At 42.3% G+C, this 61442-nt stretch overlaps 3 protein-coding genes across 11 annotated transcripts; 2 read left to right on the top strand and 1 right to left on the bottom strand.

The window, feature by feature from the left end:
• Positions 1-4434: 4434 nt before the first annotated feature.
• PPP1R3E (protein phosphatase 1 regulatory subunit 3E) lies at positions 4435-10192 on the top strand. 3 transcript variants are annotated; one of them, XM_049113588.1, is made up of 4 exons: positions 4435-5176; positions 5405-5859; positions 7549-7626; positions 7922-10192. In XM_049113588.1, the coding sequence occupies exons 1-2, from the start codon at positions 4760-4762 to the stop codon at positions 5825-5827; spliced, it is 840 nt and encodes a 279-aa protein (XP_048969545.1). In that variant the 5' UTR covers positions 4435-4759; the 3' UTR covers positions 5828-5859; positions 7549-7626; positions 7922-10192. The 3 variants fall into 3 exon arrangements, with proteins under 3 accessions (XP_048969545.1, XP_048969544.1, XP_048969543.1); XM_049113587.1 differs by having other exon boundaries at positions 7491-7626; XM_049113586.1 differs by having other exon boundaries at positions 4436-5176; positions 7488-7626.
• A 5206-nt stretch (positions 10193-15398) lies between these two features.
• HOMEZ (homeobox and leucine zipper encoding) lies at positions 15399-23770 on the top strand. Of its 3 annotated transcripts, none has more exons than XM_035719696.2 (2): positions 15399-15421; positions 21055-23770. In XM_035719696.2, the coding sequence occupies exon 2, from the start codon at positions 21087-21089 to the stop codon at positions 22650-22652; it is 1566 nt and encodes a 521-aa protein (XP_035575589.1). In that variant the 5' UTR covers positions 15399-15421; positions 21055-21086; the 3' UTR covers positions 22653-23770. The 3 variants fall into 3 exon arrangements, with proteins under 3 accessions (XP_035575589.1, XP_025299887.1, XP_025299888.1); XM_025444102.3 differs by lacking the exon at positions 15399-15421 and adding an exon at positions 15699-15889; XM_025444103.3 differs by lacking the exon at positions 15399-15421 and adding an exon at positions 18220-18355.
• Positions 16616-60199, bottom strand: RNF212B (ring finger protein 212B). 5 transcript variants are annotated; one of them, XM_025444108.3, is made up of 15 exons: positions 60043-60199; positions 58431-58531; positions 54913-54965; positions 54456-54530; positions 38204-38319; positions 37504-37564; positions 36752-36780; positions 35672-35718; positions 35414-35456; positions 35202-35262; positions 34199-34247; positions 27573-27612; positions 27188-27288; positions 26873-26934; positions 16616-19069 (listed from the first exon to the last, which is right to left on the bottom strand). In XM_025444108.3, exons 2-15 carry the CDS (start codon positions 58528-58530, stop codon positions 19025-19027), a joined length of 882 nt encoding a protein of 293 aa, XP_025299893.1. In that variant the 5' UTR covers position 58531; positions 60043-60199; the 3' UTR covers positions 16616-19024. The 5 variants fall into 5 exon arrangements, with proteins under 5 accessions (XP_025299893.1, XP_025299891.1, XP_025299890.1 ...); XM_025444106.3 differs by lacking the exon at positions 16616-19069 and adding an exon at positions 24686-25292 and having other exon boundaries at positions 60003-60199; XM_025444105.3 differs by lacking the exon at positions 16616-19069 and adding an exon at positions 24686-25292.
• Positions 60200-61442: the final 1243 nt, after the last annotated feature.

Here is a 61442-nt window from a genome sequence, read left to right as displayed (position 1 = left end):
AGATGCGTCCAGAGAGAGAGGGGCGGGGCTGGGAAGCAAGCTTGGGAAGGGCCACAACTCCGGAAGAGAGAGGCCCGCTGGAGGCCAAGAGGAGTAGGGCTGGGAGGATACCGAGGGCCAGTCTGGGCTCCTGAGACTGAAGGCTGCCCAGAGAAGCCGGCTAGGCCTCAGGAAACCTCGGAGTAAATTCACCATTTCCCAGAAGGTCTCTGATGTTCCATGCACTTGTTGAATTTTTCCTGCCCAGGAGCGGATGCCTGGATTAGGGGAGCAGTTCCCACTAGAATGGGAACTGCTGACCAGGTGCCTTCCTTGCCTTGCGGGACTGGCAGACACGACATGGACACTGAACATTTCACTTCCTCTTCTCTCCAGGACCTCTAATCTAGTAGTCTCTTCATGGGCTGAAGCTTTAGCCAGGCATCAAGACTTGGATCGCCAAGTAGTTTCTGCAGGTAACTTTTCTTTAACTTCCTTTCTTCTTTCTTTCTTTCTTTCTTTCTTTCTTTCTTTCTTTCTTTCTTTCTTTCTTTCTCTTTCTTTCTTTCTTTCTTTCTTTTTCTTTCTTTCTTTTTCTTTCTTCTTTTTGTTTTGTAATCAGATTGGTTTTCATTCTAATTCTTTTTACTCAACACATGAATTCTCATGACAAGTTCAAACAACATAAAGGTATAAGGGGGAAAAATATGAGTCCTTAATCTCCCCCCCCCTTCCACCTCTTGCCCAATTCCACCTCCCTTCATGGAAGTTGCTAATGACAAGGTTGATGTTTACTCTTTCAGATTACATATATATATATATAATATATATATAATTATATGTATAGACACACACATATATGTATACTTATTATTTATACAAGGCAGTATATTTATACAGGGCAGTTCACAGAATATTAAGCAGTCTGTCTACAGGTGATCCTCAGGAATGTTCTCTCAGGCATTCTGACTGGGCCCCACTGGCTCTTGCTCTGGCACGTCCTTCGGCTCCATTTGAAGGGATCTCCAGCCAAAGGCTAGAAAGCGGCAACCCACTTTTCCTTTCCTGCTGGTTCCCTTTACTTCTACCTCTACTTCAAGCCTTGATATTCCGACCTGGCCCTACAGTCACAGGAGAAGAAAGGTTTCTGTAACAATAATAGTAACAACAAATACATTTTGATGAGTTATTAGGTGCTATGTGCTTTCGTTACATGTATGATAGTTATCCTCACATCAATCCCTATGCTTTATTCTCATTCTATAGATGAAGAGAGTGAGGCTTGGAGACGGTAAGTAATTTGGCTGAAATCATATACTTAGAAACTGTTACTCAATTTTGTCTGACTTTAAAGTTTGTCTTTAAGTGCATTGCTGTAAGATCATCTCTTCTGCTTTGGGTAATCTATGTTGTTACAACTCCATTTTCAAGTCCAAACTCAGGGCAGCCCCAGTGGTGTAGCGGTTTAGCGCCGCAGCCCAGGGCGTGATCCTGGAGACCCGGGATTGAGTCCCACGTCGGGCTCCCAGCATGGAGCCTGCTTCCTCCTCTGCCTGTGTCTCTGCCTCTCTCTCGCTCTGTATCTCTCATGAGTAAATAAAATAAAATTAAAAAAGAAAAAAGAATCAAGTCCAAACTCAGTTATCCCCTCCATTCTGAATGCACAGCAGATTTCACACCTTTATGACTGTATCCTTTCAATCACCCTCCTCACTTCTTTGCTCTTGGGCTGATCACTCCAGCTGCCACCAGCAAGGCTGCCTTCTTTAGAGAATAATCCAGTCCAGTCCTTCATTTGCAATCCTGATTTCTTCTAAGACACTTACTTGAAATAAAAACACTTTTAGGTTTCAGGATCCAAATGTTTCTGTCTGCCCTCCCATTTATTCATAAACCCTGTGAGAGCAAGAACGGGATTATATTCACTGCTATGTTCTTCAGGCCTAATAGACACTCAGTAAATGTTGACTGAACAAATCATTCAACACCCTTGGTCAGTTATTTGAGCAGGCCCACTCTGATGTTTGAAGATAACTGTAGTGGCTGTTAAAGAACCAAAGACTCAACTGTGAAGAGGGAAAAAAAGAAAAAGAAACAAAAATTGATTTGGAATAAAGGTTCAATATCAGTCTTAGGGGCACCTGGGTGGCTCAGTGGTTGAGTGTCTGCCTTCAGCTCAGGGTGTGATCCTGGAGTCTCTGGATTGAGTCCCACTTTGGGCTTGTGGGAAGCCTGCTTCTCCCTCTGCCTGTGTCTCTGACTCTGTCTCTGTGTCTGTCATGAATAAATAAATATCTTTTTTTAAAAAAAATGTCAGTCTGAGCAGCCAGAACAACACAAATTATACCTGGTCCAAAGCTGCATACCTCAAGGATCTTCTCAGACCAACACCACAGAGCCAAGGAATAACAGTGAAACTATAGACAAAGCATAAATGTTTTTATCAGGACATCTCAGACCACAGGCCCACTTTGAACCTTATCTATTCTTTCAATGATATAGATATACATATCTAAAGATTTTATTTATTCATTTATTTATTTATTTACTTATTTATTTATTTGAGAGAGAAATAGAAGGAGAGAGAGCATGAGTAGGGGAGGGACAGAGGGAGAAGCAGACTCCCTACCAAACAGGGAGCTTGACCTGGGCTGCATCCCAGTATCCCGAAGATGATGACCTGAGCTGAAGGCAGACACTTAACCAACTGAGCCACCCTGGTGACCCCCTCAATGATATATTTTACAAGAGCAAGGAAGAAAGTTTTAAAATGCTTGACTATAACACAAATTAGTGTAACATTATTTTACACCCTAAAATAGGAAAAGAATATGTCCTGAATTATATATGTATGCATAAAATCAGAAAATAAAACTCAGGGATGCCTGGGTGGCTCAGTGGTTGAGCATCTGCCTTTGGTTCTGGTCAGGATCCCGGGGTCCTGGGATCCAGTTTCCCATCAGGCTCCCTGCAGGGAGCCTGCTTCTCCCTCTGCCTATGTCTCTGCCTCTCTCTCTGTCTGTCATTAATAAATAAATAAAATCTTCAAAAAAAATGTATCACTTTAAAAATGATTCCTGGCTAATTAGCATTGCTAAGGTTAATATTGGAGTAAAAATGCAAACAGGAATGACTTGTATGACAAGATAGTATGTGTCTCACTGTTTATTTCCAACTTAGTTACTTGTGATTTTTACAGTTAAACTATTGTGTAAATGTAGAGATTCCATTTCTACTCTAACATTCCTCATTACAGTACTCTAATGTCAACTATTATCACTAAATGTTTTAAGCTTATATAACCAAATGTATAAGAGAGTGGGCTCTAGCACAGACTGCTGATGTTCTAATTCCAGCTCCTCAATCATTACCTATGTGACCCTGGGCAAGAGTCCTATCCCCTCTCTCCCTCAAATTTCTCACTTATAGGATATCTATAAAATATTTATAGGAGTGAGGATCCCTGGGTGGCTCAGCGGTTTAGCGCCTGCCTTGGGCTCAGGGTGTGATCCTGGAGTCCCGGGATCAAGTCCCACATCAGGCTCCCTGCATGGATGGAGCCTGTCTCTGCCTCTCTCTGTGTCTCTCATGAATAAGTAAAATATTTTTAAAAAGGAGTTAATATTTGTAAAACTCGTGCAAGCATACCCAGTACATTTTAAGTGTTACACAAGATCAGTAGGAAATTCAGAGAAAAAAATACACAAAATACTTTTTTTTTCTTTCACTAATGTACAACAAAATGAAGGAGAAAAAAGCCAGCTCTGTGCCCCTGTTAGAAGCTCCCACTAGAGCTAGAAATCCAGTCCCAACTCCCAGAGAGTTGTGTTCACTCACTCAGTAATTTGAGAGCCTACTATATGCTGAAACTGACCGTGAATCAGACACAGTTTCTGCCTTCAAAGTACATGCAGTGGTGTTGGAGATCAGAATGCTCATCGACTTTCTCACAGATGAGAAAATTGATGTCCAGAGAAGTTATGCCTTGCTCAAGGTCACACAGCAAAATGCCACCAGAGGTGAGACCAGAGCTGTCTTCCCACAACTCAATTCAGAACTCTTTTTTCCAATGGACCACCCACCCTTTTGAGGGCCACGTCTCAGCTTCTATTTGAGACATTACCTAGTTTTCATGACCTTCCCTTCTGTGCTCCCTCCGCCACCCCACTCCAAAACCTGGAGCCTAGGGTTTGGAAAAGAAAACGGTGAAACTCTAAAGAGAAAGTCACACACTGGGTATTTTGAACCAGTCTGCAAGACCGGGAAAGGTTACTCTGGCCTCTGCATTAACCCTTCCGGTGCTGGAGAGGTTGAAGTTATTAAAAAAAAAAAAGAAAAAAAAAAGCCCGAGTGGTCTCACTCATCAAGACCGGAAGGGGGATCCCCGCCCCCGGTACATGCGAAGACTGACAGGGAGCCCCATATCAGCGGACTGTGGGCGGGGGCGGGGGCGGGGGCGGGGGCCGGGGCGAGAGGGCCGAGGCACCGGAGGGCGAGCGCCGCCGAGCGCACGCTCAGAGCAGACAGCCCGCAGGAGGCAGGAGATGATGGTCTACAACCCGGGGAGCTGGCAGCCAGAGCGGGGGGAAAGGTAGTCTCGGAGGGGAGACAGAGCCACAGGACGTGGAGATCCTGGAGGTGACAGCAAGGAGAGGACGCCGCGGCAGCGGCAGCGGCAGCGGCGAGGGGCGGCTTCTGCGCGGACGCCGGGCGGTCGGGGGAGAGGAGAGCAGGGCAACGCGGCGGCGCTGCAGGAGGGCCCGGCCGGGGCGGGGGGGCCATGTCTCGAGAGCGGCCCCCCCGCACCGACATCCCCCGCAACCTGAGCTTCATAGCCGCGCTGACAGAGCGTGCCTACTACCGCAGCCAGCGGCCCAGCCTCGAGGAGGAGCCGGAGGTGGAGCCCGGCGAGGGCGGGACGCGCCTTGGGGCCCGATCCCGCGCTCACGCCCCGAGTCGGGGTCGCCGGGCTCTTTCTGCTCCCGCCGGAGGCGGCGGCGTCCGGGCGCCCCGCAGCCGCAGCCCCGACACCCGCAAGAGAGTGCGTTTCGCCGACGCGCTTGGGCTGGAGCTGGCCGCGGTGCGCCGCTTCCGCCCCGGAGAGCTGCCCCGGGTGCCTCGCCACGTGCAAGCGCAGCTGCAAAGGGACGCCCTCCGCCACTTCGCGCCGTGCAGGCCTCGCGCCCGCGGCCTCCAGGTAGGCGGGCGGCGGCGGCACGCCCCTTTCCCGGGACCTCCCCGACCCGGCCGCCGTGGGCGTGTGGGAGAGGATTTATGGAGGGACACCCTCATCCACTCCCAACCCGAGGCTTGTGGCTCTTTCCTTTTGGGGCCACGCTCTCCGCGGGGCTCCACTCCCGACCCGGATTGGGCCGGTGCCTCGCCTGACCCCGCCCCCGTCTCTCCTTCCTCCCCCCTCCCCCAGGAGGCGCGCGCCGCCCTGGAGCCGGCCAGTGAGCCCGGCTTCGCCGCCCGCTTGCAGGCGCAGCGCATCTGCCTGGAACGCGCCGAGGCGGGCCCGTTGGGCGTGGCCGGGAGCGCGCGCGTGCTGGACCTGGCCTACGAGAAGCGCGTGAGCGTGCGCTGGAGCGCCGACGGCTGGCGGAGCCAACGCGAAGCGCCCGCCGCCTACGCCGGCCCGGCCCCGCCCCCGCCGCGCGCCGACCGCTTTGCCTTCCGCCTGCCCGCGCCGCCCATCGGGGGCGCCCTGCTTTTCGCCTTGCGCTACCGCGTGACCGGCCACGAGTTCTGGGACAACAACGGCGGCCGCGACTATGCGCTACGTGGGCCCGAGCACCCCGGGAGCGGCGGAGCCCCGGAGCCCCAGGGCTGGATCCACTTTATCTGAGCCACCTGCGGCCGACGGCGGGCAAACCAAAGGCACCCAGGGGCTGGGGGAGCCCGAAGATTTGGCGGGGAGGAATGAGAGAAACCGAGATTGGCTGGGAGCTGTCCGAGAGAGTCCACTGGGGAGGGAGAAATCAAAGGGGTGTGGGCAGTGGGCGGAAACCAGCAAGGTCGGGGACATGGGGATGGGAAGACAGGAGCTGGATGTGATAGGAACCCAAGGCATTAGAGGAATTAGGAACAAAGCGAAAGATTGATGTGATGTCCTATACCGTGAGCTAGTACTGGGAGAAAGGGAGTGGATTCGTCAGGCCTAGGCAGTGAAGGTTAGCCACCTCCTTGGGATCGAGTAGGAGCCCACCTGACCAAAGTCATTTGGATTGCTCATTCCTCTTCTAACCCGCCAATTGCCACCTCAGGTCCCGCAGTCCTGCCCATCCTAGCTTTAAACTCAGCCATAATTGCCTTGCTTAAGTCCCAGGAACTTGGCCATTGCTCCTCAGTCCCAGGCGTTATGACACGATTCCTTGGTTATCCCTGACGTTCCCGGGCTTAATTGACCCCTGCCTGGCCTGGGGAGTGATGGCACACGGCAATCAGAGCTCCTTCGCCCTCCTCCAGGCAGCCCTGGGGATTAAAATGAAGGCGAAACCAACTCCAGGCCTGACCTTGTAGCCAAATAATGCCGTGCCTGAAGAGTTGGTACACTCAGGGACTTCCAGAAAAATGCCAGCCTTATACCTTCCTAGGGTGCCTTTTAATGACCTCTAAGCACTTTATGCACTGTATTTGTCATGGAATAGTGAATCACAAGAATCCCTCTCATGATTCTGCCTCAGAAAGACTCACTGACTAGCCGTATTACTTTGGGCAAAGTTAACTTTACCTTTGTGGGCGCCAGTTTTCATCTTGGAAAATTAGATCTTGGCGAGGTGATCTCACAGTCTATTCTTGCTTTGATATTTTATGATCTATGAGTGGCAGAGTGTAGATTAGAAGCCCCAATCTCCAACCTAAACAGTTGGAGTGCTACAGTTCAGAACACACAGCACTTTCAGCATTTGGGTAGGGCTGAGGATGAATATTTGACACAAATATTCAGAGCCCAGGAAGCATCTCATAACCAGACTTCAGCCTGATGGTATTCCAGGGCTTCTTCCAAACTGCAGTTCATCCTCTGCCCCGTGGTTTTTGCTCTTGACCCCCACAGACTTCCAGTCTAGGTCCTTTGAGACAGTTTTGGGCAGCTGCATCTCTGTTGGGGAAAATAATGTTTGGGAGCCCCAGAGATGAAACCCTGTGAGGCTCTCTTTAGGATAAAGGATTATGGATATGAGAAATGGAAAACATTTCAAATCAAGAATCAAAGCCAATTAAGTGGCACCAGAAGATGGCAGTCTGTTCCATACCCTGAGCAAGTAAAGTGGGAAAGCTGGACTCTTCTATCACAGTCATGCCTTAGGTCTCCCCTCCTGGCTAACCTCTGCTAGTAGTTTTTCCTTTCCTTTCTTGCCCTATTCCTAAGCTTTTTCCTTTCCTTGTCCCTCTCTCTCATCACTTTAATTTTCCTTTTAGCATACAGGGTATTCACCTTCGTTTTCTCTTTTCCATTTGCCTCCATCTTCGTCCTTGTTGATCTCTGCTATTCCTTCTCCCTCCAGAAGGGGTGGAGAACCTTCTTCCTTTCTCCAAGACCATGGTTGATCCACCTTCCTTCCTCAGGCTCCTTCTTGACAGTCGTCTAGAAGGGAGAAGAGGGAAAAGAAGCAGTTCCTGATGCAGATGAACAGCTGCTCCCAGGTAACCAGTTCCCCACACCCTTTTCTATCTGTTACTACTTTCTTAAAAATTTCTGAATCCCCCTCTTCCTTATTACCAAGTCAGAGAGTGCATGCACATGGGCCCATACATGCATTCAGAACAGAGTATGGGGCTTGTTACCATGCCCCTCCTATCCAAAGCCTTAGTCTTTTGAAGGAAGATGGCCAAAAAAAGAGGAATCTTGAGTCACTCCTCAAAGAAATGCCGGTTTAAACATCATCCTTACCTGATGAAGAAAACAAAAAATTTCATGCATCTTGTGGATCATCTTCAGGTCAAAGTTCCAGCAGAGTGAAGAAAGAAATTCCTGGAAGCCACCAAACAATGTGCTTTTTAGTCATCGATGAAGAGCCCAAGGGAGGATGATGGAGAAGGAAGAGCCTAGGTTGAGGCTCAGTGTATAATAATCTCTTGCCTAATGTGTATGCATTATTGTCATGTTGTATTAACAATCATAATAGCTCACCTTTACTTAGCAACTAAAATCTGGTGTCTTGCATGCATTATAATCCTCAGAGCAACTCTAACAGTTGAGAAATATTATCCCTGTTTCAGAGATGAGAAAACAGGTCAGAAAAGCTAAGTAATTTGTTCCAAGCTCACGTCTCTGGTAAATGGCATAGTTAGGATCTCCAGTGTTTCTATGCATAGCCATGTTACTGTATTTTTTACTTTAAACAAAACTGAAAACTTTGCCATATATAATCTTTTATTGGGAAAAGAACACAATTTCCAATTGCTCTGCCTTCCCATCCTCCCAGTCTTCCAAACTGGCTCAGAGAAGGCATAGTACTGAGGGTCCCAAGCTCCATGCAGGAGCTTGCTGCTCTCTCCTGTACCAGTGTCCTGGCTCTCCAGAATCAGCAAGGTACCACACTGCCTGCCTGCTAGAGAACTTGGGAACCCATTTGAACTCCAGCTTTTCTGTACATTGATTGGGATTCTCTCCTGGCTGTAACCAACCCACACTTGTTGGTGTGACACCCTTTTCCACTCCCCGGACTAGTCTGGAACTGACCAGTCCCTAAAGTTTCCACTAAAAGGTATCCCTGACTTGGACAACTGCCAAATGGTCTGTGCTTGGGCCCTTTCTGCAAGCCTGGGTATTATTTTTTTTAATATTTATTTATTCACGAGAAACACACAGAGGCAGAGGCACAGGCAGAGGGAGAAGCAGGCTCCACGCAGGGAGCCCGATGTGGGACTCGATCCCAGGACCCCAGGGTCACGACCTGCGCCAAAGGCAAGTGCTAAACCGCTGAGCCACCCAGGTGCCCAAGCCTGGGTATTATTGAGTGGAAATGTAAACTGGTTGGAGACAAGGAACCAAGGATAATCCATTTTTCCCTGAGCTCTCTCTGTAGGAAGTACCATGGCTCACCCACCCCCCATTCTCAGCTTTAGAGAGCCAACACCTGAATCTTCTAGTTCTTCCCAAATAGAGCTGCCCCAGGGCCTGGGGGTAAGCTGGTGGTCTAATCTGGAATGGGAAATACTAGAAGTTTGAAGCAATCTTTAGAGATGTGTTACATATTAGGCATTGGGATGAGTCCTTTCCCCTAAAGGCTGGTGACTATATGAACAGGAACAATTTAACATATAATACGTCAGCTGTGGACGAGACAGCACTGTAAGAGAAAACATTACCCTGGTTAGGGGCTTGAACCCTTGAAGCAACACAGCTGGAACATTGCCCATTTCTCTCATCTAGACCTCAGATGTTTCCCTACACCAACCTGTCTTAACACCTACGAGCCTTCTTCTTGTACCTTGTTTCTCTTTATGAATGCAGCTCATTATTTCTCTTCATAGTAAGTCCTAACCCCTGAACTTTTCAGTCTAACACCCGCCTTCCCTTCTAACACCTGTGTTTCTCTGGAGCAACTCTGGATCCCTGCAATCTGCAAGTCATATAATCAGAGACCTGGAAAAGCTTATCTTTAGAGATCACTGGGGTCCCTGCTTCAGTACAGATGAGAACACAGGTCCGGAGATGGAGTGACTTCAGCAAGGCCAGAGAATTTGTTAGTGCAGCTGGAGATGGGGCTTAACCCCAGCCTTCCTGACCATATCCCACTCCCAGGCTAGAAAACAGGCTGCTGCACAATCAGACCTGGGGTTTTTCATGGCAAGGATAATATCACAAATGTTTCATTTTCTGCTGCTAGTTTCCACTCCCTTTTCTATACCGGCATAAAAAGAAACAAAAGGCACTTGTAGTTTTCTCTGTTCTCCCAAGCCTTGGCACTTTGGGTGATATTGCTAAGGAACAGTGAAGTTGCTAAAAAAAAAAAAAAAAAAGACTGAATAACTCACCCATTGACTAGCTAACCTGGAGAGGAATTGCATGTTTGCTATGTGAATCCCCCCAAACCACAGTTCTCATCAGGCCGTCCCAGAGTGTCCTCATCCCCTTCACAGCGCAGCCCTGTTCTCTGGGCCCCAATCCCACTAGCGCTGAGCCTCACTTCAGCTTCCTCATGCAACTGCCCTCCCTTCTGGTTAAGAGGCCTCATGTTTGAAATAAAGGTAAAATATGAAAGTATATTATAAGATACTGAGATAAATTGATTTTTTCGGGGGGGGGGGGTGGCAAGAGACCCAGCGGCAAGATTCCTCTTCCCTATTTCCCATTTCTTGGTCATATCATTTCCTAAAAGCCCTGTCCATTGGTGTCCTATTGCTACACAAAAGTTGGATGGGCAGAAGATACAGAGGAGCTGGGCAGCACTGGTATAAGACACCCCAATAGAATCCCACCATTTGGGTAGTGGCAGGAAAGTTATCAGGGGGCCCAGCTCTAGTTCCCTAGCACCCAGCACCAATTCCTGGTACAGTTAAAGGATAAAATCCCCGAGTTTCCCCTTGTGTCGGGGGACCATCTAAGTTACATTCTTCTTAAGCACTGAAGGGCAGAGCAAAGCCCTTTTCTCTATCAAGGGCAACCCTAAAGTAAAGCACAAGAAATATGAAGAGGAAAAGCAAAGACCTCTGTCTAATCCAGAGTGGAACAATAAATATTAAAGTGAGGCATCCTTGAAAAAGATCAGGTTCTAACATAATTTTGACTTCCACATCACCTGAACAATGAGAGAATTCAGTTACCCACAAATGAGACAATGTTTCTAATAGGAAAGCCCTAACCTGAGAATAATCAGATTCTCCTAATTTCATCATAATGGCCAAGTTGTGATGTCACTACAGAGCACCCACACTTACGTTGTGAAGCTAGATATGCTGAAGGGTAGAGTCAGCATGAGGAGCAGACACCCAAAGAGAGGTAAGTGGGGGGCTTCCCAGGGTTTTTCTCTGTGGCTTATTGCCTAAAGTCCCTCCGTGGCCCTAATGTCTTTCCTGGCTTCTCACAGTTTAGTGCTACGTCTGTCTGAAATTCTTCCACAAATTCCTTCACTGCAGCTTTAGCTATCCCAAATCTTTTAATAGTTGCAGTTCTGATTGGTCAGCCCTCAGCTTTTGGATTTCTTAGGAGACCGGGCACAAAATGGTGGAGCATGTTTCCCCTAAGTGAGGCAGAAACTCCCCATATCCATTTGGGTTGTCCCAGGGGTAGATGCTAGTTTTGGGGTGCCTGAAGCACAATTTTTGGGGCTTTTTAAAAAACTTATTCATGAGACACAGAGGCTGAGACATAGGCAGAGGGAGAAACAGGCTCCCCATGGGGAGTCCAATGCAGGACTCTATCCCAGGACACCGAGATCACACCCTGAGCCAAAGGCAGATGCTCAACCACTGAGCCACCCAGATGCCCCTTTTTGGAGACTTTTAAAAGAAAAACACATTAGTCACAAAAGTGAAAATAGTTTAGAATGAGAAAAGATAAAAATTTTAAAGAGCTGACAAATACAATATCATAAAATCAAGAAAAATAAAATTTTAAAACCTACTTGACAAGCATTTTTTTTTTTTACAATTTTATTTCTGAGTGCATGCTCTTTTTTTTTTTTTTTTAATTTTTTATTTATTTATGATAGTCACACACAGAGAGAGAGAGAGGCGGAGACATAGGCAGAGGGAGAAGCAGGCTCCATGCACCAGGAGCCCGATGTGGGATTTGATCCCGGGTCTCCAGGATCACACCCTGGGCCAAAGGCAGGCGCCAAACCGCTGCGCCACCCAGGGATCCCTGAGTGCATGCTCTTGATAGCTTCTATGATGAGAATGTTTTCTCTAAGGAGTATAGAAAAGTCTTCTACATGACACTTTTTTTTATTCTTAGTGATTTAGAAAATGTTCACCTTCACACTTTATAAGTGATAAGAATATCACAATTTTGGGCAGCCCTGGTGGCGCAGCGGTTTAGCGCCGCCTGCAGCCCAGGGCGTGATCCTGGAGACCCTGGATCGAGACCCTGGATCGAGTCCCACGTCAGGCTCTCTGTATGATGCCTGCTTCTCCCTCTGTCTGCTTCTGATGTCTGCTTCTCCCTCTGCCTCTCTCTCTCTCTGTATCTATGAATAAATAAATAAAATCTTAAAAAGAAATTAAAAAAAATCACAATTTTTTTCAGATTTTTATCAAACTTGAAAAAAACACTATCAAATTTCCTTGATGTATGTGATATAAAATTTCAGAGCATTTCAAATTTGTAATGACTAATATGCTCTGGATCGTTGACATTCGTATTAATGTAGATGTATTAGTCAGCTAGAGCTGCCATACAAAAATACAACAGACTGGGTGGCTTTAGCCAGAAATTCCCTTACAATTGTAGAGGGTAGAAGTCTGAGGTCAAGGTATCCACAGGGTTGACTTCATTCTGAGGTTCCTCTCCTTGGCTTATAGATACCCATCTCCCTATGTGTTCCCATGGTCGTTCCTATGTTCGTGTCTGTGTCCAAATTTCCTATTCTAAAGATACCAGTCATATTGGATTAGGACTCACCCTGAAGACCTCAGTTTAACTTAACTACCTCTTTATAGACCTTGTTTCCAAATACAGTTATATTCCAAGGTATCGAGACTTAGTACTTCACAGTAAGAATATGGAGTGTGTGTGTGTGTGGGGGGGGGGGTGGACAACACAGTTCAGCCCCTAACACTATGCTTACTATTAAACTATTTACAGAAGTAACTGCAAACCACAGTGATAGACCTACTCAACCCAAAGCAAATGTATCCCCAACTTAATTTCCTTAACCAATCCCAAAATGCCTATGGCCCCTCCACTGCCACTTGACAAAAGAAGTATAATGGAGGGGAAGTCAGAAAGGAAAGAGACATCAATCTTAGTCAATTGCAGTTGAAATATTTTTTTCAAGTTTTACAAAAAACTATGACCATGTTAACATGTTCTTGGGGCTCCTTCAGTGCTTTGGAAGAGGTCTGTGCAAGAGATGGCCCTGAAACTTCAGCTTCTTTAGCTATAGGGTAAATGTGCCTCTTGGTTAATCCTGCTAATATCTAAGTCATGCAAAGGAAGAGAGAACTTCCACCAATATGGGGGATTAACATCTCTATATTGAGGATGGCATGATGAGTCCCCATTCTTCAGCACTAGTCCCTGGAAGAGCTGGGAAGGTTCGTTATCTTGCTAAAGGTGGGGCCCTCCCATCTCGGATAGCCTGGATCTCTTCCTCTCTTCCAATCCCCATACAGTCTACTCCATCTTCTAAAGTTTTAGAGTGAAATCCACATAAGAGGGAGTCTTCAACACACACTCTAGAATAGGGGCAGGTGGATTTCTTCTATCCTTGGATTTTTCCTCTCCTAAACCTGTCCAGTTCTGCTCCCTGTTCTGGAGTCTCAGGAGTGAGTGTCTTTTTTTTTTTTTTTAATTTATTTAAAGATTTTATTTATTTATTCCTGAGAGACACACATAGAGAGAGGCAGAGACATAGGCAGAGAGAGAAGCAGGCTCCATGCAGGGAGCCTGATGTGGACCCGATCCCAGGACTCCAGGATCACACCCTGAGCCAAAGGCAGGGGCTCAACTGCTGAGCCACCTAGGTGTCCCAGGAGTGAGTGTCTTAATGAGCAGAGTTGTCCACCTTTCAGATTTCCAAGCCTATGATCAGTGTTGCCAGAGAGCCAAACTGAATCCTCTAGGGGCAGGCACTAAGTTCCCACAGACATTGCCTGCCTGGCTTTCCAGCTTGATAAGCATGAGTTCTTCCCGGTCAACCGGGAAGTTATTTTTTATTTGTCTTGTTATTTGTTTGGATTATGAGAGAACAACATCTCCACTCAAAACTGAGGCTGCTGCTGCCTAAAATGTTTCACTTTTCCCTTCATCATGTAACAAACCACTGGGGCATGGGGATAGTCATGATTTAGGACAAAGTCTGCATACCACCAGTCCAGGCTTAAACCCTGAGGAATCAGAAGTTTCTAACTTTAAAGCTGAGTATATATGTTGTGCCCAAGATTGTGAATCCAAGAAACCACCAAGGAGCCGACACCGATGCAAGCACATGAGGGTTTATTAGGAAGCTCAAGCCTGGGTCCAAGTATACCCGACACAGCAGAGCAGGGGCTTGGACCCCGAAGTGGGTTCCAGCTGGGTTTTTATGGGCTGGTCTAGATGACCTCCAGAAGGGGTGGAGGAATTTCTCCATTCCAATATGGGGGAAAGGGTGGGGGAGTTTCTTAAGCTCTGTTTTCATTCCGATATGGGACTTTCTGTCAAGGGCATTCTGTCAAGGGCGTTCTGCGGTTTTTCCTGTAACTGAAGTAGGGTAAAGTTCAGCTCTTGTTCACAGGGGCCTGAGATGGCTGCCGAAGCTAAGATGACTGTACTTGTGCTAACGCTAAACTTGAGGTGCAATGGCCTTAATTTTCTCGGCCTCCACATATATATCTTTCCCTTGTTTATGATGTTTTTGCTGGATACACAGTTGTAAGATTGTGGGCCTGGCTCTTAAAAGGCTGAAATTTTTACTGAATGTAATGGGGCTAGGAGGTGTGCAGGGAGAAATACAGGGATAATACCATAAATAAAATAGGGCTCAGTGCTTAAGCTTATTTCTGATGTCTGACAACTATGACAGCATTCTAGACCTTAAATTGGAGGAACAAAGAATCCATAATGGGGGTTGATTTTGGAGGGAGTATACGGGGAGAGGTGGTGTCTGGAATACAGAGCGACGTCTGAAATTGTTTTATAAATTACTGTAGTTATGTAAACTATTAAGTGACCGAAATGGGCAAGAAGAGGCTTTTTTGAGGACCAGCATGAGAACAAAAGAATCACTTCAGAAAGGGCTGTTCCCAAGTTTAGTCTGAAGACTAAGAATCCAAAATATAAAAACTTTCAGCCCACAACTTAAGAGTGTGTGGCGACTTTGGCGAAACATCCACTTTACTGCCATCCCTTTCTTGACAGCAAAAACTAAGGTTCCTAAGTACAAGTGGGAGTTCCAGGTCCTCCTCACTGGGACGGAGAGGGGGCCTAGGGGTCTGGTGGGTCCCAAACAGGTGCTCCTTCCGGCACTAGTCTTTGGGAACACTCGTCCGCTGTTCCGAGGGTGCCGGGCTCCTGGGACCCTCGTCTTCCAGGCGGCGGGACATCTGATCCGCCCGGAGAGCAAGTTCCCGTTCGCTGTAGGCGCTGCGTTTCACAGTGACGCTGCTGCCGGCTGGGCAGGCGCGGATCGGCTCCACTTGTGCGCACGGCTGGCAAGGAGGTGCTGAAAAAGTCTCCCTTCAGGAGGAAGGAACGGGGAGTAGTCGCAAGGGAGTCCTGGACAATCCAACGAAGTGCGGCGGGGTCCTGGGGGACGCCTCCGGGAGGACCAGCGCTCAGCCTGCTCCGAAGGTCCGGCGCGTAAAGGTCGGGGGCGAGGGAGGGGGTATCAGTCGCAGCACCCTGGCCCCGGGGGACATCTTCCCTGCCCCAAGCAGCCAATCGCCACCCAGCGGAGGCCCACGCAGCCAATAACCGACTTCAGCCGAGATTCACGCAGCCAATGGCCGCCCGGTGCACCGCGCCGGTGCCCGCCCGCCGCCTCCGCCAATCGGGACTCGGGCCACCTTGGCGCCGCCCCCGCGGCCCGCCCCACCCGGCCGCCCCGCCTCCAACTCGCTCGAGCAGGGTTGGGCTAGACGGGCGCGCTCTCGGGGACAGGGGGGGCAGTCCCGGTCCCGGCCCTCCGCGCGGGTGGGCTTGGAGCAGGCCGCACCGGGCGGGAACCCCAGTCCCACCCCGGAGGCCCCCTGCCCTTTCTCCCCCTTTCCCCCCGGCCCATGGTGCGAGGCTGGGAGCCGCCGCCCGGGCCGGACCGCGGTGAGTGATCCCCAGCCCCTTCGACTTCCCCTCCCAGCCCCTGTGTGATCTCCGACCTCCGGAGCCCCATCCCCAGGCTCGGGGGGGAGGAGAATTCTAGGCTCGAAGTCGCCCGGTTCTCTCTCCTTTCTCCTCTGGACTTTTCGGTTCCCTGTTGTAACTGGGGGAGGGTGAGTGGGTGTGTAGGGAGGAGAGGGCTGGGTTGGGACGCCCTCCGCGAGGGGAGGATTGAAATTCGTCTGCTCCCTGGGGCTCGTCGCCCCAAGTGCAGCAACTTTTTGTTCTCTGACCCAGTTTGGAGCCTTGTAGACTGCCTGCGAAATGGAGGATAGGAGAAATGTTTCCTTCCCAGGCCTCTCCTCCCCCCACGACTACCTTCTGGCGACCTCAGCACACGTACAGAAATCTGGCCTTACTTCTGGGGAGCAGTGGTCTTTGGGAATGAAAGGTTTGGGAGAAACTGCCCTTTCTGACCCCCTACCCAGCCGTACTCCAAACAAACCGGGAAAGTGAGACCCCGAATCCTCAGAGGTTCCTGGTTTTGCGTCCTAATCTGAGACTTCTAAACTGAAAGAAGACTCAAGCCGAGACGTGTTTGGTAATGTGGGCCCAGATCAGATCTTTTACATATGAACCTCCTCACCATACATTTGAAGCTCTTTTATATTATAGGATTAGAACAGGTAAATGGCAATGATCGAAAAAACAAAAAACAAAAAAAGCCAGTTAGACTTGGGAATTTTTTTAATGATTCATACGTATCTTTAATCGTTGTCATTAAAAGTATGTTCATTTCACCAATCTTTTGGGGTAGTGTCCAGGCGTTTTCTTTGTGTAAGTCTGATGATTGGAGTTCCCAATTGCCTTCTAGTATAAACTACACAAGCAAATCTCAAATCTGCTGGCACCCTGAGAACCTTTTAAAGTACTGATGCCTGGGCCCCAGTCCAGACTAAGTCAAAATAAGGAGGGTTCCCTGGTTTACGTTTCCCAGGTAATTCTGATGTGTCACCACCTCTCATCTATGATTTCTAGGTTTGGGGTTATTTTTAATGCAGTGAAAATTTGAACACTTTTGAAGCAATCTGAATGCAGAAAACTTTTGAGATTTTTAAGTCCCCTGCCCTTCCAGTCTTTTATAGTTGCCTACTACTCCCAACTCAACAATTGTACACTCCTTTGTATTGTCTTTCCAAAACATTTGCCTTTGTTTTCATAGAAACAACTTTTAGTGCACTAATTTTTCAAAGGTTTTTGTGCTATTTAATGACATTATTATATGAATAAAAAAATATGGGCATAAACAGGTTGGGAATCACACACAACTGGTCCAAGCACACAGGGCAGCTGAAGAAAGATGGTTTTGGCACACTAGAGAATAGGCCACCAGCCTCTAGTATGCAGTTCACTGTAAGGTGTTGGTCATATAATCCAGTGGGTCAGTTAAGCCAGGCTCCTGGTCCAATTGAACACCTCTCCCTTCCACTCTCTCCAATTAATATCACCAATACCCAGTACCTTCTAGATTCTCTTGAGTCTTCCATCCACTCTTTCGATTCATTCACATCAAGCTGTATTTCCTCTTTAAGCAGTTACCATAGAAAACTGCTTTTCTAAAACATACCATAAAAAAACTGCTTTTTTTTTTTTTTATTAAGTTGGGAGGACATAATTCAGAGGTTCTTAACTGGGGCTTCTGAGATTATATATATAATGTGTGAGTTTGGATGTTTATGGGGGGGGGGTAGTCATAACTTTCTGAGGGAGAGTCCATACCTTTATCTGATTCTCAAAGAGGTTCATGATCCAAAAAGTTGAGAAGCAGCACATAAGTTGAATACCACTAAAAATTCTCTAAGGTCCTTAAAACTATCACCAAAACACATTTCAGGGAGTATTTCAATTCTTTGAATAAAGATAGAGGGTAACTTTGCAGGATCATTAGTTTTTCATTTGAACTGTCTTCTGCTTTAACCATAAGTTTAGGCTCAAGCCTAAAGTTGTGAACACCTCTTTTCCTAGACTTGTATGGACACCTAGACTGGAAGTTTAAGGTAGCCCATTCTTTTCTGCTGCCTGTCCATGGGTATGGAAAGCCCAAAGGGAAAGAAGGGTGTTGTTATTCTCTCTATATATGTTTTTCTCATATTTTTTTATTAGCTGCTTGATGTAGCAGTAGGGCATATCCAGCATATTTAATAAGGGTACAAATTTAGTAATTATTCAGAATTGATAATCCCACCATCACTATCATCTCTGCCCATAGGAGTCCTTATTTCCCCAGTTTTGATTCCCTTCTTTTTCTTCCCCTTCCAGCTGGAGGCGCAAGAACACAAGACACCATAGTGTCTTCACTGTGGTTTTGACTACTGTGAGGTCTACCCTCCTCATTATAGTTCTCATGAGCCACACTCTGGTTGTAGTTTCTTCCTATGTCAAAGGCAGATTCTTCCAGGGAGGTACCAGGTAGCTATACAGCTGTGCCTTGATTTAAGTCACCATTCTATATCAGGAAATCTTCCGCAATTTGTTTTGTGTAATTAGAAAACTGGATGCATACAGTACACCAAATTTGGTATTTGCATTACTGTATATTATACTGAAACATCAAACTGATACCATGGGAATCTGGAGGATAACACACCACATGAACGAAAGCAAAATGCTTCCTTGTAAGGCTTATAGCTGTGCCTGCCTTATTTCCTGTCCGGCAGTCTTCATCCTTACACTGGACTGCTTTATTCCTTATGGTACAGTTTTCTCTTATCTAAAGTGTAATTGTGTCCTTAAAAAAAAGGACACAAATAAGGTTAAGTAGATGTCAAGTGTTGCAGTCATAAAGTATTCTCCACCTTAGGTTTGGTGGTGGTCTTAACGGGCCACAGTGTCTAAATGGTGGCTTAGCACCTGGCTGTGCAAACAATTGCTCACAGGCCACTCAGCTGTGTCTGGGATAAACCTGGAGACTAAAAGTAGAGCTACTACTACATTGGCAATTCATCTGGCAATCAAAAAGGATTTATGTCCAAATTATGGATTCAATTCTAAAGCTGTGATTTTCATCCTTTTTTTTGTTTTAACAGCATAATCCATTCTGGAATTATTTCCAACTCCCAAAATATAAAAAGCATAAAATCATGGATATCCTGGTTTCCTCCACTGCTCATTAGAATTAGGACCCTGCAAAAACAGATTGAAAACCATGATTTTAAAGAATGTAGCCTTTGTTTCACTTCCCTCCTTGTCTAGGAGGAGCATTCCCTTATATCAGAATCACCCTGTGAGGCTGAAGTAATGAGAAAAGCTGTGCTTTATTGAGCCTTTACTTTGTCCTAGGCATCATGTCAACTGCATTTTTTCTTTTGGCCATAAACTTGTGAGGAAGGTGCTGTTTTGACTGCCTTTCTTTTCTAATAGGAAACTAAGGCTTAGTGAGGTTAAATAATTTGTCCAAGGACTGGCAGGACTCTAGGAAGAGTTAGAGCTGCAACTGATCTCAACTCTGCCTCACCCCAGACCTCCACCCCAACAGCTGCTTTAGGTCTTGCTTACACATGACACCTAGCATATAGTAGGTACTTGGTAAAAATATGTAACTTTACCAGACAGCACTGTGTGCATTTTTTACACATGAAGAAACTAAAGCTCATTTAAATTCAGGAACTTACCCAAGATCACATAGCTGGTAAGTGGCAGAGATGGGATTCAAACTGCAGGTTGGCCTTACTCAAGAATCATATTTCTACCTACTGTGCCATGCTGCCTCCATTTACCCTCTTAAGGTTCTCTTTGAGCTGTATAGACTTTAGGATCGGATTTGCCTTTGGTTCATTAGATCCACTTGTTAAAAGGAAACCATGACACATTAAAATGCTTCCAACTTTTTCTAATCGTCACATAAAGTCCCTTGATAACCACACTGTACTATAACTTCCTGGACTTGAGATTTTCTGTTCATCATATAGCATTTACATAGGAATCCTATCCCATCCTTAACCTACCAAAAGTAAATATTTATAAACTCAGATGGGATTCCTCTAGAATTAAGGGTGACAGATGTGTCAGGGAGTTACTAGTGCCCAGACAGGGAGCTGAGTGAAAATTTGGTCAACAGACCTTTCTGGGAAATAACCTGAGGAGGTATTTCAGGAATGATGCAGAGTCAAGGGCTCTCCCTGCAGCCTCCATACCCACAGTCCTGGGAGCAGTGGTGCTGCTGGGGAGCTTGCAGGACCTGGCTGCAATTCATAGTGAATTTGCCCACCTGGCCCTGAGAAGAAAGCTGGGCTGCAAAGATAAGAGCGGCAGGCCTTCCACCCTGTGTGGAGGGGCTGTTACATTCTGAGGGAGCTCTCCAGGCTCCCCGGAGAGAGACTGAGCTGTTGGAAGAGACAAAGGCTGGGGGGAGGGGCTAACCTTTGTTCCAAGGATGACTTGGTGGAAACAGTTCCCTCTCTCTACCCCCACAGGACCCCAAAACCAGGAGGAGTAAGCGCCATTTATTCTAGATATCTGACTGCTTATCCTACAGAGAGAAAAAGCTTAGAGGGGTTTGGGTTTAGGGCTTACTTAAAGGCACCATCATTCCCCTCCCCAAAGGACTCCACCACCCAGAAAGGAAGAGGAAAGGGGCTGGGGGCTGGGCAGAGGAACAGTGCTGTCCTTTCTAGATATTCCTCTTGTATTCCTCATTCGTCTTCACATTTTAGAGGTAATCATAAATTGTCAGGAGCTAAAGCATTTGCATCAGTTCTGAGATTACTGCACCCCATGGTTTTTGTGGTTGAGTTTTCATTTTGTGACTCTTGTGAACTTTGAGGGTGAAGTGAGTTTGAATTAGAAAAATAAAGGCAATATAAGGATGAATTTTCCTCCTTAACCTCTAAAGACAGAGTTTTGTCCTGGTGACAATATACACCAGTCGTGTCACTTGGGGTTAAATTAACTTCTATGGGACTTTGGTTTTTTCCATACATATGACAGGAATTATAACAGGCTCATAAAGTTAGGAAAATTAAATGAGAAATTATTAAAGCACTGTAAAGGCAATTCAACACGGTACACATAGACGATTGAATTGGAGTCCAACATTTTGTTTGGCAGAAATTGAACAATGGGCTGAAAGAGGAGCCCCAGTGATTGAGCTGTTTCTCTTCTTATTACAGCTATCTCTGAAGGGCACAAATCAGAAAACACCATGCCTCCTAATAAAGAGGCCAGCAGTCTTAATAGCTCCCCGGCGGGGCTCATCTGCCTCCCTCCAATCTCCGAGGAGCTACAGCTTGTGTGGACCCAAGCAGCCCAGACCAGTGAGCTGGATGGCAATGAACACTTGCTACAAACCTTCAGCTACTTTCCCTATCCCAGTCTAGCAGACATTGCCCTTCTCTGCTTACGCTATGGGCTGCAGATGGAGAAAGTCAAGACTTGGTTCATGGCCCAGCGCCTCCGCTGTGGCATTAGCTGGTCATCTGAAGAAATAGAAGAGACTCGAGCCCGAGTGGTCTACCATCGGGACCAGCTCCATTTCAAATCCCTTCTGTCTTTTACTCATCATGCAGGGCGGCCCCCAGAGGAGGTGCCTTCTTCAATGCCACCTCCAGAACAAATGGGTCTTGGAATAGTGCCCCTGACTCTTAGTGAGCCCACTCAGATGAAAGGATTGAAGGTAGAGCCTGAGGAGTCCTCAGAGCTGCTGAGTCAGCAGAAGGCAAAGGAACCCCTGATTGCACCTGGCAGTGGGGCATTCCCCCACCAATCAGATTTTTGGCAGAATCTTCAAAGCAGTGGCCTCTCTAAGGGGCAGTCAGGCAGGGGTCCCAACCAGTCACATGGGCTAGATTCTGCTTCCTGGAACCACTCCACAGCTGTCCACCAGCCATGTGCTCGGGAAAAGCCCCCCCCAATCTCACTACTTACTAGTAGTTGTAAGCAGGAGTCAGTATCTAATATGACTCCTTCTTCTTCCTCTACCTCTTCTTCCACTTTCCCGGTACTGGCTAATGGAGCTACTGCCACCTCTAAACCCCTCCAGTCACTGGGCTGTATCTCACAGCCACTGTCACCCAATGAACAGGCACTGCCCCCACATCTGGAGCCAGCCTGGCCTCAGGGGCTAAGACATAACTCAGTACCAGGTAGGGTTGGCCCTGCAGAGTACCTTTCCCCAGATATGCAACGCCAGCGAAAGACCAAACGCAAAACCAAAGAGCAGCTGGCTATCCTCAAATCCTTTTTTTTACAGTGCCAGTGGGCACGGCGTGAGGATTACCATAAATTAGAACAGATCACTGGTTTACCTCGGCCTGAGATTATTCAGTGGTTTGGTGACACACGCTATGCCTTGAAGCATGGGCAACTAAAATGGTTTCGGGACAATGCAGTACCTGGTGTCCCTAGTTTCCAGGACCCAGCAATTCCCACACCCCCACCTTCAACCCGATCCTTGAATGAATGGGCTGAGACACCACCTCTGCCAAACCCCCCACCCCCACCGGATATACGACCCTTGGAGAGGTATTGGGCAGCCCACCAACAGCTACGGGAAAGTGATATCCCTCAACTGAGTCAGGCATCAAGGCTTAGCACCCAGCAGGTACTGGATTGGTTTGACTCTCGATTACCTGAGCCAGCTGAGGTGGTGGTTTGTCTAGATGAAGAGGAGGAAGAGGAGGAGGAAGAACTGCCAGAAGATGATGAGGATGAAGAGGAGGAGGAGGAGGAAGATGACGATGACGATGATGATGTGATCATACAGGACTGAGTCGAGGGGACTAGGGGAGGGAAGGTCTGTTACTAAAAGATGAACCAACTTAGTAACTGTTTAAAGAAACCACATTTTTTAAATTACCTTGTGGCAAAGAACTGAAAAGCTTTGTGTTCTTGAGGTTGGGGGATTGGGAATGTAGTGAGGGTGGACCAGGGACGATGACCATAGGACCCAAAGAGAAAGGTGGGGATTGGATGGGCAGAAATCAGGGTTCTAGTCTCAATGAAGACAGTGCTAAGGATCTGGTCCATGAGCTGGGAAAAGACTTTTGGTCTCTTCAAGTCTGCTGTTCTTTTCCCTTAGTGTACTATGGAGAGGCCAGACCTTGGCCCCACATCTATAGGAGGATTGGAAAGGAGGAGTAAAGAATTTTGATTCAGTTGATGATTACAGTGCATCCCCCAATCCCACCATTTTCCCTAGAATGTAAGGCTGCTTCGCACCTCTTCTCTCTGAGCACAAGTCCATGCTATAATAATATAGCTATGAGTCTTAGTATGTCCCAGTCTCATCACAAGTATTTCCTTAACGCACACCAACTTGACTGTATCTTTTACCTTCCTCGTTACTGAGTTGCACAGGTAGCAGAAAGTCTTCATTTTTGATACTGGGACCATCTTGCCTTGTACTTCTTAAATCTTTTTCCAAAATCCCCATTCTGTTCACTATTTGTCTCAGGGTAAATCTTCCCCATGGAGCTTGTGAAAAGTTTAATAATTGGGTGGAGAGTAATTTAGATTGGATATTTATTGGATGTGGGAATTAGGGGGAATGTCCTTTTAAAAAGTAGAATTAGGTTATGGAGAGATAGAGAAGAGGGATAGTTTCTACTGTTCAGAAGGTGGGTGCAGGTAGGTTCCAGGTTTGGTTTTACAAACCTGAGACTCCCTCCTGCCTAGCTTGACAGAGACTAATTTTTCATCTTTTTGGTGTTGGTTCAATTTGTGTCTGTAATTGAGACTTTTCCCTCTCTTTATAGGATCTGTCTTGGGGACAGAGGGACCCTGGTCTTTAACTGACTTGATTATTGATATCAACGGGTAACCATCTAGAAATAAAAGTGGAAGCCCCAAATTGCTAGAATAATAATAAAAAGGCCAAAAATAAAATTATTTCTCTCTCCTCCACTTTGCCACTTCCATGGTTTAGAGATTAATGGAGCCAAATCCATTAACATTCTGATTTAGTATACTCCTTTTTTTTTTTTTTTTTGTAAAGCAGCAGGATATACTGAGGTAGATTAAAAAAAACAAAAACTTGGAGTGCCTGGATGACTCAGTCGGTTAGGTGTCCGATTCTTGGTTCCCGCTCAGGTTATGATCTCATGGGTTGTGAGATCAGGCTCCATACTCAGTAGGGCCTCTCCATGAGGATTCTCTCCTTCTCTCCCTTCCCTGCTCACATGCACACATGTGCTTGCTCTCTAAAATAAATACACCTTTAAAAAAATTTAAAAACAAAAACTTTAGGGGATCCCTGGGTGGCGCAGCGGTTTGGCGCCTGCCTTTGGCCCAGGGCGCGATCCTGGAGACCCAGGATCGAATCCCACATCAGGCTCCCGGTGCATGGAGCCTGCTTCTCCCTCTGCCTGTGTCTCTGCCTCTCTCTCTCTCTCTGTGACTATCATAAATAAATAAAAAAAAAAAAAAAAAAAAAAAAAAAAAACTTTAAAAGGCAGCACATTAGTATCTATCACTGGGCGGATCTGTTGCCTGTACCTGTATAGCACAGGCTCTTGCCCAGAAGAGGTGTCTAGAAGTGCCCTTAAAAAAATTCAGAGCTCCAGAAAGAATAGGCAATCCTGGTTCAGCTTCAAGGTCATCCCCAGGACCTAATTTATTGCTGAGAGATGTTTGCTATCTTTATTCTTTTTCGATATTTTTGCTTATGGTCTGCCTGCAGGTGGCCGACCTATTTAATTCTGTTTCTATTTAGTATCTAAAGAATACATGTTTCATCTCAGTGGTGGTGGTCTTTGCCCATTCCACCATTCTAGAGCTTGTGATATAATACCAATAGAGCTGCAATAACAATAAAAGGACATCTTTATTTTATCTATATACTTTAGTAAGCTGAAAGTCTGGGTCTCCAACTGTAATCCAACAGAAAGGAAAATCAACATAGTTAACTAGGCATAGACAAAACTACATGCAAACAGAAGAGGTATAATAAATTAGGACAAGGAACAGAGCTGTTGCTTATTAACACTGGCAATGGAAGAATATATTCAAAGCTAAAAGAATGAAATCTAGAAATGAACCAGACTTAATGAGTATATTACCTTCCATCCTTACTGATGCCAAGAATTGTTTTTACAACTTTTAAGTTGTAGGAAACGAAAGAGTTACATGAGTGTGGGAGAGATCTAAACCCTCCTGAAGTACTAGCCTTATATAATGCCTGACCATTTTTCCAGGAGGTAACACAGGGTGTATATGGTAAAGATCAGGAGAGGTAAGGATACACAATGAAATGAGGAAACATTTTCCAAGGCTATCACACTTAATGGGTATTGGATGTTATAGGCCTTCCTTAAGCAATATGAAGAGATCAGACCTTGAAGATGATCTATCTGGAAGTAGTCCATGCTTCTCTTGACCTGGCTAACCCCATCTGTCTCTGTTCATAGAGAGTCTGCAGCAGAAGGCAGGAAGGCAGATATGGGCGATTTATAACAAGGTAATTAAGGCCCTCTCAAACCATTACGTGAAATTTATCAAGACAGCAAACCACTGCTGTTATTTCTCTATAGTTTTCTCTTACTGTGTGATAACTAACTTTTCCAAACTAAGGCTTGATACATCTAGTATGACAAAGGCTTTGTTGCTAATTATGAAACTCTCTAGAACATTTTAGTGGCTTATGGTAATAATAGGGCAGACTATTTTAAAAACTATTTTGGAAGACCTAGAATATCTGACTACTATGCTCAGAGACGATTACCAGGGAGGCAGGATTCTTATGCCTCTGGGGAGGTGGCACTTCCTTTAATAGCTTCTTTTTGATTTTACTATTGAAATTTTCAAAAAATACAAAATTAGAGTGGTATAATGAACTGATGAGTACCCATCACCCAACTTCAACAAATAACTATGGCCATTTTTTTTTCCATTTCTACTTTCTCTCTGTCCCATGTCCACTAGATTATATTAAAGCAAAATCTAGAAAGTCGTTTAACTTCCTATCTCTAAAAATTTTAGTGTGTATCTCCAAAAGATAGACTATTTTAAAAACCTTAACCACAATAGCATTATGCCTACCAAAAAAAAAACAAAAACAAAAAAACAAACAAACACCCAAACAAAACTATTAACAATTCTTTAATATCAAGTGTCCAATAGGTACTCAGTTTTCAATTTTCTCATAAATGTTTTTGTTTTTTTGTCCTCGTTTTTGTTTTTTTACACTTTGTTTCAATCAGAATCTAATTAGGGGCCATATATTTGTAGATGGTTTATATGTCTCAGGTATTTTTTCATCTGTAGGTTAATCCCTCCATTTGTGAGAATCTCAGGGATGCTATTTCCCCAGTGTTGCCTCTTAGGGCTTAGACCCTAATTTCTTACCAATGAAAGTAAAGGGCACTTGGAATATGAGAGCAAAATACTACCTCCCATAGTATGTCCTTGGGGTCACCAGGAGGTTGGCACGGAAAAAGGGCCTAAATATCCTCAAAACTTGAGCCATAAAAGTTAAAAGGCAAGATTGGCCTTTTCATGTTGAGCTCCTTATAAACCTCTCTTCTCGTTCATGCCCTTTTCCTCTGTTGCCTACATCATATCATAGTCCCATAAATGTATAAAGCATTATCCTAACCATCTCTAGACAAGTGCACATGGTTTTTCCTTGTTCAAGCAGTATCTCTACCCAAAAGATATATTCCATTGAAATACTTTTTGGTGGAACTTTTGGGAATGTTAGTTGTGTCTACACACTTAGTTCACGCTGGCCAAGACCTCTCACTTTAAAGCCATTCACTACCATTGTGACCTAATTTTTAAACCCCTAACCAGGAAGTTAATCTGATAGTAGGATAGAATCTTTAAAATTGAGACCATCCTGGAAAATTGTGAATACATGATTACCACATTTGAAACCCATGTCATTCTCCACTGGTTACATTCTACCACCTTAACAGGAAACCAATAAGGTATTTCATGTGCGGGCCTAACCGCATTTTCATATGCAGGCAAGTTAGACTAGCTAGGGCTCACCTGTTGGACTGGTAGCTGGAAACCAGGAAGACTCTCTAGTGGGGTTCTGCTTTCCCTCTGACCTGGAGGATAAAATTGGCATGGTGAAAGATAACTTCCTTGGACAATTCTTTGGCAGTGTTACTTATGGGTCAGGGTAAATAGGTAGGTCTTAATCTGTAGAACACTACTCAGAAGGGAAAAGACTTAGCTAAGCAATTTAAGAGGCACATTATAAAGACCATTCTTTTCCTAACTTCTTTTTACCTTGAAAATCTTCATTTTAGTATATATGTCAATGGTTGAAGCTCCATTCCTTTGGGAATGTTAACATACCTGAATTGTTGGGGGTGAGGACTCTTGTGTGGCCTGAATCACTACCATTTATGGATGGTCTGAAAGAAAAAATCCCCTGTCCAGAAGAGGCAGGTGAAGGCCTAAGGAGGGGAAAGAGAAGCATTAGCAGAGAAAAGGAAGGTAAAGGTAAAGAGCATGTGTAAAGGGAGAGCCTATTTATTTAGATACAACAGGAAAAAATACCCTGCTTGCGATTAGAAATAATTTGGACATAAAGACATGATGATATTCAATACTCTCTTGTTTACAAGGTAGATTTAGAAACTTCAGTGTTATGTATAAGCCAGCAGAGAAGTAGCCCCAGGGCTGCTGGCAGAGTGTCAGTGTGAACAGATTCCAAGTGAAAGGAAGCATAATTACTTACCTATAAGATAGGCTATGAGTAGAAGATGGTGAAGGGGTTTCTGGAAAACATAAAAATGAGCCTGTGAAATAACCCATGAACTGGAAAAGAGATTCATTCTTGTATACTTGGGACCAGGACAAAGAAATGGGACCCAAGATTTTCAGTATATATATTAGGGGCTAAGAGCAAGTGAAAAAGCTCACAAATCACCTAGCAGTGTCTCCTAAAGGTGCTTTTCTCTCCGTTTCATGAATCTGTGGGCCAAGATCCATTACTGCCTTGATGTGCTCTAATGTATCTGTGCCTTGGTTCCCCCTCTAAGATGGGGATTACCAGAAAGAATGGCTAAAGACAAAGGTTCATTACATTGGTTTAGAATGACCGCAAAAATGGTGGCATAAAGACCGCCAGAAGTTCTCTCTGTAAAAGGAATGAGAAAATTGACAAAAATTGTCAGAATCAACTTTTTCAGAGCTCTGTAAAGTAAAGGGCAATAAGCAATCTGGGGAATGCTTATTCCAGAAAAATAGTCAAATAAGGTTAAGAACAGTGAACTTTGTGGCATTTTAACTTGCCCTATTCCCATTTCTCCTCTAGCTCTGTGGTAGCCTTGAAAACCAACATTTTGGTAGTCTTCGTGGGGGTTGGAACTCTTTCAAAGCCCATTCCCAGAGACTAATCATTTGACCTGTCCAGTGGTTCACTGGAAGACTCCACTTACTTGCAAGGCTGCTTTTATTTGACCTGACCTGGAGCACAAACTCATCAGGATTTGGAGCTTAGAGCTCACCACGTGTGAAAAACCTTTTCCCCAGGAGTGTTTGTTGTAAATAATTAGAAGCACTTGTTTGGGCTGCCTGAGGATGTGAATATCAAGTGGGGCAAAAAAAAAAAGGCTAACAGCACAGATGAATGAGTTGCTGGTGTGGACTCTGAAAACATGACATTCCTGGGATCTAGACCATATGCATATACATATGCAGGACTGTATGCATGCTCAGAAAAGACCTGAAAAGGCCCCAGTCTCTTACCTTGAGGTCATACAAGCAGGATGAAGGCTAAGCACAGTTGTCAATTGCCTGGTTGAGTGGTGAAAGTGAACCCCAACGTACACACAGAATCCCTCAGTAAAGACAGAGACTCACTGGTTCCAGGTGTTTAAGGGAATCTGTCCAATCATTAGCTAACCACTAATCTAACTGAATAGAGACTTTGGTGGCCCCACATGACACAGTACAGATTTTACAGAATTATTTTTAAAAAGTCACTAAACAACAATAAACAGCAAGAACAAAAAACTCTGGCAAGGAGGGAAGAATCTGAGTCCTAGAATTGCCATGTTGTGTTACTTTAAATGTCCAATTTCCAACAAAAAATGAGGTATACAAAGAAGCAACAGTTTCAATAGAAACTGTCCTTGAGGAAGCCCAGACATTGGACAAAGCCCAGCCTAGACTTTGTCTAGACAAAGACTTTAAATCAGGTATTTTATTTTTTTTATTTTTTATTTTTTTAGGTATTTTATTTTTTTAAAAAATATTTTATTTATTAGAGAGAGACAGAGATAGCAAAGAGAGCACGAGCAGGGAGGAAAAGGAAAAGCAGGCTCCGAGCCTGAGGCAGAGCTCGATTCCAAGACCCCAAGATCCTGACCTAAGCCAAAGGCAGACACTTAACTGACTGGGCCATCCAGGCACCCTAAATCATGTATTTAAATATGCTCAAATATCTTTGGAAACTATGTCTAAAGCACTAAAAGTAAGTATGAATATGGTATCTCAACAAATAGAGAATACTAATACAGAAAAATATATTTAAAAGAACCAAATTATAATAACAAAATGAAAACTTCACTAGAGGAGCTCATCAGCACAAACAGAGGAAAAAATCAGCAAATTTGAAGTCCACTAAAACTATCCAATGTGAGGAAAAGAAAAAATGAAGAAAAATGAACAGAGCCTCAGAGACTATGCTGGAACACCATCAAGTATATCAACAAATACATAAAGGGATTTCTAGAAGAAAAGAGAGGAACAAGGGCAGAAAGAATATTTGAAGAAATAATGGCTGATCATTTCCTGAATTAGGTTAAAAAAAAAAAATGAATCTACACATCCAAGAAGCTCAACTAACTCCAAACAGGATAAACTTAAAGATATCCACACCTAGTCTACGGCCATACCACCCTGAACGCGCCCGATCTCGTCTAAAGATATCCACACCTAGACATATCATAAACTATTGAAAGCCAAAAAACAAAACAAAACAAAACAAAACCCTCAAAAGAAGTCACGTATCACATGCAAGGCATTCTGAGTAAAATTAGCACTGATTTCTTCTTAGAAACCAGGGAGGCAAGAATACAGGGGTATAACATTCAGAATGCTAGAAGACTATCAACCAAAAATTAAATCTAGCAAAACTATCCTTCAAAGATGAAGGAGAAATTAAAACATTCCCAGATGAACAAAAACTAAGAGAATTCATCACTATCAAACCTGCCTTATAGGAAACATTAAAGAGTCCTTCAGGCTTAACTGAAAGGACATTGGACAGTAACTCAGATCTACATGAAGAAATAATAAAGAGGTAAAGGTAATTACATAGGTAAACATAAAGTGTAAGTGGATTTTGTTTGTAACTCTTTTCTCCTATATGATTTATTTATTTACTTTTTATTTTTATTTTTATTTTTTTTTAAAGATTTAAATTTTTTTTTTTAATTTTTATTTATTTATGATAGTCACAGAGAGAGAGAGAGAGAGGCAGAGACACAGGCAGAGGGAGAAGCAGGCTCCATGCACCGGGAGCCTGATGTGGGATTCGATCCTGGGTCTCCAGGATCGCGCCCTGGGCCAAAGGCAGGCGCCAAACCGCTGCGCCACCCAGGGATCCCTATTTACTTTTTAAAAATATTTTATTTATTTATTCATGAGAGACACAGAGAGAGGCAGAGACATAGGCAGAGGGAGAAGCAGGCTCCCTCTGGGGAGCCTGATGTGGGACTCAATCCCAGGACCCATGATCATGACCTGAGTCAAAGGCAAATGCTCAATCACTTAGCCACCCAGGTGCCCCTATTTATTCCCTTTTTTAAAAAATATTTTATTTATTTACTTGAGAGAGAGAGAGAAAGCACATAGAGGGAGAAGGAGAGGTGGACCCCTCCTGAGCAGGGAGCCTGATGTGGAGCTTGATTCCCAGACTCTGGGATTATGACCTGAGCCGAAGGCAGACGCTTTACTAACTGAGCCACCCAGGTGCCCCTCTCCTATCTGATCTAAATGACAACTGTATAAAACTGTAATTCTGTGTTATGAGTACACAATTTATAAAGATATCATTTATGTGGTAACAGCACAATGAAGTGAAAAGAATGATACTATATAGAAGTGTACTTTTTGTATGCTGTTGAAATTGTTTAGCATTAATCTGTACTATATTGCTATTAATTATGATGTTAATTTAATCATGATGCTTATTTTCAGAAAATAACTCAAAAATAGTAAATGGTACAAGGGAACTAAAATGGTACACTAGAAAATATTTAACACAAAAGAAGGGATAATGGAGGAAGTAAGGAACAAAACAGACATAAGACATATAGAAAACAACTAGCAAATGTCAGAAATCTTTCCTTAACAATTATTACATTAAATATAAATGTACTAAACTCTCTAATTAAAGGCAGAAACTGGCAGAATGAAGAACAAAAAGATCCAACTATACACTATCTACAAAAGACTCACTTTAGGGATCCCTGGGTGGCGCAGCGGTTTGGCGCCTGCCTTTGGCCCAGGGCGCGATCCTGGAGACCCAGGATCGAATCCCATGTTGGGCTCCCGGTGCATGGAGCCTGCTTCTCCCTCTGCCTATGTCTCTGCCTCTGTGTGTGTGTGTGTGTGTGTGTGTGTGTGTGTGTGTGTGACTATCATAAATAAATAAAAATTAAAAAAAAAAAAGACTCACTTTAAATTCAAAGACACTTATAGGTTGAAAGTAAAAAAAAAAAAAAAAGGAAAAAATATTCCATGTAAACAAGTAAACAAAAGAGAGTGGACTAATGTCAGACAAATGCACTTTAAGACAAAATCATTACTAGAGACAAAGGTCAAAATGATAAAATGGTCAAGCCATCAAGAGGATATTACACTTATATATGCACCTAATAACAAAGTCCTAAAATACATGAAGCAAAACTAACAGAATTGAAGAGAAATGGAGGGAAACTATTGGACTTCAATACCCTACTTTCAATAATGAATGGAACAACTAGGCAGAAGATCAGCAATGGAATAGAAGATTTGAACAACATTATACACCAACTAAATCTAACAGACTTCTTTAGAACAGTCCAAACAACAACAGCAGAACACAGTTTCTTAAGTGTACATGGAGCATTCCCCAGGATAAACCATCTGTTAGGCCATACATTTCAAAGTATCTAAATTATACAAAGTATTTTATCCAACTGCAATGAAATGAAATAAAAAATAACAGGAGGAAATTGGGGAAAATTCAATATATTTTGATATTAAACAACACTGGTTCAAAGAAAAAAAATCATAAAAGACATTAGAAAATACCTTGAACAAATGAAAACAAAGCTAGAAAATACTTAACCAGGGATCCCTGGGTGGCTCAGTGGTTTGGCGCTGGCCTTTGGCCCAGGGCGTGATCTTGGAGTCCCGGGATAGAGTCCCACATCAGGTTCCCTGCATGGAGCCTCTTTCTCCCTCTGCCTGTGTCTCTGCACCCCCACCCCCCGTGTGTGTTTGTCTTTCATGAATAAATAAAATCTAAAAAGAAAATACTTAACCTCATAGGACACAATGAAAGAAGCACTTAGAGTGAAATTTATAACTGAAAAGGTCTACATCAAAAACGCAGATCTCAGGCGGCCCCAGTGGTGCAGCGGTTTAGCACCGCCTGCAGCCCAGGGTGTGATCCTGGGGACCCTGGATCAAGTCCTGCTTAGGGCTCCCTGCATGGAGCCTGCTTCTCCCTCTCCCTCTGCCTGTGCCTCTGCCCCCGTCTCTGTGTCTCTATGAATAAATAAATAAAATCTTTAAAAAAAAATGCAGATCTCTAATCAATAATCCAACCTTTTGTCTTAAGAAACTAAAACTAAACCCAAAAGAAGCAGAAGGAAATAAATGAAAGGTAGAGCAGAAATAAATGAAATAGAGAACAGGGTAGCCGGGGTGGCTCAGCGGTTTAGCGCCACCTTCAGCCCAGGGTGTGGTCCTGGAGACCGCGGATCAAGTCCCACGTCAGGCTCCCTGCATAGAGCCTGTTTCTCCCTCTGCCTGTGTCTGTGCCTCTCTCTGTGTCTCTCACGAATAAATTAATTAAATCTTAAAAAAAAAAAAAAAGAAATAGAGAACAACAACAACAAACAGAGAAAATCAACAAAACCAAAAGCAGGTTCTTTTAAATGTTCAACTAGATTGGCTAGTCTTCAGCCAGGCTGTTCAAGAAAAAAAAAATAAAAGCTTCAAATAACTAAAATCAGAAATAAAAGAATATTACAATTAACCTGATAAATTCTCTAGAACTTCTACATTTTTCAAAAGGTGAATATGAAAGAATTGGAGGGAAAATATTGGTGATTTTCAAAAATGGTTATCCAGAAAGAAATGTGTAAATTTCACAACTGCCTCTTGTGAAAGAAAGGGAAATCTTCTCTGATTAAGCATTCTCTATGGATTGGCAAATACCCTCCCTTGAAAAAAGTAATAACAAAAATAGTTCTAAGAGAAAAGAGACAAGAAATTAAGTGGGTATTCTTCACTGGATATTCTTCAATGAATATTTTTCATTCTTCAATGAATATTTTTAAGTTTAATACACACTGAAGCCTGATACCCTTCAGGCTAATAACACAAGTGGCGTCTAGTAAACCTTCCTTTTAGACCTAACTTCTACTGCCATCTTGTGGTAATTTTAAAAATCCAAATTTATTTTACTCAAGTTCTCCATCTCTTGACCAAGGGTTTCCAATGACTTTCTATTGCTCAAAAAAAGTTTTTCCTTATCAGTTTTTTTTAATTTTATTTTATTTTATTTATTTATGATAGGTACACAGTGAGAGAGAGAGAGAGGCAGAGACACAAGCAGAGGGAGAAGCAGGCTCCATGCACCAGGAGCCTGACGTGGGATTCGATCCCGGGTCTCCAGGATCGCACCCTGGGCCAAAGGCAGGCGCTAAACCGCTGCGCCACCCAGGGATCCCTCCTTATCAGTTTGAGAACAGGAATATCATTATTGAAAAGCAGTAATATGGGACACTTGGGTGGCTCAGTGGCTGAAGCATCTGCCTTTGGCTTGGGTTGTGATCCCGGGGTCCTGGGACTGAATCTCACATTGGGCTCCCTACATGGAGCCTGTTTCTCCCTCTGCCGGTGTCTCTGTCTCTCTCTCTCTCTCTTTGTGTGTGTCTCTCATGAATAAATAAATAAAATCCTTTAAAAAAATGAAAAGTAGTACTATATCTCTGGATACCTAGAATCAGTGTCTGGAAAAAATGGCATTATATTATGCATAAAAAATGCATAATAGCATTATATTTGCAGAGAAAACCAGAAATCTGATGGCATTTGCACAGAATATATTGGTTTCTGACCCTTTTATCCCCTTCTCACCAATATAAGAGTCCCTGGGAGTGCTTCTTCCCTGCAGGCCTCTGGCTCCCTGATGGACAAATAACAAATACCAATTAATAAATATATCCCATTCTCGGCTTCCATATTCTTTTTTTTTTTTTTTAGATTTTATTTATTTATTCATGAGAGACACAGAGAGAGAGAGGCGCAGACACAGGCAGGGGGAGAAGCAGGCTCCATGCAGGGAGCCCCATGCACGGACCCTATCCCAGGTCTACAGAATCACACCCTGGGCCGAAGGTGGCGCTAAACCGCTGAGCCACCCAGGCGTCCCTGGCTTCCATATTCTTTTTCTATATCTACACATTGAAGCGTATGTTGTTCTGCCAGAATAGGCATGCTCATCCAAGGATACTTTATTACTTCCAAAATGAATTTTTAATAATATTTTATTTTATTTGAGAGAGAGTGAGAGGAAAAAGTAGAGAATATCTGAAGCAGCCTCCACATTGAGTACAGGACCATACGTGGGGCTTGATCCCACAACCAGGAGATCATGATCCAAGCCGAAACCAAGAGTTGGACGCTCAACCAACTGAGCCACCGATGCGAGCCCCCAAGATGAATTATCACTGTTAATTCAGTCACTGAATATTTCTACTACTTTCCCATTTATTCTGTGTTAGCTTTTTTTTTTTAAAGACTTATTTATTTGAAAGAGAGAGAGTGGGGGGAGGGGCAGAGGGAGGGAATCTTTAAAGCACACTCCCTGCTGAGCGTGGAGTGCAATGCAGGGCTCAATCCCATGACCCGTGAGATCGTGAGATCATGAGTTGAGTTCAACCGACTGAGCCACTGAGGCACCCCTCTCCATGTTAGCTTCTAACATCAGGTCTTCATTGCCAAAAGAAAAGACAGTCCAGGCACGGCATTGGATAATTTATACCAAAACCAATATAGACATAATATTCTTGCCTGACATCTTTGCCTTCAATTAACATTAGAAATCTTAATCTGGGAAGAGAAGGTAAATATTACTTACTGCTCCCAAGCTACTGAAGCCAGATACTCTGTAAGGGATAGACTCCGCTGAGGAGGATCGACTGTATAAGGGAGACAAAAGAAAAACAAACCTGATGTGAAACTTGACATAGACCTAAGGTCTCCTCAATCCCTACTTCTGCCGTATCTAGGTATTTATTTATCTTCCAATTTTTGCCAGTTTTCATGTGGGTGTATAGGCTTCCTACTCACCTGACCACCTGGCTGCTATGCTGAGAACTGGGTCGTGGAGTGACTGAAAGAGAATCAAGGGAGCAATGAAGAGCTGCCATCCATGTCATGGCCCCGCCTTGCCTAGCCAATCGGTCACGTGTGGACATCTGGCTGTATGATCTTCTCATATCATATACATAGGAAAATCACATTACAGTCTTTGAGAGGAAACTATCTTCTATATGGTAAAAGGAAATTTATCTCACACAGATATTTGGGGGAGAAAATGTTCTCTACCTGACTGTGATGGAGAAGTAATGCCCACTGGTCGAGGTGTGGCTGACCTGTAAGAGAAAAAAAAAAGTGGCAGCTCTAAGCAGAAGTTAAGTGCCCCTGAGAGAATCAACAGACCACTGTGGGGTTTTGTTTGTTTGTTTTTAAGATTTTATTTATTTATTCAAGAGAGGCACAAAGAGAGAGGCAGAGACATGCCCTGAGCCAAAGGCAGACGCCCAACCACTGAGCCACCCAGGCATCCCAACAGACCACTGTTTAAAGAAGTAACAGCTTACTCTCTGAGCACAAATTGCTTACTATCAAGTATGACCCCAAAATATGGAGGCAAATGTGAGACTCCTTGGCTCTTTAACTTCCTAAGTGAAACCTTCTCTTCTGCCTATAAGTACTCTCAATTTTACATGTATCTATCCATTTATTCATACACTCATAAATCTATCATTCCCTCCTGCCATCCTCTCATCCATCTCTCCAACAAGCATTTATTTAGTGTTTATATATCCTAGATCCTGAGATTACAAAGGTAACTAGAATATAGTTTCTATCTTCGAAAGGTTCACAGGCTAGTGGGAGAGACAAAAGTAAAAGCAACGTTTAAGTGTTAATGGGTATATCAGAAGTACGGAAGTATGAAAGGCCACCAGACTGTAACTTCTTTGAGTGCAGGAGCCATGTCTCTTAACCCACCAACACAGAGCTGAAGTAAAAAACATTTAATAGTTGGTAGGGTGCAGACTAACTGGTGATGTACACTCAACATGTAGCATGGTACCTGATAAACAATAGGCATTTAATATTTGCCAAATAAATGAATGATAGAACATCAAACTCTGCCTAATGATGTCTTGATGGAGGAAATGACACGTGAATTGAATTCTGAAGGGTGAGTTAGGATTTCATAAGAATGAGCACTACATTCAAGATTTCACTTCCACACTTTTCAGTGAGTAACTGGAGAAGTAAAAGATACATTCATCAACCATTTCTTTCACCTTAGAGCCCACACAGGTGTTGCAGCCAAGAGCCAAGAGAGAACAGTAATTTTCAAACAGCACTAGTATGGGGCCTGATAAAACTGACCTGCTTCCTTGGTACCAATTTGGAGATTCCTGTAGGTGAGAAAAATGGAAATGAAGGAAACTGCAGCTAGGATTAGGGTTCTAAACAATGAGTGTTACTTGCTAGATAACTAAGCTACAATGTCCTCTAGCTACAGTTGCTAAGATTCTCAGTAGGAGAAAAACTAGCAGCAATGATTCTCTAGGAAATTATTAGCTTTGATGTAATAAAAATTCCGTTCTTCATAAAAACACATTGGGAATCCTGAAGACTGACTTATGTGGGAAAATATGGAGAGTCTATAGGGGAAAGAAAGGAAAATGATAGGATAAAATGTGCTAAAATACTTACAGCAGGAGGATCAGTAAGAATGTCATATAAAGACAAAGAACATTCTTAAAAAGAAAGATAGATCTAGGAAATGGAGTTAGACTGGAGGAAGAGGAAGGGTCCTGAGGAGTCCTGGGACACTTGAAGAGAAATTTTAAGCTACAACAGATGTCTCTTCAATAAGAGAGTTTCTTCCCAAATGGTATGTCATGACTTACTGATATTCAAGAATGGGTTACCAGTGTGCTACATATTGATCATTTCAGTCCTCCTAGGTCTTTTGTGGCCTCGACCACTTATGACAGTGCACTTGTATAAATATTATCAGTTATTTATTCCACGTGTGGAAAAGGTTAGGAAACATTGTTCTATACCGTGTCTAGTCAGTTAGATGGGAACAGTAGGAGAGAAAATAATAGTAAGGAAAACGTGTTTCAATTCACCTTTAGAATGGCAAGACATTTCTTCAGTTCTGCATTCTCCTTCTTTAAGACTGACAGTTCTCTAGGCAAAAGATAGAAATAATCATCTCCAGCAGGTCAATGGGATACAAACTGATTTTTATTGTTGCTGATATCTGGTTAATGCTTACAAAGAGAGCTTGCCACTATACAAGGTATTTCTATCAGAGATCTAGGGATTCAGGAGATAGGGGTAGAGTTTGATGGCCAGAAGAATCAGATGGACAAAATAAGCCGTCACTAGGTATAATTTCAGAGAAGTTTACAAAGAGTTCTATTTCCTCTCCACACCCATCCCTGGCCTGCAGCTGTCTGGAAACATCCATCAAGGATTCCATCTTTTGGCTGAAGATTTCCAAAATATACCCTCCTAGAGGTAACATTTCAAATGCTATCTCTCATCTTTATCACTCAAAAGCTATGCCTAGTTTCTCCAAAGAAGCAGTTTTTGACAGAAAAGTAGGAAAGCCATAAAGTGAGGTGGGCCCCTAGAGGGAAGAAAGAGAAAAACAAAATGGGGATTTTGTCCCCCTAGAGGGGACCAATAATTCTGTACCTGATTTACCCAAGACAAACATAAACACACATGCAGCAATGTTCAGGCTTTGCAACCATAAGGAAATAAGAACTACAGCTTCTCTGAAAGAAAAAAAGCTCTCTGGCAATTGAATTTGTCACTTACTTTTCCTGGCTGGTCACTGTCTGCTGTGCCTCCTGCATGGCTGCTTCTAACTTTGTAATTCTATGCTTATAAAAGGCGATGAGGAGATCTGTTTGTTTCTTCTGGAAACGCCACACCTACCAGGGAAAAATAGTTGTTTGACATACACCCCCATAACTCCTCTCCCCTTTTAGTGACAAAGGGAAACCGTCAATTCATCTTTTAGTACTGATCATGTTCTTCCAAAGCATCTGGCCTAATTCAGGACTCCCCAAAACTAGAGGATATGGCACTAGAGAAAACCAAAGTTTCTCATTTCCAGGACAATGACTTTTTAATATTTTAATGAGAATATTCTGGCATGGTAGAATGGCCCTTTAAAAACATCATCTTTGGGGCACCTGGGTGGCTCAGTTGGTTGAGTGTCTGCCTTCGGCTCAGGTCATGATCCTAGGGTCATAGGATCGAGCCTCATGAGCCCCAAATCAGGTTCCCTGCTCAGCAGGGAGCCTGCTTTTCCCTCTCCCACTTCCCCCTGGGTTGTATTTTCTCCCCCTGTTAAACAAACAAACAAACAAACAAACAAACAAACATCATCTTTCATCTTGAGCAAGGAGAGTTATACCAAAAAATTTTTTCAAACTTAGAATTGGTTCTGACCTAACTTGTCTACTAGTAGTCTGGACTTGAAATTCCACACTCCTAGCTAGTACAGAGCACTGGTAACCAGTGAGACACTCACACAGGAGCACTTGTAGGCTGTTTATGCCATTTCAGAAAAGGGCAGAGAAGCACGGAAGGAGATTACCTATTTCTGAATTTTATTTCTGGGCATGGGCAAATAATTTTATCTTTTGCTTTGCTTTACCATTTGATACACTGATGTGCCTTTCAGGGCATTACTGAATCAGAGCAGAAGTTAATATTTAGAAAGTGTTTTAGCTTTGTCAGGCTCTACTTTTGAGTACCCAGCAGTATTTATGTCTCATCTGCTTCCTCCCTACTCAGACTGTAAACCTTTTGTCTAAGGTCCTTCCCAGATCTTGGTACTTGTGTCATAAACTTTTTGTTCTCACCTAATTTGCAAGTTGCTTTTGCCACATTACTATAGAATTGTACTTAAAAGTTTAGATAGCTTCTAGTCTCTTTCCTTTTTACTCAAAAGCAAACTCACTAATTCTAGTTCCATAAGATTTCATTATAGTCTTTAGTTTTTTTTTTAGATTTTATTTATTTATTCATGACAGACACGGGGGGCAGGGGGGGGGGCGGGCACAGACACAGGCAGAGGGAGAAGCAAGCTCCATGCAGGGAGCCCGACATGGGATTCGATCCTGGGTCTCCAGGATCACGCTCTGGGCCTAAGGTGGTGCTAAGCTGCTGAGCCACCCGGGCTGCCCCTTCTTTAGTTTTTTTAAAAAGTGGTTGTTTTCATAAAAATAAAACGTACTCATTTAAAAAAATCTGAACAGCGCAGCTACAGAAAAAGTTACTCAGAATCCCAGGAGTTACATAAAGTGGCAAGGGACTGGCGAGCAGTAGATGCAATGTTTAGCCAAGAGACAGTATCCAAACACCTTACCCCATTCTTGGGAGCAGTTTGCAGTGGAATTAAATTAGGATTAGGCTTGTGCCAAGAAAACCCAAATCCTTAGAGACCTGCCAAAGGTCCCACTGTCTCATTAAAAAATTGATCTTTTTAACTTACTGAACTCAGACCTCAAAAAGGATAAGGAAAAGATAAAGGGCAATCAGCAATCTCCTCTCGGAGCTAGAACACACGACAGATGGCCATTTAGAAGGAACTAAACTTAAGAGAAAAAGAATTCCCCTTTTAAGTTCCTCCCTTTCCTATCTCAATAAAACCAATTTAAACTACTCTCCTATCTCAATAAAACCAATTTAAACTACTCTCCTAATTAGAGCACCCATGAGTACACATTACTGCCTTCTTTCTAGATCCTTTAGGAGGAAGAATTTACCCAATTTCTACTTAATTCAAATCAATTGCAAATTTGTCTAATTTCCAAATTTCCCCCACACCTCCAACTCCACCACCATGTGTTTTTTTGTCAGAGCTAAAATATCTTTTTTTAGATTTTAAAAATTTATTTATTTATTTATTTATTTATTTATTTATTTATTTATTTATTAGAGACACAGAAAGGCAGAGACATAGAAGAAGAAGTAGGCTCCTCTCAGGGAGCCCAATGTGGGTCACCAAAGGCAGACACTCAATTGCTGAGCCACCAAGGTGGCCCGAGCCAAAAGAACTTTGATCTGTTTTTTTCTTTTATTGACTGAGAACTTCTTTTGCCTGTTCCTCTCCCAGACTTCTGCATACCTCACCCACCATGTGCACAGAAAACAGATCCCCCTCTGGAACTCCACAGATACAAAAGAGATTTTGAAGGGCCTTTTGCCTAGACCTAGGCAGGCTTACTTACCTAAAAACTCAAATCCAAATCCTAGATCTGACCATTCCAAGAAGAGGAAAGAAAACAACCATTAGCAAGAAGCAGTGTTATAGGAGAGGAACAAGTGCTTTTGAAGATTGTATTTATTTATTCATGAGAGACACAGAGAGAGAGAGAGAGGTAGAGACATACGCAGAGAGAGAAGCAGGCTCCATTCAGGGAGCCGGATGTGGGACTCCCAGGACTCCAGGATCAAACCCTGAGCCAAAGGCAGACGCTCAATCACTGAGCCACCCAGGCGTCCCGAACAAGTGCTTTTGTCTGATGCTAGAGTACACGTTTAGCCTGTTTCAAATACATCCATCAAAGAAGATTCTAAAAACCTAATGCACTAATGAAATTCAGTATTTTAAAAATCTTGATTGTTAGCAAACTCATTATTCTGTTTCATTCAAATTCTTTAGTCTCATAAAAAAAAAAAGTTGGCTTCTTTGTTTTTCCTAAAGAAGGACAAATTTTGCTTTTTTTTTTTTTTAAGATTTTATTTATTTATTCATGAGAGACACAGAGAGAGAGAGGCAGAGACACAGGCAGAGGGAGAAGCAGACTTCCTGCAAGGAGATTTCCTCAATCCCGGATTCTGGGATCATGCCCTGAGCTGAAGGCAGACACCCAACTGCTGAGCCACCCAGGCGTCCCTTGCTCACTTTTCTTTTTTAAGAACTGGGATTATTTTGTAAATATAATAGCACAAAGCAGATGATAATGAAAGAAGTTCTGTTGATAATAAATGCTGTCTGGATGATGCCAAGTATTAAATATTTATTTTATTGGAACAATGTATAAAACTACCTACTTCTAGATCCAGATTCCTTTCCTATATCTCCATACCAGGACCCGGTAAGGGTATCATGGTCCTCATGCTCTATAGATTCCCACTCCTTTTAGAACTGGTAACATGGAACATAACTATTTGCTGAAGACAGTATTTTAAAACTTCGGTTCTAAAATAGGCCCACTTAACAACAAAAGCCTGGAGATAGGGAGAAACCACTGAAAGATATTGAGAGAATCAGAATGGAAGGAAAAGAGGAGCTCAGTAGTTTATTATGGTAAGACATAGATATTTTGGCCCAATATGGGGTGTGCATTTTTCTGCCTTATTTTTTTCTGCTTTATTTTTTAAAAAAGGTTCTTGTTTATAAAAATTGATGTATACTGTGGAAATGAATATTAGCTTAAGAAACTTTTTTGGATTTCCTAAGTCTTATTTTTAAATGTCAGAGGAGTTTTTTAGTTGAAGATTTATATTCCCATGCATTTTTTTTATTCCCATTAAATTTAAATTTAATGTTTTGAACATTTGTAAAGAGGTTGCTAAGTTTAGAAATTTACTTCAAAGGTATTGGTAAACTCATTATCTACCTTTGACTCTACAAACTTACTGGTTTGTCTTATCTATCTTTTTTTGGTCTTCTTTATCTTTTATGAAACTGACTCCCTCATTTCATAATATCTAAAGGTCTTAGTATTTTAAATTATATCTCAAGGTAATCATATAGTTGAGAAAAGGAAGTTTCTCTTTGTAGACGTATTCCACCTAAAAAAAATGAGATAGGAATGATAGAATTAAATAGCACTTTGCAGCTCCTAATGAATTAATGGGTCCATGTAAAAGTTCATCATTGGCTACCATCACACAAAACAAGAGATGGAAGACTGTTATGTATCTCTTGGTCGAGCACAACACTGCTATAAAATAGGCTTGACTCTCACCCACCCTCAATCAAATGATCTGATTAAGGAAATACAAAGCACAGACAAGTATTATTATCAAATGACTTGGGTACAATGAACAAAATCCACACCGGGAACAATGCTATAGGACAAAAGACCATTTTCTTCAATAACAATAAAAAAAGGGGGACACCTGTGTGGCTCAGTTGGTTAAGCATCTGACTCTTGATTTCGGCTCAGGTCATGATCTCAAGTTCCTGAGATGGAGCCCTGCATTGGGCTCCGCACTAAGGGAGGAGCCTGCTTGAGATTCTCCCACTCCCTTTGCACATACTCTTTGCACATCTCTCTCAAACACATAAATAAATCTTTTTAAAAATAGTAAAAAAGAAATGAGAGGAAACTTACAGTTAAATAGAAATTTAAGAGATATTAACCAAGTGAACTCTATGGACCTTACTGAAACCAAATTCAAACAAAGTTTTAAAATAATTATGAAACAGCTGCAGAATTGTGAATGCTGGTTGATTACTTGATAAGATTGGGGGTTGTTATTTTAGTATGACATGGTTTTATTTAAGAAAAGAGTTCTCATCTTTTAGAGACACATTCTGAAATATTTATAGATTAAAATAATATAACATCTAGTTTTGGCTTCAAAATAGTCTGGAGTGGCTGGAAGTGTAGTAAATGAAGATTGGTTACAAGCTGATAATTGGTGAAGTGGGGTGACAGGTATACTGAAGCTGAAACACTAAGATGGGTAGTATGGGTTCTTGTCCTTTTGTCCTTTAGTAATTCATCACCATACAGTACAAGACATTCAGACACGTGAAACAATAAATAAAACGCAAAGTGATATGCAGAACAGAAGAAATATGTGTAAAGTATAGAAATAATGACTAAGAGTTAACTATTCGGGGGGCATCTGGGTGGCTCAGGTGGTTAAGTGTCCGACTCTTCATTTCAGCTCAGGTCATGATCTCAGAGTGGTAGGATGCCCCTTGTCGGGTTCCACACTTAGAGGGGATTCTGTTTGAGGATTCTCTCCCTCTACCCCTCATCCCTCTCATTCTCTCTCTCTCTCTCTCCCTCTTTCTCTCAAATAAATAAATCTTTAAATTAAATGAGTTAACTATTCAGTCTTCAGAGTGTGGAAGTGAGACATCCCAGGCACAGAGGTATGAAACTATATGCATAAAAGAACTGCAAAAAAGTAAATCTTCCTTATAGATTAGGTAATAAATAGCCTACATAAGAATTGATGTTGGTATATAAGATGTGAGGCGGTCATTGTGAATGTGATTGGGGAAGTTAGGAGAAACCAGACCATTAGGAGAAGTAGGTGTGACTGAAAAATCTGAAACATAGCTGATAAAAAGCCACCAAAGGGTCTTGAAAAGACAGTTACATGTTCAGAAATACCATTCTGGATAGGAAAGCCACAGCAGCCCACCTGGTGGGAAGTTAAGTTGTGAGTTGCACAATTTGTTTTTTTTTTTAATTTGTTTTAAGATTTTATTCATCCATCCAAGAGAGTAGAGAAGAGAGAGGAAAGAGAGAAAGAGAGAGAGCATGAGCAGGATAGGGAGGGGCAGAAGGAGAAGCAGACACCCCACTGAGCAAGGATGCCAATACAGGGCTCGATCCCAAGATCATAACCTGAGCCAAAGGCAGAGGCTTAACTGACTGAGCCACCCAGGTGCTCCTTGAGTTGCACAATTTGTGATCAAAGCGATATTACCTCTCATACCACAACGCCTTGCTCAGTAGTCATAAAAAAAAAAAAAAAAAAAAAAAAAAACCCTCAGGTATACTGATTCAGAAGTCCTAAATATTGACAGATTACCTTCTACTTTTCAGGTAAAATAATCTTAGACCAAGTAAACCTTTCTTCAAAGGTATCACTGATTATCTCAGTTGTTCAATTTTTAAATTCAAGTAAGAGATGAAGAACTGGTCTGGTCTGTTGATGAGATCAGGCTTTGATCTGATTTTACTCAAATGGCATATGTGGTAGTTACGTATATGTTAGCAAAACAGATGACTTTAAAGTCAGCAAACTACTGACCATGGCCAGCTGCCTGTTTTTGTATATAAAGTTTACTGGAACACCATACCTGTTTGTTTACATACTGCCTATTGCTGTTTCTATACTAGCATAGCAGAGTTGAGTAGTTGCAACAGAGACTGTATGGCCTGCAAAGCCTGAAATATTTACTGGCCTTTTAAGAAAAAGTTTATCATGGTGCCTGGTGGCTCAGTTGATTGAGCATTCAACTCTTGATTTTGACTCAGGTCAAGATCTTAAGGCCTTAATCTCATGGGTTGTGAGATTGAGTCCCACATCAGGCTCTGCACTCTGCTGGGAATCTGTTTGAGGATTCTCTCCCTCTGCCCCTTCCCTCACTTGTGCATGCTCGAGCGCACTCTATCTGTAAAGTAAATAAATCTTTTTTTTTTTTTAAAGAAAAAGTTTAACAATCCTAACACTAAATTTATGAGAGTCTTTCTCTGTATACCATTTATGTCTTTTTCTCTGTATTTGTCTTTCTTTGTGGATCAATATCTTTCCCTCCTTTTCTATCAATCTCTATTTCTGACTTTTTAAAAATTTATTTATTTATTTATGATAGTCACAGAGAGAAAGAGAGAGAGAGAGAGAGAGAGAGAGGCAGAGACACAGGCAGAGGGAGAAGCAGGCTCCATGCACCGGGAGCCCGATGTGGGATTTGATCCCGGGTTTCCAGGATCACGCCCTGGGCCAAAGGCAGGCGCTAAACCGCTGCGCCACCCAGGGATTCCTCTATTTCTGACTTTATTCAATGTCCTCTTTTGTCTGTTCTTCCTATTTATATTTATTTAATGGACATCTGGGTTATTTGTTCTTAATTTTAAAAAGGATGGGCCCAGGGATGGATGGGTGGCTCAGCAGTTGAGCGTCTGGGAATTAGGTTGAACACTTGCCTTCAGCTCAGGGCATGATCCCCAAGTTCTGGGATCAAGTCCCACATCTGGCTCCCTGCAGGGAGCCTGCTTCTCCTTCTGCCTATGTCTCTGCCTTCTCTCTGTGTCTCTCACAAATAAATAAATAAAATATTTAAAAATAATAAAAAATAAAAAGGATGGGCCCAAAGAATGGGAGAAAATGTATACAAAATATATATCTGGTAAGAGACTTGTACCTAGAACACATAAAGAACTCTTACAACTAATAATATAAAGGTAACCCAATTTAAAATGGGCAAAGGATCTAAATAGACATTACTTTAAGGAAGATATATAAATGGCCAGTAAGCACATGAAAAGATGCTCAACATCATTTGTCATCAGAGAAATCCAAATCAAAACCACAATAAGATATCACTTCACACCATTAGGATGGTTATAATCAAAAAGACAAATAAAAACAACAGTTGGTGAAGATGTGGAGATATCAAAACCCTCATAACGCTGCAGGTAAGAATGTAAAATATTGCAGGCATTTGAGAAAATAGTTTGGCATTTCCTCAAAAAGTTAAACATAGAGTTACCGTTTGACCCAGTAATTCAACTTCCACATATATATCCAAGAAAAATGAAAATATATGCCCAAACAAAAACTTATACACAAATATTAATAGCAGAATTATTCAGAATAGGCAAAAAGTGGAAACAGCCTAAATATCTCTCAACTGATGAAGGAATACGTGAAATGTATACACATCTATATAATGCAATACTACTTGGTCATAAAAATGAGTGAAGTACTAATGAAATCTTTTTTTTTTATTTTAAGTTTTTATTTAATGAAATCTTAATACATGCTACAACATGGACAAACCTTAGAAACATTATGATTAGGTGAAAGCAGTCACAACAGATCACACATTGTAAAATTTCATATTTATTCCCAAATAGGCAAACCTATAGGGATAGAAAGTAAATTAGTGATTGCCTAGGGCTGGGGAAGGTGGAGAAGATTTGGGAAGTGCCTGCTAATGAATATAGAGTTTTTTCTGGGGTAAAAAAAACTGTTCTAAAATTAGGTTGTAGTGACTGCATAATTATGTGAATATACTAAAAATGCTGAAATGCATACTTCAAAAGGGTGAAATTGGTATGTAAAGTATATGTCTATAAAGTTGTTATTTAAAAAGATAGGCAGGGGACACCTGGGTGTTCAGTGGTTGAGTGTCTGCCTTTGGCTCAGGGCATGATCCCAGAGTTCCAGGATCGAGTCCCACATTGGGCTCCCTGTGTGGAGCCTACTTCTCCCTCTCCCTGTGTCTCTGCCTCTCTCTCTGTATCTCTCATGAATAAATAAATAAAATCTTTAAAAAAATAAAAATAAAGCTAAGCAAGTATTTTATACTTCCCTTTGGAAACAATTTAAAAATACAAACTTTTTACTTATATGATCTTTAACTATTTTCCTGCAGGTTTGTGACCTTCCATAATCTATTATGAGTTTTCCACATTATTCTTTAAACTAATATAGTACTTTACAGCTTTCAGAATGCTTTCATAGCATTATTTCATTGGATCTTTATAAGAATTAAGATGAGTATTATTGTTTCACATTACATGTGAAGGAGTATGAATGATTCAAAGAAAGTTACAAGCTAGCAAGCAGATTTACTTTCGATATTTCTACTTCAATAATTTTCCCAGTATTACTGCTTTACTATATCCCCTTATACTATATTATGGGAAAACCTCAACAGGAAAGATTATTTTATTCATTCTTTCAAAAAATACTTATTGAATCCTACTATGTTCCTGGTACCATGTCAGGAGTCTATATAGAAGATGAATAAAATTAATACTGCCCCTATTCTCATGTGATGACGCAGATGAGCAAACAAAATTTTAATATAATATGGCAATATGATGTTGTATTCTAAGTACTGTGTGTACTTATCCCTGTATATGTTTGGGGACAAGAATGTTCTAGACAGATGGAACAGCATGTACAAAAGTCCAGAAACAACAGAGGAAACTATTTATATAAACAATTAAAACAAATTCAGTGTGTCTGTATTATAGTTGGGGGTTGAGGGAGAGGATAAGAGGTGAGACTGAAGGGATAAGCAGGGACTAAAGCAGGTCTGGCCTCTGGGCCATGTTAAAGGTTGGCTTTTATTCTCAGAGCAACAGTTGTATTGAATGGTTTTATTTTTTATTTTTATTTTTTATTTTTTGGTTTATTTTTTATTTTTAAGATTTTATTTATTTATTCATGAGAGACTGAGAGAGAGACAGGCAGAGGCACAGGCAGAGGGAGAAGCAAGCTCCATGCAGGGAGCCTGATGCCGGACTCAATCCCAGGACTCCAGGATCACGCCCTGGGCCGAAGTCAGGCGCTGAACCACTGAGCCACCCAGGGATCCCCTGTATTAAATGGTTTTAAATAGGGAAATGAACTGATCATATCTATATATTTTTTTTTTTTTTTTTTTTTTTTTTTTTTTTTTTTTTTTTTTATATCTATATATTTTTTAAGGATTTAACTTATTTGTTTTATTTTTTAAAGGTTTTATTTATTTATTTGTGAGAGATGCAGAGAGAGAGGCAGAAACACAGGCAAAGGAAGAAGCAGGCTCCATGCAGGGAGCCCAGTGTGAGACTCGATCCCGGATCCCGGGATCACGCCCTGAGATGAAGGCAGAAGCTTAACCACTGAACTACCCAAGTGTCCCTCACTTATTTATTTTAGAGATAGAGAGAGAACATGAACAGGAGAGGCAGAGGGAAAGGGATACTCAAGCACATTCAGGGCTGATCATGGAGCCTGACACAGGGCTCAATCTCACGACCCTGAGATCACCAGACCAGTAGAAACCAAGAGTCAGTCAGTTAACCAACTGTGCCACCCAGGCACCCCCTAATCATACCTATATTTAGGTGATTTCCTGGCTTCAACATGGAGAATTGGTAGGAAAAGAAAAGATCAGTTAAGAAGTTACTGCAATAATCCAGGAGAGAAACAATGATGGACTGAACTAGAAGGCTGGAGATAAAATAGAAAAATTCAAGTATTTTAGAGAGATTTAATGATGGATTAGATATGCAAAGAAGGAATCAAGAGGGACTCAGATTTTTGGTTTGGATGTGGATGGTAGTTATCATTTACAATAGAAACAGGAAGAGTTGGGATCCCTGGATGGCTCAGTGATTGAGTGCCTGCCTTTGGCCCAGGGTGTGATCCTGGAGACCTGGGATCGAGTCCCACATCAGGCTTCCTGCATGGAGCCTGCTTCTCTCTCTGCCTATGTCTCTGCTCTCTCATGAATAAATAAATAAAATATTAAAAAAAAAAAAAGAAACAGGAAGAGTAGCCTGTTCTCCTGTGTGTATATAAAGAGTGGGCTGGGTTGAGGGTTATTAAGAATACTGAGTTCGGTTTAGTACATATGGAATTAGTGAAAATATCCAGTTAGCAAATGGATATATGCCTAAAGTGCAGGGTGTGTGCGGTGTGTATGCAGGGAGTACTCATTCATTCAGCAAAGATTTACTGAATGCCTCCTATGCAATAAAATTGTCATCTTTGCATGGGATACAACAATGAATAAAACAAAGCTAGTCTCTGCCTCAGTGGAGCTTATAGTCTATGGAGCATACAATAAACACCACCAAAATTATAAATTATCCAAGTGTTATTAAGGAAACAAAAAAGTTTCTAGGACAGGGGTACCTGTGGCTTAGTTGGTTAAGCAACTAATTCTTGATTTCTGCTCAGATCATGATCTCAGGGTCCTGGGATCAATCACTGCTTCAGGCTCACTGCTCAGCAGTGAGTCTGCTTTTCTCCCTCTTCCATTTCCCCTCCCTCTGCTCTCTAAAATAAATAAATCAATCTTGAGCAGGGGGAAGGACCTATTTTATTTTATTTTATTTTTATTTTTATTTTTATTTTTTTTTTAGGGCCCATTTTAAATATAGTAGTCAGAGAAGGTGCCTCTGAGGTGACATTTAAACTGAGATCTTTACTGGACATAATAGAACTAGAAATGATCCCTAAATCCATGATAACTGAAGCATGGGAATGGATGAGATTATCCATTGAGAGTGTAAGTGTCTAGTATAGAACCTGAGAAATAGAACTGTTCAAGAGATGGACAGATGAAGATAAACACAAAAGGGAGAAAGAAGTTGGTAGCCATGGTAGCCATGAAAGAATATTTTAAGGAGGCAAGAGTAGGCCTAGGTTGCTGCTGAGAAATCAAATACAAAAACAACAAAGTATCCACTGGATTTGATAACAAGAAAGCTGTTAATATCCTTAGCAAGAACAATTTCAGTGAGATGGTCTAAATGAAGCCAAACTGCAGAGGGTTCAATAAGAGGTTTGGGAGGTGAAGAAGCAGACAGAATGTAAACATACACCCACCAAAACACTCCAATGTGTTTTCCTTTCTCAAGACTCTGTTCAACATGCTTTTGTGTCATCAATTACCTTCATGTTGCCAAATCCAGTCCTCCCTCCTTTGCCCTCACCTTCATGTCTCAACAGTATTTGACCAAGCTGGTTACTTCTTCCTTTATTTTATTTTATTTATTTATTTTATTTTATTTTATTTTATTTTATTTTATTATTATTTTTTATTTATTATTATTTTTTTTACTTCTTCCTTCTTGAAATATTTCTCTTTCTTAGTTTCTGTGATATCACACTTTCTTGCTTCTACTCACTTATTGCCACTCTTCCTTAACTTCTCTTCTCACCTATCTAATCCCTAGATGTTGAAGGGGCTCCTTCTCTGGATGATCGCATCCAATCTCAAGACTTTAAAAACTACCTATATCCTAATGAGTTCCATATTTATAGCTCTATCCTTTTTTTTTTTTTATAATTTTTTATTTATTTATTTATGATAGTCACAGAGAGAGAGAGAGGCAGAGACACAGGCAGAGGGAGAAGCAGGCTCCATGCACCGGGAGCCCGACGTGGGATTCGATCCCGGGTCTCCAGGATCGCGCCCTGGGCCAAAGGCAGGCGCTAAACCGCTGCGCCACCCAGGGATCCCTATAGCTCTATCCTTGACCTATGTCCTGAGCTTCAGAACATTTATGGGGCAGCCCGGGTAGCTCAGTGGTTTAGCGCCGCCTTCGGCCCAGGGCCTGATCCTGGAGACCCAGGATCGCGTCCCATGTCGGGCTCCCGGCATGGAGCCTGCTTCTCCCTCTGCCTGTGTCTCTGCCTCTCTCTCTCTCTCTGTGTCTCTCATGAATAAATAAATAAAATCTTAAAAAAAAATTAAAAAGACAGACTGTGTTAAAAAAAAAAAAAAAGAATAGTACATTTATTCCCCTTTGTGATTTCTCCTCCTGGAGCTCTAAAAAGCATCTGTAACTTAGTATGTCCAAAATGGTATTTTCCCTCAAGTGGTCTTCTCAATATAATCATCCCATATATTTGTCTTATTTTGCTCAAGACAAAAACCCAGATGTCTTCCTCTATTCCTCTCTTTTTCTCACCTCCCACATCCAAACCAACAATGGTTCTACCCAGTTCTTCCTAGAAAACATCTCAGATTTGACTACCCCTCTCCATTTCTTTTTTTTTTTTTTTTAAGATTTTATTTATTTATGATAGAGAGAGAGAGAGAGAGAGGCAGAGACACAGGCAGAGGGAGAAACAGGCTCCATGCCAGGAGCCCGACGCAGGACTCGATCCTGGGACTCCAGGATCACGCCCTGGGCCAAAGGCAGGTGCTAAACCGCTGAGCCACCCAGGGATTCCCCCCCTCCTCCATTTCTATTGCTACCACTTTAACTCAAGAAGTCTTGCTTAGATTATTCCATTAGCCTCTTACATGTTCTCTCTGCTTCTGATCTTAACTTCTCCAAGGCCCATTCTTCATTCAGCAGCCAGATTCCCTTTTAATATTATACATCAGATAATGCCATTTCTGTGCTTAAAACTCTTCAATGGTGTCCATTGCCACTTAGAAGAAAATCTAAATTCCTTACCACGGCTTATAAGTCCCTATATGTTCAAGCCTCTCTCTCTGACCTTATCTTGAACCATTCCCACCTCCCTCTCAGCCTTGATGTGCATTTATTCATTTGACAAACACTTCTTATTCACTTAATTTGTGCCAAGTACCTATTAGCCATTGGGCAATACAAAGTTCATACCTGCCTTTTTAAAGTTTCAGTTTAGTGAGAAAAATAGCCCTATGAACAAATAAATTAAAACACTTTTGCAGAGGTAAGAGCAATGGTGTTCTAGGATTACAAAGAACAGGGCAAAAATCTGCCTACAGGAATCAGGGAAGGCTTTACCCAAGAAGAAACAATTACTGGCACAGGTATCGATACTAGTTATCAATAGGGTGTAATCTATGACCTGGGATTAGAAGAAAGCTCACAGGTCTATAGGAGGCTCTCCAATCCCCAAAGATACTTAGATATTTTATCTAGAGGTGAGTAAAGATTTTAAAACAGGAAGTTCTAACTACTGGCCATGGAGTAGTATAGCAGAAAAATGCCCTCGACCAGTCAATACAGAAATCTGGGATGATTAAAACATAAATAGATATTTAGATCAATATGCCATTCATTTAAATGATTCATAAATCATTCATTTAACAATTTTTAAAACTTCTACTACATATTAAGAACTATCCAAAGAGCTTGCCATATAACGACAAACAAAACCTACCAAATCTCTAAATTTATGGAGCCTACACTCCAGTGCAGGATTTAGACAATAAATAAGTATATGATGTTAGAGATATGATGGAAAATAAAACAGGGTAAGAAGTAGACAGTGCTGGGGCTACCATTTGATATATGAGAGTCAGTAAAGTCTGACTGAGAAAGACAAACTTTAGCAAGAGGCCTGAATGAGGCAATCTAGATATTATTTGGATCAGTTATTCAACTTCACAGACTAGGAAAACACATTTTCAGACATTGCTGACTTCACCAAACTGGTCCTTGACCAAAGTGATGATTAACTGACCCTTTCCGTTTATTTTATCTTGATTATTTGACCATGTGTAATTGGTGCCTTGATTAGGCAGGTTAGAATTCAGACTACATATAATTTCTCTACTGATCATTAGCTAATCCTGAGTTTAATTATTAACCAAAGGTCTGCTTTTTCTCTTGTTCATGTGACCTTGTTTACATTTCTCCTTAAGTCTCAGGGAGATTTTATCTCCTCATAATGTTAAATAGTATCTCAAATATGATGGCTCACCCAAGCAACTAAAAGCAGAACGCAGTGAAAGCTTTAATTCCCCTTCCTCTACTTCCAGAGTTAGGATTGAGGGGTGAAACACCAACAAAAAATTATTTTTTAAAAAGATTTTATTTATTTATTCATGAGAGACACACACAGAGAGAGAGAGACAGAGCAGAAAGAGAGACACAGAGAGGCAGAGGGAGAAGCAGCCTCCATGCAGGGAGCCTGACATGGGACTCAATCCTAGGACTCCAAGATCAGGCCCTGGGCTGAAGGCGGTAATAAACCGCTGAGCCACCTGGGCTGCCCCACCAACAAAAAATTAAATCTACTAACTTCAGCCAGAACATGACAAAGGATCATCTTCACATTTTGGAAAGGACTACTCTCCTGAGAATGAGAAGTAAGAGTACAGAAGAAAAACAGTGATAGGGAGGCCTGGGTGGCTCAGCAGTTGAGAATCTGCCTTTGGCTCAGGGCATGATCCCGGGGTCCTGGGATCGAGTACCACATCGGGCTCCCTGCAGGGAGCCTGCTTCTCCCTCTGCCTATGTCTCTGCCCCCCTCCCATCCGTGTCTTCAATGAATAAATAAATAAAATCTTAAAAAAAAGAAAAACAGTGATAAAATCTCAGGAAACATGCCAAGATAGAAATTCCACTAGGCCATAAAATAATGAGTGGAGACTGGAGAGTGGAAGGGGAAAACCAAAGTTTTTACAATTTGGGAACTCTTAAATGGTTATTCTATCTTTTCTCCTCTTCCTACCGCATTCCTATTGCTTTTTTTTTTTTTAAGATTACTTATTTTCTTATTCCTGAGAGACACACACAGAGAGAGAGGGACAGAGACATAAGCAGAGGGAGAAGCAGGCCTCCCACGATGAGTCTAACATGGGACTTGATCCCAGGACCTGGGATCACACCCTGAGCCGAAGGCAGATGCTCAACTGCTGAGCCACCCAGGCATCCCCATTCCTAGTGCTCTTGATCAAGTCAACAGTATGCAAATATATGATGCATCAGGAAAGAAAAATATTTTCTAAAATTGAGGCAACAAATTATAAACACTAAATAAAGAATTAAATATATATGCATTACTAAAAAAGGTTACTGAAAAATGGAAATGAAGAACAAGAAATCCTTTCTTGAACACAGGTCTTTAAGCAAAAGTTTGAGAACTAGCCCATTAGTCCCCTGACTACAGGGTCAGGCCTATATATCCAAAGCAATTTTTAGAAGATTCATTAGTCTGCACAGAAAGATGATAAAACTTCTAGAATCTTCTTTATTCTTTTTCTAGAGGGAGAAGGGGAGAGAGAGAATCTTTGCTTAAGATTAAGGCTCCATGCCCAGTGTGGAGCCAAATGCAAGACTTGATCTTACAATCTTGAGATCATGACCTGAGTCATTATCATGAGTGGGACACTTAACCAAATGAGCCACCCAGGTACCCCTAGAGCCTTCTTTATTCTTAAAAATTACTTAATAGAACCAGGAAGTATAAGGTAGGATGTCAGCTACATAGTGGGGTTTATTTTTTAGATTTTTTAATTTATTTATTCATGAGAAACGCAGAAAGAGAGACAGAGAGAGAGGCACAGACACAGGCAGAGGGTTAGAAGCAGGCTCCATACAGGGAGCCCAATGTGGGAATCAATCCCGGAACTCCAGGATCAAGCCCTGGGCCGAAGGCAGGTGCTAAACCGCTGAGCCACCCAGGGATCCCCACATACTGGTTTTTACAGTCTATCACAGGTTTGGGGTCAGTAAATAAGTTTACTGTTGAGATTTGTATCATCAGGGAAGAAAGCAGACAAACAGCCAATTCCCTCCATTTGTGTATAAATGCAGTCTAAAGAGAATCTTTGATTTTTTAAAAAAGACGCAATTAGAATTTGCCTGGTGAATCTGATTTTCTTTACTTTTGCTTCTCATACCTGAGAGATGTGACTAAAATACTGCAGGGCTGTCTCCACAGGGCTTTTGAAGTATATCTTCTCCTGAGGTTTCAGCTATGAAGAGAGTGAGACAAACATTGAGCATATCCACAAGGGAATGAAATAAGATACTGGAAAATATGGCAAAGGATATACCTACCACCTTCCCTAAAGCACCTGGTATTATTTCACTATTCTAAGTATAAGGAAGCTCACCACTACCCTATGTAATATAGATTATATGTTCTAATCCTCCTTACCTCATGCTTCTATAGCAACAGCCACAAATAATTCTTCTGTTGTTTACCACCTCCCTTTTTTAAAAAAATTGCTATCTGTGAGTTTTGTTTCTTTTCCTTCTTTTTTAAAAACTTCAGTGCTTAGTCATGCATCAACTGTACTTCCTACAGACCAGGAATGGGAGAAGATGGTTTGTGGCAGGGGGAGAAAAACTTACATTACCAGAAAGAGCCAGATGCTTGCAAGCAGTTCCACAAAGAGTACATTTTTCTAAGGGAGAAAGGGAAAAATAAGTTTGGTTCTTGTGGGCAAGGAGTAAGATCTTCCTAAAGTACATGGTCAAGTAGGCTAGTAAGAAACAGGTTCTCACTGAATTTAGAATATTTTTATGCTATAAAAGGACATCATCTTGAGCTCTGTTCTCAAAATCAGTATTTCCAAACTTGTATGTTGATGACAAGTAAGGCTTTCACACTGTGTAGCTCTATCCATCTCTCTTTTTTTTATTTTTATTTATTTTTTAAAAGATTTTATTTATTTATTCATGAGAGACACAGAGAGAGATAGAGAGAGGCAGAGACACAGGCAGAGGGAGAAGCAGGCTCCACGCAGGGAGCCCGATGCGGGACTTGATCCCGGGACTCCAGGATCACACCCTAGGCGGAAGGCAGGCACTAAACCACTGAGCCACCCAGGGATCCCCTCCTCTTTATTTTTATTTTTTATTTTTTATTTTTATTTTTTTAAAGATGTATTTATTTATTTATGATAGACATAGAGAGAGAGGCAGAGACACAGGAGGAGGGAGAAGCAGGCTCCAAGCCGGGAGCCTGACGTGGGACTCGATCCCGGGACTCCAGGATTGTGCCCTGGACCAAAAAGGCAGGCGCTAAACCACTAAGCCACCCAGGGATCCCCCTTCCTCTTTTTTGTTAAAAAAAGGATTGATTATTTTGAGAGAGAGAGAGACTGTATGTGTATAAGTGGAAAGAGGGGCCGAGGGAGAGAAGGGGGGGAGAGAGAATCTCCAGCAGACTCCCTACTGATCTGGGAGCCTCATGGGGCTTGATCTCAAGATCCTAAGATTATGACCAGAGCCAACTGACTGAGCCACCCAGGCGCCCCTATCTATCTCCTCTTTACGAATTTCCAGTTTTCTTCTGCGGATGGGGGGGGGGGCAGTTCTAACCCTCCAGCAAGAGTACTAGAGTACATTTATGAGAATACTAGGAAGAACACAAGAGTACCAAAGGTTTCAACTGTAGGTTGCTCTTTTTTCCCCCATCTACCTAACAGCAGGCACACTATAGCTACTGTAAGAAACTCCCCAGGGCAGCCCCAGTGGCACAGCGGTTTAGCACTGCCTGCAGCCCAGGGTGTGATCCTGGAGACCCTGGATCGAGTCCCACATCGGGCTCTCTGCATGGAGCCTGCTTCTCCCTCTGCCTGTGTCTCTGCCTCTCTCTCTCTGTGTCTCTATGAATACATAAATAAAATCTTTAAAAAACATATTAAAAAAAAAAAGAAACTCCCCAATTACTCCTGCTCTGTTCTCACTTTGCTAATATTCCTGGAACTTGCTTTGAAGCTCTCCTGTTTGCATTCTCTAATTAACCCAAACTAAAAGATATAAAAATTAAAAGTCTTAGTCTTTCTTTTAAGTTAAAATTTTAGTAGTTGTGCTAGTTATTAAGACAAAGGCCACAACAAGCGAAAACATCACATGACATATGCTTCACTGAGACAAACCTCTCCAAGGTAAGCTGCTGTTACCATAGTAAACAGTTCTGTTACTTTAGCAGATAAATTAAAAGGGTCATGAGATCCATATAGAGAAAAAAAAGCTTCTCCAGATGCTAGTAACCTCACTCTTTCTTGAGGACTAAAGATTTTTCCCTGTCTTCCCTCCATATTGCTGCCAGAGTGAACTAGCACGTACAAAACACAAAACAAACTATCCCAGCTCTCTACCACCTGCAGGATAAAGTTCAGGCTCTTCAGTCTTGTTTATAGAACCTTCCATTATCTGGCCATTACCTACCTCTCTAGCCTTATCTCTTAACCATTTCTTTATTCTCTATGCTCTACCAATCCTAACCATGTGCAGCCCCCTGCACTATGAGTTTTTAATGTAGTATGCCTTTATACATACTGTTCTCTTAAACGAGAATGATCTTCCCTGCCTTATCCACTTGGCAACTCCAGTTTACTATTCAAAACCTGCCTGGGTGGCTCAGTGGTTGAGCATCTGCCTTCGGCTCAGGTCATGATCTCGAGGTCCTGGGATGGAGTCCCACATCGGGCTTCCTGTTTGAAGCCTGTTTCTCCCTCTGCCTGTGTCTCTGCCTCTCTCTGTGTCTCTCATGAATAAATAAATAAAATCTTAAAAAAAAAAAAACTCTACTGAAGCAACAGCTCTTCTATGAAATCTTCCTTACCCTATCCTACGTCCCTCTTCTGGGCTATTTCTATACCTTATAAGCATGTTGGTGTGAAAAAAGACCCCTTAGATTCATATCTCATTTCTAAGACTTTAGCTATAAGAAGTTGGTCAAAACATTTATCCTTTCTGAACCAGTTCCTCATTTGTAAAATAAGTCTACTAATAATTACCTCCGGAGTTATGATAAGGATACATAAAATTCTTACATGTGGAAAATACTTTTTGTTTTTTTTTAAAAAGATTTATTTATTTTAGAAACAGAGAGAAAGCACAAGTGGGAGCAGGAGCAGAGGGAGAGAGAGACAAGCAGACTCCTTGCTGAGCATGGAGCCCGATTTGGGGCTCAATCCCAGGACCCTGAAATCATGACCTAAACCAAAATCAAGAGTCTGATGCTCAACTGACTAAACCACCCAGGAACTCCTGGAAAATACTTAAAAAAACAAAAAAGATTTTATTCATTTATTCATGAGAGACACAGAGAGAAAGAGAGGCAGAGACACTGACAGGGGGAGAAGCAGGCTCCATGCAGGAAGCCCAATGTGGGACTCGATCCCGGGTCCCCAGGATCAGGTCCCGGGCTGAAGGCAGCGCCAAACCACTGAGCCACCCGGGCTGCCTGGGAAAATACTTTTTAAAAAAAAAAATATTTTTCTATTTCAGAGAGAGAGAAAGAAAGAGAGGGCATGGTGGGTGGCAGAAGGAGAGAAACTTCCAGCAGACTCCCCACTGAGCACGGAGCCTGATGGGGCTCCATCCCATGACCCAGAAGATCACAACCTGAGCCAAAACGGAGTCCAACGCCTAACGAACTGAGTCACCCAGGCACCTCTGGAAATACTTTTTAAATTGCAAATATATCACTACTATCACCACAACCATTATCATCTTATTCATCATCATCAACATTTCTATCAATTTGAAATGGGGCTAGACCACTTCCCATTAGAAATGACTCTTGTTATTAACCAAACTTTCCCCAATTACTATTCATTACTCTTATTTTTTCTTATTTCTCTAATTAGTCTGATAACCATGTGGCTTTCCCTGGCACAGACTTCAAAACACTGACAAGTAACTTTTGGTGTTCAAGTATTAGATATTCAATTTGCTAAATCATTCTTTATTAATGGATGCCTCAAATTTCCATAATCAACAGTTTCCTACTATATCTATACCAGCTTTGGCCCAATATGTGATTTTTATCCCAAGTCACACAGAGAAATGGTTAATCATTATTTCTAGGTTAAAAACATTTTTTGCCTGAATCTGAAAACAGTTAAGACACTCACCCAGAGTCACACACTTTTTACAGAAAATATGCCCACAGCTGGTGACAAAGAAATGGTCCCCATCTTTTCGGAAACACTGGTTACAGTGAAACCAATCCATTCTGGAACAAAGAGAAAGAGGAAAATAACCTGGAGCGTAATATAATTGTAGCTGTGCCAAAACGTATGGAACAATATTTGCTTAGCTTCTGTTATCTTTTTGGGATGCAGGCACTATTATTGTGGGTATTCTAGTTGGTTGTCAGGAAGAACCTATACCTCTCAAGTGAAAAAAAGCAGACCACAAACTACATTTACCATTTTTAAAAGAGAAAAAAAATGTATATATTTAGAAAAATAATGGGACAATGAGATTTCTTTGAATGGTAAGATTATGGATATTTGTGTGTGTGTGTGTGTGTTTGACCTTTACACTTTTTTGTTTTCAAGTTTTCTGGAGTAGTTCATGCACCAATTTGTAATCAGAAAAAACAATCTTTTAAAAAATCAATTTCTTTCCTAATAGTTCCCTGTGATACAGTGAGATGGCGTAAGGAGAAGCAGTGGATCAAATAATAGAAGATGTTTTATTAGCCACTTGGGACATATTTTATCTAAGGGAAACCTGGCTCATTAATGATACTGTCTCAGCTTGTACACTTTCCCTTCTAGTCTACAGACAGTCATAGATCTAGAAGGGGCTTCAAAAATCATTTAACATTTTGTCCATTCCCAACACTGTGCAAAAGTTATACCTTATGTTCACTGAAATTCAATGACTTGTCCAAAGTTCCATCTTTAATGTCAACTCTAGGATTAGAATTCAAGTCTTCTTTCTTACTCCCGGTGTCAAGTTCTTGCTACCACATCGAATAAACCTTTCTGTTAGATATGGCAACTATACACCCTATATTTTCTGTCAATACTAATTCTATCCACATAACTGGTGAAATACGTAATTTTGTAAATGTGACTCTAAGATTTTTAAACGAAGAAACTATTAAAAATACAGAAGTGAGCTGATACATATTGAACTGTAATTAGTCATATGTTTAATGAAGTCATATGTTTAATTCCATGAATATGTTGTCGAAGAATATAATATTTATTAGTTTGATTTCCTTTAAATTTACATTAGGAAAATAACCACAATGGAAGGTAACATTTTTTGCCCCCTAAGTCTTTTGTTTAAAAACAGTTTGTAAGTAGCTTACGGAGAGATTTGCTAAAAGAATGATGACTAGTTTGCACCACACTTCAACATTTTTGTCACAAAAGAAAAGATTCGCGATAAAAACGTGCTGAATAATCAGTTCAATGCAAAGGCATCATACAGAGCCATGAGCTTTAGATTTCCTGCTCACAATACACTAACTTCTGCCAGGAGGCGAGTCTGCAGAACTACTGAAAAGGCCCTACTCTATGTATCCTGCTTTGTGTAAGCACAGCAACAACAATTAGTGGGCTAATTAAATAGGTCGTACAGAGGATCCCCTTCCCAGAAGGGCAGTTAAGGGGCTGTGAGGGCGAGGCGTGCCGGATTTCTAGAGGTGATGGCAATTTAGTAGTCTCTTTTCTAGTTACATTCCCTACCCGCTTGGCCGCCATGGTCTCAGAAGCCCTGGGGTCTCACCGAAATCATCCAGTTCTCCTCACCAAGAGCTGGAAATGGCGGGAAAATACACAGCAAGCCCGGCACCTGGCAGAGGCAAGAGGCTGGGCGGGGCCGCGACGGCTTGTGCGAGGCGTGGGCAGAGCTCCCGGCGGCGGGCTGAATGGGAGGGCCCCGCGGCGCGCGCGCGCGGCGTGGGCGGGGCGGGGCGTGGGCGGGGCGTGGGCGGGGCGCCGGGGCAGTGGGCGGGGCCGGGGCGCCGAGTCGGTGGGCGGGGCCTGGGGGACCGCAAGCGGCGTGGGCAGAGCCCACGCCAAGTACTGGGCGGGAAAGTGGGGTTGGCGGTAGCTGGCACCAAGGGTGCCTCTTCTTGGTAGTTGAGGAAAATTTACCTCATTTAAGAATGGCAACAAAGAGGAATGCGGCCTAATCCCTTACAAATTATTGTGGAAACAGGTAAGAGTGAACCTGATAATGTTCCTATAAATAATAATACTGAAAAACTGTGGTCACAAAGCAGATGAATATTTCAACCATTTTTTTAAAGATTTCATTTACTCTTGAGAGACACAGAGAGAGGCAGAGGCACAGGCAGAGGGAGAAAGAGGCTCCCTCTGGGGAGCCCGATGTGGGACCGGATCCCGAGACCGTGATCATGCTCTGAGCTGAAGGCAGATGCTCAACCGCTGAGCCACCCAGGCATCCCGTAATTTTTTTTTTAAAGGATATTTTGAAAGAATAGCATAAATCAGGGACGCCTGGGTGACTCAGTGGCTGAGCGTCTGCCTTACACACAGGGTGTGATCCTGGGGTCCTGGGATCGAGTCCTGCATAGGGCTCCCCACAGGTAACCTGCTTCTCCCTCTGCCTGTGTCTCTGCCTCTCTCTGTGTCTCACGAATGAATAAATGAATAAATGAATAAATAAATAAATAAATAAATAAATAAATAAATAAATCTTAAAAAAAATAGCATAAATCAGAAAAGCTAAAAAGCAACCTGGATAGAGAACATAATAAATAAGAACTAACAAATATCAGAAAAAAAATTTATAACTTTTTTTCAGAAATGAAAGAAAGAAAGCACAATTAATGGCTGACAGGAGAGTTGTTTTTCTTAAAAAAAAAAAAAAAGAAAAGTTTTTAAGAGAAAGTGATAGATACAGAAAATAAGCAAAAGAGGTTTTACATGCAAACACATTTATTCCTCCAAGAAAAACCAGAGAACAATGTATTAACAAATATTTAAAACTTGGAACAAATTTTCCTGAAATAAGTCTTGGGATGCCTGGGTGGCTCAGCAGCTGAGCACCTGCCTTAGGCCTGGGGTGTGATCCTGGAGACCCCGGATCGAGTCCCATGTCAGGCTCCCTGCATGGAGCCTGCTCCCCACTCTGCCTGTGTCTCTGCCTCTCTCTGTGTG

Source organism: Canis lupus, chromosome 8, assembly GCF_003254725.2.
Source record: "Canis lupus dingo isolate Sandy chromosome 8, ASM325472v2, whole genome shotgun sequence".
NCBI lineage: Eukaryota > Metazoa > Chordata > Mammalia > Carnivora > Canidae > Canis > Canis lupus.
Note: the sequence above shows the minus strand (reverse complement) of the source record. Positions and strands in the feature narration are given on the sequence as shown.

Coding starts and splice junctions, on each gene's coding strand:
- PPP1R3E (XM_049113588.1), top strand. CDS start 4,760: ATGTCTCGAGAGCGGCCCCCCCGCACCGACATCCCCCGCAACCTGAGC. Junction 5,177..5,404: donor CTCGCGCCCGCGGCCTCCAG/GTAGGCGGGCGG, acceptor CCCCTCCCCCAG/GAGGCGCGCGCCGCCCTGGA.
- HOMEZ (XM_025444102.3), top strand. CDS start 15,850: ATGGTGCGAGGCTGGGAGCCGCCGCCCGGGCCGGACCGCG. Junction 15,890..21,054: donor GCCGCCCGGGCCGGACCGCG/GTGAGTGATCCC, acceptor TTCTTATTACAG/CTATCTCTGAAGGGCACAAA.
- RNF212B (XM_025444106.3), bottom strand. CDS start 58,530: ATGGATTGGTTTCACTGTAACCAGTGTTTCCGAAAAGATGGGGACCAT. Junction 54,966..58,430: donor TAAAAAGTGTGTGACTCTGG/GTGAGTGTCTTA, acceptor TTTCTCCCTTAG/AAAAATGTACTCTTTGTGGA. Junction 27,289..27,572: donor ACTCATAGCCTATCTTATAG/GTAAGTAATTAT, acceptor TCCCCTCCTTAG/GCCTTCACCTGCCTCTTCTG.